The following is a 72,089-nucleotide window of genomic DNA, read 5'->3' on the forward strand; positions in this document are numbered from 1 at the left end:
GCCACGCCATTTCCTGGAAAAGGAATTTCAAGACCTGGTCATAAAGAATGATTATGACCCAGAAACACCTCATGACTGTTTTGAACAGATGAAAATGGAAACAGTGCACTTACCAACTGTGCATGAGAACCCATTACCAGATCCGGATTTTACCCTGTTTGTGGACGGATCGAGATATGCCGATGAAGGAGGAACATATCACACAGGATATGCCGTAACCACAACAGATGAAGTCATTAAATCATCATCCTTACCGCCAGCAATGTCTGCGCAAGAAGCTGAATTACAGGCTCTGACTTCAGCATGCAAAATTTCCGAAGGAAAACGTGCCAACATCTATACAGATTCAAGATATGCTCTGGGTGTGGCACATGACTTCGGCCTTATTTGGAAGACTAGAGGATTTCTTACCACCGCCGGTACACCAGTCAAACACAGCACTGCAATCAAGGAGCTAATGGATGCCCTCCTACTCCCCAAAGAGGTGGCCGTTTTGAAAGTCAAGGCCCATGGGAAATTGGATACAGATGAAGCAAAGGGCAACCATTTGGCTGATCAAGCTGCTAAGTTAGCGGCCAGGGATTTGCAGGAAGTGGATGAAGAAGTGTCCGGACAAGAAGAAGAAGAAGAAGAAGAAGTCCCTATTTTTGCTTTGCAAACTCTTCCTACTGATTTGCGAATCTTACAAGAACAACAAGCTGCAGTCACTCCTGAGGAAATCCAGAAATGGAAAAAGAAAGGAGCTGTCCAAAAGGACGGAATATATTACAACAACTTCAAATTTTGTCTTCCCAGAAATTTATACCCAGCAGTGGTCCAATGGGCACATGGGCCTGCGCACCTGTCAAAAGAATTGATGGCCGCCCTCATACAGAAGTATTATGAAGCACCTGGAATCACAACATTGATCAATAGCTTTTGCAAGGCCTGTGTCATCTGTGCAAAATGCAATCCAGGAAGACCAATTAAGGTGCCTGCGAAACACCTGGCAAAGCCCATGTACCCCTTCCAGCGAATTCAAATTGACCACATCCAAATGCCCAAGAGTGGGCCCCATGAATATGCACTAGTAATAGTGGACATGTTCTCAGGCTGGCCAGAAGCCTACCCAGTGGCCAATATCACTGCAAAGACAACCGCAAAGCGCCTAATTACAGATATTGTATGCAGATTCGGACTCCCAGAAGTCATTGAGAGTGATCAAGGCCCAGCCTTTACAGCAACTGTGACTAAAGAAATTTGGACTGCTCTAGGGGTGACTCTGGCCTTCCATACCCCTTACCACCCACAAAGTAGTGGTAAAGTGGAGCGCATGAATGGCACCCTAAAAACCAGAATGTTAAAAATGTCACAAGAAACAAAGATGCCCTGGCCAGAAAGCCTGCCAATAGCTTTATTTAGTGTTAGGCACACACCTAGAGGGAAGCATTCACTGTCCCCATATGAAGTTCTATTTGGGACAGCACCCAGGTTAGGTTGTTATTATCCACAGCAGTTACAGCTCCAATCAGATGTTTTAGTAGATTATGTAACTGAACTTGCAAGTGTTTTAAACAAAATACATGCCCAAGTTTTCTCTTCAATTCCAGATCCTGAATTGGATACAGGTTCCCATAACCTGCTTCCCGGAGATTGGGTCCTGATCAAGAAGTTTGTGCGGAAAAATACCCTAGAACCAAGATTTGACGGTCCATTCCAAGTTCTCCTGATTACCGCAACCTCCGTCAAATTGGCCGGTAGGCCAAATTGGGTCCACGCTTCCCACTGCAAGAAATCTCCTGCCCCAGAGGAAGCGAATATCGCACAAACATGTATCTCTGGTACATCTTCTCCTTAATTAGCCTTATGAAGGCCCAGCAAGTAGCCATTACCAAAGACATTAGTGGGTACACCTTCTGGTATAATTCATCATGCACCCAGGTGGCTACTTATACCTTTGACTATTGTGATATTGTAGAATGCCCATTTCCCACACCACAAATCCAGAGCATCTATAGAGATATCCCTCATTCGAAAGACCCATATGTTTGTGTAGTTGACAAACAATGGGGGCACAATTGTGACCATTGGGGGGCGGCGGGATGGAATGCCGGGCCTGCCTGGGGTTACAAACCAAAAAGTGCCGTATCTAAAGTAGATGATCATGGTAGATCCCTCCTCCAGAGAATGACTTTGAGAAAGCCTGGGGGGAGTACACCAATGAAATTAATCCTTAACATTGAGCATCCAAGCCCAACAGATGCAGACCAGTATGTGATGGGAATGTATTGGAAAAAGGGTTCCTACCAAAAATTAGGGCATTTCTACCTTAAAGATATGTGCAACTCTTCTGAGTGGCAAGGGGCCACCCATATGGTCCCTAACCCATTAAAACCTCATATCCAGACCTTTCAAGACATGATGGCCATTGCTAACCCCACCTTTGAAGATACCATGGCCGCTGAAACAGGTTTTAATGATGTAAATTTATGGTTAGAATGGATGAAATATAATGCTAATAAGCATAATAGAACTGCATGTTACGTGTGTGGAGGTGCCCGGCCTCACCTGGGTACCGTACCTTTAATCCTACCTGTAGATATAGAAGAATGTATTTTAAGCCTTTTTGCCTATCACTATAATTTTAACAGGTCCATATGTATTGCATGGACAAAGGAGTATCCTCTCCTAGCCAACGATGTCAAACCCCCTGATGGTATTACCGTATATAAAGGTAATTACACTTGCTATGCCATGTACGATGGTATTGGTAAATTTGTGGGTAACTTTTCCAAAGGCTATTGTGCTACATACAGAACTGTCCCTGTACGTTTGCTGCAACATCACACTAGGTCACTAGGGGACATTTATTGGTTGTGTGGGGATTTACAGCTAAGATCCAGAATGGACACAGAATGGTGGGGAGAGTGTACTTTGACTAAGGCCATTATGCCTATACATATTATTTCTGACACACACCTCAACACCCATGAGTTCAGCCACACTAAGGTTAAACGTGACGCCCCAGTGAAAGGAAGTTTTGATCCTCATGTATATATTGATGCCATTGGAGTGCCCAGGGGGGTGCCCAACGAGTTTAAAGCTAGGGATGAAGTTGCTGCAGGATTTGAATCAATTTTTACCATAGTTACCGCAAACAAGAATCTAAATTGGATAAATTACATTTATTATAATCAACAGCGTTTTGTCAATTACACCAGAGACGCCCTCCAGGGGTTGGCCGAACAGTTACAGGCCACATCCCAAATGACTTTTCAGAATAGAATGGCCCTAGATATGATCTTAGCCGAAAAAGGAGGGGTTTGTAAGATTTTGCCCGACACTATGACATGTTGTACCTACATCCCAGAAAACACAGGCCCTAATGGTAAAGTCACACTAGCTATAGAAAAATTAAATGACTTGTCTGAAGAGTTAAAAAGGAATTCTGGGATAAAAGATCCCTGGGAAAGATGGTTTGGTTGGATGACAGGATGGCAAAAGGCTTTAATGCAGATTGGTATGGCTATACTAATTTTTCTTTTTATTTTTGCTCTTCTCTTTTGTTGTGTCCTCCCATGTCTGAGAAAATCCCTCATGAAGACTGTTGACCAAGCAGCACCCACTTTGACCCATCTCGAAGTTGATGACCAAGAATTCCAAGACATCAACTCACCCTGTCTGCCGCTGCAAATTATCCCCTTTGTTGATAAAGTGCAGGAATTCTAGGAAGGGACTAGATTAGGGACAGCATCTGTCAGTGAATGGTAAAGGCCCCATGTGGAGAAGTGGTGGGTTAGCTGCCATGGGATACCCTTGGGTGTGAAGCGTTCGAGAGCCATACTGACGGATGGTTAGCCTATTAGGGTCAGATCTAGGGACAGCCTTGCACTTTGCATTAACATCTAGCTAGCAGCCACGGGGTTTCTGTGCCTTTGGGTTAACACGTCTTCTGATACTAACATAATAAAGTTTTATCTCTTAGAATCTAACATTTCATAGGGGGGACTGATGTGGAATTATTAAAAATCTTTATTGTACTTGTATTGAATTATTGTACTAACTCCATTTTAACTTTATACTGTGACTTCGTCCTCCATTTTGTCCTCCTAACCTGACTTCTTCAATCCTCCATTTTGTCCTCATGACTTAACTTGTTCATTTTAAAACTACATTACGTGACTGAACTTCTCAACCCAATTAATACAGTAGACAAAGACCGTGTTTCCTTCAAGGACAAGTACCAGGAGGTGCTGGCTACTCCTTAAGACTTGCTGGCTACTCCTTAAGAGCTTGTAAGATAGTACAGTTTGAAGGCCACAGAACACAGTAGTAATGAAATGTTCTATTCATAAGAGACCTTGCACCTGGACATAAAGCCTGATATCACTGACCGTGTAAAATGACGCTTAGGACCCCCTTGTCCCCCACCCGTGTCCAGAATAATCCCACCTCTGATGGGTGGGCACGGGACTAACCTCTTAATTTTACTAACCAATAGGTAAGACACTAACTCCGTCACTTAACAATTAATCCAATTGATGATGTTTATTTGCTGATATTCTAATAATCAATGATGACGCAAAATGCCTCTTAAAAGGGCCTGCGCGCCCGCTTTTACTTCACTTGCCAATAAACTTTCTCGAAGTTATTTTAACCTGAACCTCGTGTGTCAGACTTAATTACTTCAGCGTATATACGCAATTTAATTTTATTGATTTGGACAGGAACAGATAGACTTTGAACATTTTGGTTTACTTTCAAAAAGTACCATAACATCATCTGTGGTATAGCTCCAGGGTGTACCAGGATTAGCCAGTATATATTTTTAGGGAAGCACTGGTGTGTTGCAGGCAAATAACAGTGTGGGCAATGGCCATAAGATTTCAATAAGAACATTATGACAGATCCTGCACCAGGACTGTGCATTAACTGGTGCAGGACTCCTAAACAAATAATCCTGCAAAAGAGCTAATTACCCCTGGTCCCCTCCTACCCTTCTCTAACCCAATTCACGCTAAATGGGAAAGGGTTCCGAGTGAAAGCTTGAGTTTAAGGCTCGGGCAGAGGGTAAACTATAAAGATAGAAATGACTGCAATGGACAATTGTTTGCCAAGGTGGAGAAAATCTAGGACCAAAACAGCCACATTCTCTGCAGAGGAGGACTATTTTGGCATTTGACCACATCAATGAGATCCATACTCCATGTGTGCTGTCTGACACCTGTCTGTGTAGGTCAAAGCTGGCTTTTTCTGGGGAGGTAATGAAGGAAAGGAGCTGGTTAAGGCCAGTGGCTAGAATTTTTACATAGATCTTTTAAGTCAACCTTAAAAAAAAAAAAAAAAAGTTACAGGGAACTTTGCACCCACGTGGAGATTTTCCTGGTTTTGGCAAGGTAACTATCGTGGCTGTGAGCTTTTCTTCAAGTATACTATTAAAGGTTTGGGAATGTATTCCTGCAACCTCACTTGTTTAATGACGTGATTCCTCCTACGAAGTGTTCTCCACCTGACAATGTGCTCTCACCGCCGGGCCCACCACTGTTTTATTCGTTCTTACTATACTATACCCCCTTTATAAGCGTTTCAATGTCTTACTCTCAATCTAGCCCTGCAGACCTGCAAGGAAGTGGTTAATGTAGTGCAACTCTTTAATGGAGTTGCAGTGATATCCTTCCCAACACTTGCTTCCATTTATAATCTACAACCCAGAGCTCTATTTACCCACCTATGACAAAGACATCATACAAGCCCATCAACTCTGACCAGCAGACAAAACACCCTTACGTACTCTAAGGAATTTGCCTAGGTCTTATACTGGCTGCTCTCCCTTTGCTACTTGTCAATTACTATTGTATAAAATTCCCACCAAGCTACATAGTGAAATAGGGAGAATGACCCCCAAAGATTCAAGATTGGTTGATTGGTTGATGGCAGCCACAAACACGCAGTAATGGAAAACCATTACTGTGCCACTGTCTCCAATGCTACTTACGCTAAACATTGAGGAATGGCACAGAAACAGCAAAGCACAAGCTCCCAATTTCAACAAGTCTGAGATGATTACACCCCCACTGTCAACCACACTCTCCGTGGGACTCAACACCACCCTCAAACCTCGGTGACTCTTCCTCTCCTACCTTTCATAGTTTGTTTTGTCATATAAGATGTATACAATGTTTCGAATGGTATGTGCACTTTAAACTTTTGCGATGACAATACAATATTTTGCCATTTACACTGTTAAACTTCTTGCTAAATTGTTATGTACTATTTTTGTATTCACTCAATAAAAAATATACATCAGGAAAAAAAAAAACAATGATTCTCTGCACAGCGTTTGATAAAACTCTGCCATAGAGCTTGTGTTACTAAATACAGACATAAATTTTAATCTGGCTTATTTGCTTGGCCAGTTGAAATCTGGGTTACATAAGCATGCACTCTAGTTGTGCTCTGGAGCGTAGCCCTTCAGTCAAGAGTCAGAATAAAATCAGCTGCTCATGTTCTTGGTTCTAAAGTAGAAGTCCACAGGCGTTACAATGTAGGATAAAGGAGAATACATTTTATTGAAGATTAAAAAGGACAAAGGATTTTCAATAAAATATTTCTCCTTCACCCTACATTGTGACACCTGTGGACTTCTACTTTTGTGTCATACCTGGTGGATGGTTGGACCACCTTCCACAGAGCTCCAAAGTACATTTCACTTGTGTGCAGTACTCCTTGGACATTATGTATGTTCTTGGTTCTGTTAAGTTTAAAAGTTCAGGAGTTGACCTCAATTGAAAGTGTGAATAAATGTGCCCAGTTCCACTGAGAACATACGTTCTCTGCAATTTTGTAGTATCAGATTCCACTTACTAGATCCAATATGACATTATGCAACAACTCAATTAACACGCTGACATGGTACAAGCTTTCTTCTAGTTTTATCAACATGCAAGAACCTCCCTCAACTTGCCCCAGGGCAAATATCGCTCATTTCCTGCTTCCAAATGCCATGAGGACTGATGCTTCGCCTGCTCTACTACACTCTTGTGTAAGTTTCTCCCTCGTTAGCAGACTCTAAAAGGTGTCAATATCAATGTGTACATTGTAAGGCAGAAGCTAATACACAGACTGGAGAATGAAATAGTTAATACTAGAGATGTTTATTGGAAATTAAAAAAAATAAATTAAAAAAAAGCAGTTAGAATTTGGTTTGCCTTGCTAGGTTGGATGAGTGAATACCAATCCATATCTATTTTACAAGGTTAGCTAGTTGCTGGGAGACTTTCCTGCACCACATTTACATTTGTACCTGCCCCCTTTAGAATCACATCAATAAATGGAGTAGAGGGGTCAGTAGGGGTGTGTCGAATGTTTATATGGGCTATTCTGCAATATACACTAAAGAATCAAGGTTGTTTTTTTTACATTCTGTTTGGACTATAAAGAGCACAAAATACAAAACAGACGATAATGAAATTGGCAAAAAAAATGAAACGAAAATCAATTTAGGAATGCAATAAATTACATGACAAATGTAGGATGCGATAATCGGGCCTATTTTTAAAAAGTTTAGTTTCTCTCTCTTTTTTTTTTTTATAAAATACTGTTATTTATTGTAGTACCAAATTTTTTTTTAAAAAAAGTGTTACACACACAGAAGGATGTAATTAACAGAACACTTTATATATATATATATAAAAAAAAAAGAAAAAATAATTCACATCTCAACCTAATAAAAACACAGATTCACTTCTCGCCCATATTTATTCTGTGGTTCCACTTATATACATTATTTTTAATCATTTACACACTCCCTGTTTCCTGTTGAACAATTCAGCTATATAATTTAGGACTGCAATATCCTGACTTCTAATCTGTTAATATGTAGTAAAGGAAAGAAAGAAGGAAGGGGCGGTGGGAATAAAGAAAAAAAAAAAAAAAAAAAACTCCACCATGAACATGCATGTTATAATAAAGGGGTAACTGCATACTATTCACTATATATTCATATAAGGATGGGTAAGATTCACAGCACGTGCAGATGACAAACAGCGATGATATTTTATTAGCAGCCCCATATATGGTTTAGTACTTACCTTTGCTTTGACTAACTGTTTAGTTTACTCTCCCCATTTCCCCTGAATTTATATTTATATTCCTATGGCTTAGATAACTTTCCCTCTTGGCCAATTTATACTGACACGTACCCTGGCACAGACGTGTGCATGGGTATATCTTTATTAGACTAGGTGTCATTACATATCATGATCCCTCAACAGGTTTTTTTTCCAACATTATTATTTTTCATTTTACTATATTTAGTAAGTTAGCATCCACCAGCATTTAGGGTTATTAAACTTTAGCTATTTACTTACCTATCATACACATGTTGGTTTATACCCTTTTGCACACGAGCACCATTGTATATAAGTTTGTTTCAGACTATTTCAATAACATTTATTTATTTTCATTATTTGATTGTTCCTAGTCTGGAAGGCAGCTGGCACTCTATTCAGATCATATTATATCCCAGTTCCCCTTCTTGGTACACTATTCTCCGCTCTCTCCTACAAGTTTCTATCCGGGGGTTACCCCCTATTAGTAGTGTACCAGTCGGACCACAGGCTCGATTTCATTTATTTTCTTGCAGTTTATTAGCAGCCCATTCTCTTAAACATATCAGAAGAATTGAGTCCCCATCAGATATTCTTACGATGCTGTGTGTAGGGGAAGGCACCACAATTAAAACTTTAAATTGCGACCTTTCTCAACAGTCAGATTACATTTAAATAGTGGTTGCTTTGAGGGGATTCTACCAAATCAAACACCATCGCTGGTTGTCTTGCGCATAAATCCAACATGGGGGGAAAAGGGGGAGGGGTAAAAAAAAAGGGGGGGGGGGGCCTGCCCACAACTCTGAAAATATGCAACTATTGAGTACAATTTACAATTCAGTTTGCAATGTGAAATTAGATTCATAATTTGTTGTATGAGGTTGGAAAAGTAACAGTGGGGTTCCATACTAAAACAATGATATTTATTTTTGGACACTTTGTCAGGAGCTACAGTAAATGGAAAAGCAAGATGTGCAAAGGGCCGTATCATCTCAAGGGGAGGGAGAAGAAAACAAAAATACAAATATATTCAGGAGAAGAACAAAAAAAAAAAAAAAAAAAACTAATGCTATTAATCAGTCAAAAAATCCTAAACCCTGATGTTACGTGGAATGCTTTAGCCCAACATCAAACTAATTTGGGAGGAGGATAGGTAAATATTTACATGGGTTCTAGTTCAGTTTCCTCAAAACCATAGAAAGACTCAGTATCACTCTCTCCCTCAAATAGCTGTTGGAGAACATCTGGGTCAGCGCATTCCTCAGGTTGGCTGTCATTGCATTGGTCAGTATCATCATCTTGTTCACCACTGTTGAGTTTCAACTGTTCCTCTAGCAGGTTAATCAGCTCCTCCTGCATCTCCGCGTTTCGCTTGTCAGAGTTCGCCGTTCCGTCAGGCCCAGGAAGAACACTGGCAACAAGGAATGACTGCTGTACCAGTTCTGGATGTTCGGAAATTACTTCCAATATTTCAGCCAGCCAACACAGCACAAGCTGCAGCAGGGTTTCTGAATCGCAGCTGGTCTCAGCCATCTCCAGAGCTTGCTCTCTCCATTTCTTGTGTAAGAAATTCTTCACTGCCCTCTTTATGCAGACATCCAAAGGATGTATTTTGGAGCTGCAGCCTGCGGGGACAATAGCAGGCAAGGTGCAAGTGGTGCTTAGGACAGACAGAACTTCTTCTGAAAGATGAGATCGATGGCAATCTAATACAGCCATGCCTTTATTATTCTGACACTCTGTGTGTTTCTGCCACACCCGAGAAGACCAAAGCTCCATGATTTCGTCATCTGTATAACCGTCATCTCTGGTTTCCAATAAAATTGCGTCTGGAACTCCCCTTAATGCAGTGTTACGGCTGCGAGAGAATACAAGCGTGGGCAGTAGGCTGCCATCAGCTAAGACTGTAAGCACCACATCCACCCAAGCCTCCCCTGTTCCCACTGTCTGTAATGCATTTTCCTTCCTCTCATCGCTACACAGCAATTCCATGTCAAGAAACAGGGAGATTTCATCTACAGCAGCAATCATGGACAGTGGGAGGTCTTGATTGTGTATTTGCCGCTGCACAAACTCTAAGAAAGTCTGAGCATTGGCTTCCATTTCCTTAGGCAAAGGATTAGCAACAGTGACTTTGGAGTGTGTGCTCAAGTTGTGTCGAAGCATGAACCTCACTGCCCACTCATAGGAGATCTTAAATCCTCCTTCTAAAGAACGTCCAATCTTGGTGGCTTTTTGGAAGAGTGTTTCTTCGTTTACAGGCTGTTGTTGCTCTCTCTGAGTCAACACCCACTCTGCCAACTTCTCCTCTGCCTCTGCGCCTAGGTACTTGCCCTCGGACAGGCCTTCCTGGTTCTCCTCTTGGAAAGTCAGGAACCGTTGCAGCCAGCGTCTGATGCGGCGTGGTGAGTTGTGGAAATGCTCAGAAGCCTGTTCTATGTTACAGCAAAGTGCAAATAACACAACACGAAGCTTTTTGACGCTCAGCTGCTCCTGCTTGTTCTGTGATTCAGTTTGTTTCAGCTGTTGTTCATCTTCAATGTCCTCAAGATCATCCACATTAATTGGCTTATCCTTCGCCTTGCTACGAGTCTCTGAAAAAGGTGACACATCTTCCAGCTTAGGCTCAAATGCCTTATCACTTTTATCATCGCTTAGTTTGTTAGAGCTCTTCAGGCTTTTGTCCCGGGATTCAGTTATCCTGTGGTTCAAAACGAAACAGATTTGGAATAGAAGAAAAATAAATAAATATATATAAACAAAAAATGTATTTACGTTTATTGAGAATATCAACAGCAAATAAATTTTTGGAACTTATTTTAATGAAATGTACTATAAGACATCAATAAAGTGTCAAAATCCCCCCTCAGATTTCTAATACATCTACATTGTTAAACAAAAGATTGACAATTAACTATAACTTCTGTTAATCCCCCTCATGCGATGCAGTTTTCTTTCATAGTTGAACTTGAACAATTTTCCATCTAAGCTATAGTCACAGTCTGGCTATTACTGGCTAAGTTTTGACAAAGATTTAACATGTGAAATGTGTTTAGTGACTAACATAGTAAGTCTTGGATTTTTGTGTATAGTGAATCCGGGGTATAAAGTACTAAGAGGAAATCTATAGATAAAAATTTACAAACAGAAGGCTGCGTTTACGTCTTTGAAATTGGTGCCCACATGATACTAAAAGCAGTATCTTGGCGGTGGTGGACTCGCGCACACGATGAACAGCCATATTTGTAGATTCTAATTCTATGTACACTTAAAGGAAATATTCTCTAAGAATTTGCTAGCAATTTGGCACTAGTTCCTGATTAGTTTTTACTTTCCATTGCACTTTACTTGAGTGCACACTTTTGCACTTTGTTTTTATTTATTCACAAACTTTATAAAAACTGTAAAATCTTTTAAAACTGAAAACAACTTGTTACACTGAGAAACGAGAAAATATCAGAAATAAAGTTAAATACAATTACCTTAAGAAGCACGAAGAGGATGAATCTGAGAAATAAAAATAAGATAAAATGTGAAATGTATACACTGCATATATTGCTAATGTGAGAAGATATGAAATATGCTTTACAACATTTATACAACACAACATAACTTTTCAAACCAGCAGATATATTAACATGTGCTAGGGGCAGGAACAGTATACCAATGAATATTTTGGATTTTATTAAGATAATAAAATGAGTAAATGGCCTGTTCCTACTTGTACAACCTGGTTCTACCTATGGAAGAATATGTTGCAACAAATGACTCTTACTTGGGTATAGAACTGAGCTTGAGGTATGAGTTGGGTTAAAGACCAAATGCTTAGCCATAGCATCTCCTATCCGAGTCACAAAAAGGCACGATGAGCACGCCAGAGCCATCACTTCACTAGGGAAAGCAGAGAAGGATTTTAGGACTTGCATGTCACAACCATAAAGTCAAAAGAAACAAACTAATCTAGAACTTACCTTGGGTAACAGCCTCGAAACAACGACAAATACTTAGGGCTCTTCCTCGGAACGTGATTACTGGAAGAGATCAATCCTGGTTTCAGTAGAGTATATCAACGAGATTGTTTACATTGTTTCTGATGCTGTAACACATTTATACTTACTTGATCATGTGGTTAGCATAGGCCCGAGAGCAGCACGTGCGATATCTGCATAGAGAGCAGTGCACGTAGGTTGGGAAGTGGTTCTTGAAATCTGGAACATTGAAGCTGCACTCTAGACAAGATGGCTTCCCAATAGGGGTTCTGAAAATTAAACACAAACCATCAGGAACTCCAAAAGGCATGAAAACACTACTCTCAATATTCAGTTATCGGGATTTCAGTGACCGCCCCCTGATTTAGCATGGGAATAATGGCTGAAAACTATTTTGATGTAACAAACCAGCTAAGAGTTATTTCACAATCATTATACGAGTACAAAATATGAGTGAAAATGGTCACAATAGTTCTGCTTTACTGTCAATCTAGGCATAGATGCTAAGCATCTGAATTATATCAAACCATAATATTCAACATTTTTATATCTGTGTTGCACATGCGATTAATTAGCAGTCAGTAAAAGACAGTACATTTGAATGACTGGATTAAATTAAGCTTTAGTTGTGGTGGTACAAGGTTGAAACACTTACAGAGTCAACATAAAATTCCTTTGGTGCCGTAGGAGTGGGGTACACAATGCACGTTCAACACAAACCAGTGGGACAGACAAAATAGGGGTGTCTATATGGTTGCGTTCACTGTATATACCAGGCAAGCCAGACATTATTCTCAACACTGAGAAAGAGTGACATCACTATGTGAGTTTTCAACCTGAAGGCCTAACACACTGACCGTAACTGAATGTTTCCCTGCTGTGAAGAGTTAACACTCTGCGAGTCTGTAGAGGGAGCAATCGACTCTGTATCCATGTCTGGCAAGGGTAAAGATGGGGTGTCCGAAGGAGAATGAGGAAGGGGTCGAGGAGCAGCTCGTGATGCCCGGATAGTAACCTGTAGGAGGAAATTAAAGAGCTGTGTACAGAGCAACTATAAATTGATAGAGCAAGTGGACTCCACCCAAACATAGCATGTAAATGGTGTGGAATGTGTGAATAGGTCTCACCTTGGTACCAGGTTTCAGCCCCTCCAGTTGTCTGGGTTTGCGGAAAGTCTTGTGATGTTGCAGTTTGTGTTCTATCTTATCCTTCGCAAAGAGGAACTGAAGGCGGCATTTGTTGCAGTGATATACACTCTTCTTCTAGTCGAATGGGTGATGTGGACAGATAAAAGGAGAAAGCCACGCAGAGAAATGCACATTATGATATGCAGGCTAAAAGTTTCCATACGTATCACTCCCATGTTGATCTAACTCAATCACACATAAAATTTGACATAATACAAACTCCAACTGTCCAAAGGAGCCCGTCCAATCTCACTACAAAAGTCCAGAATACATTCTTCATCAAAAAGGGGGTCATGTCTCAAATCTCTAGTTTTCTTAAACTTTATTGCTGGAACTGGCATCTACTACCCTTTGCAGGAAGACTATTACTAGCAATACATATTTTTAGGATAAGAATAAAGTAATAATTAAAGTATAACCCTTAACGTAGATTTTCCTCTAGCAGCCTTCTTTTCCACGAACTTTGGCACGTTTTCATTTTTTTCTATGCTGTTGCTTTGAAATAATTATACATTTCCAAAGAAACAACAGAGTAGTCCATTGCAATTTGTGTTATCCAATTACATAAGATCAAATGTGCCTAATATATTGTGTGTGCAACTAAAAAGGTAACAAAGTGCAATGTGAGCACAGTAAGGTATGAAACCACATATTTTAAAATTACAGAAACACATTGGGGAGCGGCGGGGGGGGGAACAACACAAATTTTCCACAATATATTTTGGCCTACATATAGATTATACTATTTGAAGTACCCATTCAGGAATGGCAATATGTCATGATTATTTTTAGCTTCTAATGAATTACTATACAATAAATTCCCTCGATTTATTCTTTTGTTTTCTTTATAATGATTCTGTTTTGTTTTACCACATTTTGTACATAAAGGGAAAGTATGGGCACCATAACTTCAACAATCAGAAGTAGGTTGTTACAGTGTGAGGAAGTCCTACGCACCTTCTTACCTGTAGGGGTTAACCTTTAAATAGTTTAACCCCAAAGTCTGAACATCTGGCGCCCAATGATGCGTATCTTTTTCACTCAGTTTTGTGAATAGGTAACTACTGATCAGCCTATCAGCGGTAGCCAGGCTGGGGCTTCCTAACCGAAGCCTCTTACTGGAATGGAAGTAAAGGGGAAGAGTAATTGGGCACCAGATTGAAGACTACATAACGTAGTAAAGTAGGATGGTGCCTGAGTCTTTCTTGCACCATAACTCCATTGTGATAAAATGGTGATGGTGCCCAGAGCGATCCTTGAAAAATGTTCAATAAAAACCATACAGAAAGCTTCTCCCTCAACGTGCAATTGTGTGAATTTTGATTTAAGTGTAAAAAGAAGAACATCTCACCTGGTGTCGCATGAAATGCTGCTGAAAGGCATTTCCATTCTTAAACACCTTTAAGCAGTAGACGCAGAGCAGGTGCCGTGTGTCTTCATGGTTTAATCGGAAATGGGTATCGACCTCGGCGTAAATTGATGAACGGTAGTAGCATACCTGTAAAGAAGCAAACATAACATGGGTAGGGGGAAGGATAAGCTTTGTCTTTAGCATTGTGGGGACAACAGATAACACAGGGACCAAAGGGATAAAGTACATATTTTATTTCTAACATTTTCTTCTGTTCCAGAAATTACATCTGGGGTCAAGAATAAACTGGCACAAATTACTATCCAATCCCATCCACACAGCTGGAGAAGTCACTTCTTTTAATACAGTGAAATAATTTGAATTGAGGGGCGGGGCCTGACCGTAGAGCCGAAAGGACGCAGGCAGCAACAGCTCCAGTGCCAACTGACAAATCAAGTGGCTACAGCCAACACAGACTCCCAAATCGGGCACCTGGACGCTGATATCGGGCAGAGGAACCCGAGACCTACACGAGGATACCTCACATACCGGTACAATGCTCAGCACAAATATGCGGCATACATACACGGGTGGCGCAGGAGGGACGACCGCTCTCCTGCTGCCTTTCTGCCCGGCTAACACACCGCAGGGCCCACGTTCCCCACCCATGGACCGGCGGGGGTCATCCCGGTCCACATAATGCAAGGCCACAGGCTCACACCAACGCCCACAACAATCTGCAACTAGCGGTCAAGATGACGGCCGCCGACCATGCTCCTAGGCCTACAACCACCCAACCTACACAAGTGAGGCAAGCAAGCGAATATCCCCATGAGAACCGCATAGCAGCAGCCTTTAATCTCTTTTGGGCACGACTATGGGCCAAATTGGCACAAACTCCAACAGCCAAAACAGCCCCAACGCTGCACTGCAATGCAGAGCCCCTAACCGGGATGAAGCAGGAGAAGGGAGCAAAGGCTAAGCCCCAACCCACAAGCCATGGACCACGCATCGGACACCGCTAACCGGGGGTCCTACACAAGCGGAGGACCTACATACACGGCACAGGGCCACTTAAGCTACAGAAACACACCCGGAGGGTCCGTGCCCGGCCTATGGCCGGCAAAATCAAGTTGGACATTCAGAGTACTAACCGGCCAAAATCTGCAACGCCGCTACAAGTGCACAGAAGGGCTTCAACTCTCTAACAGGAGGTACAGCTCTGCCATTAACCCACAGAGATACAAGGAGGGTGGAGAGGCTGGCATACCACCGAGAACATGCGCCCGCCACACGAGACAACCACGGAAGACCAGGAAGAAGCAGCGGAGCCCCTTCGGCTCTCTCACTCAGCAGCGGTGCCGGAGTATTGCTGAGCCGGGACTGTGGCATCGGCTAACGCCCTGGCCATAGACTTACTTCAGGCTCACTTGCAATCTGAGGTTATACTACACTGTATTAGGTTCTCGCGGGCACTACTGATTTTGAGTATGATTTAGATTTATAGTGTTTTAGTATTCTTATCCTGCTGTTATGGTATTGAGTTCCCGTACCCTCAGTTGTTACTTTTAATGCAAAAACCAGGCAGACACCTCAGACTACCAACCTACCTAAGAGCTATACTTCCTGCTGCGGCAGATATATTTTGGCTATAAATTGGCATGATAGGCCACCCAGAGTCCTAAAACCTGTTTTTAATACTTGTCAGCTCCCTAGTCCTGACCCACTACTACCGTAATGGAAGCCAGTGTCCCGTTGGCATAACTCACTAATCTGCACCTACTAACGAAACTTGCCCCGCACGTACATGCCAGAATGCAGTTTTTACACTGTCACACTGTTGGATTAAATATGCCTAGATTCTAGCTTGTTTTACTTAACTAAGCCTATCTAATGAAAATCCAGCTTGACGCATTACGACTTTCAGATGCAACCAATCACTAACCTAAGCTATTAATATGTAGAATCATTTTAGCCTGTTCAATGTTTAACACTACATACTCGAATTATCAAAAAATGTGCAATGTTTTTTCAACGCCTTACCAATGTTATAATATTATGTCTTCATACCCGCTTGCACCTGCTGTCGGGGCAGTGCAAACATACATGTTCAAACTATGCACGAATAAAATAAAGAATTGGAAAAAAATAATAATTTGAATTGATACAATCAGCACATATATTCAATAGTTCCTCTCAAATACCTGGCATACATAGGGCATCTCTCCTGGCTTGTGTGTATCCTTCATGTGCTGCAGGAAGAGTGGTTCACTATCAAATGCCCACTCACAGATCTTGCACTTTGCTGGAAAGAAGCAGAAGAACATGACAAGATATTAAAAAAGAGCGAGTCACTCATCTACAGATAAGACAGAGGCTTTTCTAAAGCCACCCAAGGCCTATCCTCTCCTTATTGGTGCTCTAACCTTTCTTACATTGCTTTACATTGGCTTTTCCAGTCTGATGAATGTTTCAGACAGAGCAGCTACAAACTATACTACATAATCAAATGGAATCACTCCCTTTCCCTCTGTATGTTACTTACTGGTTGATTCGTAGGAGCTGTGGACATTTTCTAAATGACACTGGAGCTGGAAAGGAGTAGAGAATTGGCGGTAGCAGTGTTGACATGTTGTGTGCCCGTCAACCTCACCATTCTGCTGATCCAACTCGATGTGGTGCTTCATGTGGTTCATAAACCTAAGGAGAGGTAAGATCAAAGACGTGTCAGAACTGGGCATAGAATTAAACAGACTGCAAAGAACACAATGTGGTAAAATGAGATCACAATTGAAGCAGTAGTGACATTTAGAGAAAGTAAAAACACCTGAGTCAGGATGCTGTTCAATGAAGCTAATATACAGTATTTATTAAACTATCACCAAATCCTACCTGATGTTATTCTTCAACCGCTTTGCACAGTGTGGGCAACGGAAAGTGGTGGCCACCTTGAGGAACCCTTGCATCTGGTAGGTGCGACCCACGTCTCGTCCATAGTAAAAATCATCGACTAGCATAATAAGCTTTCCTTGGGATACCTCCTCGCTGCCAGCTTCCTGGCCTTTGCTATTTGACTGCAAATTAGTGTCTGGTGTGGCAGAAGGAGCAATGGACGCGGGTTTATCTGGGGATGATGTCTGTGTATCCTGCAGCGTCAGTTCAGTATCTTGGGCTTTGTTTTTCTTTGTGAAATCAACAAGATCAGGGCAACAATACTGTGGATTAAGAGGGAAAATTGATTTGTGGCTATTTGTGAGCAGCAACCCAGAGAGCTAGATAGTTACAAACAGATCGCCCTCCTGTACATTCATTGGTATTATCGGTAGACTGAACTTCTTTAAGATTAAAAAAAAAATAAAACTAAAATAAATAAAAATTATACAACAGTTTAATAACCAGTTTATACACAAAAAAACACACACATGTGCATTCAAAGTTGAACGGTCACCATTTTTCTGGTGAGAAACACAAAAAGGTGAGATAGGCACTATTTGCATGTATAAAATAAATAAATAAGGCAAAATAGCAAAGTTTGCAACCTGTATGTCAAGGGGCTTTAACATTACCGTATGAACGCGAAACAGAAAAAAAATAATGCTAAAGGCTAGTAGAAGAGTGAAACGTACAGTGAAGGGATGCAGAAACAAATTACGTCAGCAGCACTTACAAGTGATTGAAGATGCCATCATTTTTCAAAGACTTGCTGTACACACATTCTTGAGCAATGCACAGTGAATAACAGGGTAGTTTGAATATGTATTAGACGCAATGTAACGGATGTAAATACAGATTAACTGTCAACTTTAAGATAAATATTGAATTTGACAGTTTCACCGGAGATGTCAGTTCCTCTACTGGTGTACATGTTTAAATGGGCAGACAAAAGCTGTATGTTTAGATCCATCCTATGAAGCAGTCCCCAAATAGAGGAGAGAATCTAGGGGGAAATGCAGTATTGTAAAGATCATGGTAACTTACACACATGTGACCCCGCAGGGCTTCTGTAACCCGAAACAGTGTGTGGCATCTGGGGCAGTTCTTCCTCCCCGTGTCAGAGGCATCAAATGTTGTGGTTGTTGAAAAGGGTGAATTGCTGGGAGTGGGGGCTGTCAGAGAGAGTAAAATAAAAATAGGATTTAGCTCAAAAATTTCTGCGGACGAGCACAAACACACAGGTCAGGTGAAAACTGTTCTTGCTTCCTACCTTTCACGGCAAGGGGCTCGTTTGGTAGGACACGTTGTAGACTGCCGTTGTTTGGATTGTTGATAGTACCACTGTTGGCAAGAACCATGGTACTGGTGGTTTGAACAGTGGTTTGGCTGCCAGTCACTGCATTCACAAACTTCACCATGTCATTTGTATCCCCAGGCCTCTTCACTGCCACAAAACTGGCAATACTCACTGTGGAACACAAGGGGAAAAAACAAAACAAAAAACATAAGGCCAGGAGACAGCTAATGCATTGTCAAACAGATCAAAGATATTCACAGCAATGCTAATTTTACACTCTGTATAACCACAACAAGAGGACATAGTCTTAAATTAAAGGGGCAAAGGTTTAAAAACAATTTCAGCTGAAGTGGTAGAGGTTAACACAGTGAGGGAGTTTAAGCATGCGTGGGATAGGCAAAAGGCTATCCTAACTATAAGATAAGGCCAGGCACTAATGAAAGTATTTAGAAAATTGAGCAGACTAGATGGGCCCAATGGTTCTTATCTGCCGTCACATTCTAGGTTTCTATGTAATATGTGCAATCTACAAATATTTAAAAAAAAAATCTTCAATGCCCTATGTCACGATTCTGTATTGTGCTTAAAAAGGACTCTAGGCAAATATATACACACACAACTTAAAGGGTTAATCCAGCCACCATGACCACTTCTTTCAGAAGTGGTCACGGTAGTAGGAATCTGTATCTGCATTGTTTCTGCTTACACTACACGCAAGATATTTGCACGGATGCCAGGTCTAGTTGCATTCCTGGAACTCAGGCCCGTAACTCTGAATGCACTCTGAGCTGGTGAGAACGGTCCAATCAAATGCTTTGAAGCATTTCATGACACCGAGTGAGGAAATATGTAATGTTGAATGGGGCATTAAAACCATCCTTTGAAATATTAAACAAACAATAAAAGGACAGTGACTGGCTGTGGGGGTGGAGTCAAGTCAGCAGCTCAGATTACACTGAACTCTGAGCTATATTTTTGTCTTCCAAACAGGAAAAGGGTTTTGTGCAAATATGAGGTGTAGCTAAGAGGTTGGAGATATTTTAGAAAAAGCAGCAAAACATTTTTTCTGTTAATTCCAACTAAAGAATTTTGAGCAAGGAGAAATACAGCATTAATGAGAGGTTCCCAGAGTGAGATATTATTAAAAATAACCTTTCAAAAAAGCCATGTAGCGTAAAGTGCAATGTCCACTGGTCTGACATGATTTCATGTCTAGTATAGCATAATGATACACATATTACACAATGCTCTTCTGTGCATGGCAGAATCACTATTAAAACAACACGGAGAGGTAAACACAATGGAACAAAACAATATAGAAATAAACACATAAGGCAATAATGACCCAAGTGCTTAAAGTCTAACCCTGATTCAGAGAAAACAGGAAATATAACAACATTAAATGGAATTATGTAGAAATACAAATAAAACATGAATTGAATAGGAACACTTCTATAGTGCTTTCCAATAGAAAATATCTTTTGTCTTGCTTTTGCTGTAGGCCCAGATCCAGCTGACAAGAACACAATGCATCCTGAGCAGGTATAGGACTGAACAAGCAATGAGTGTCTCACCTAGTTTGGTGTTTGCATTCTGTTGGTTGTTCTGGCTCACGGGTACCGTCTGTTGAGGCGGCTGCATAGCTATCTGTCGGAGAGCCACAGGTGGCTGACTGGGAGCAGAAGTGGTAGATGTGCTGGGAGTGGTCTTGTTGACTTGTGCCTGAGATTGAGGAACCGTGCTCCTGATGGTAAGGGTAGCAGGGATGACCGTAGTGAAAGTGTTGGTGGCTGGACGCACAGGTCCCGCAGGGGCAGGTCTCACCTGTGTCATTTGGGAAAACATTTGGGGAACTCCCATCGCTGGCTTCATGAACTGGGTGCCTGGTGCTGGGCAGAAAACAGAGTCAATATCTAAAATACATGTACAGCCAGGAACAATACACCACACAGGCTGTTAGGTCATTACTTTCACTGCAAAGCAGCAATTTATTTTGACGTAAGAATCAGTTTAAAAATTGTACAGAAATTAGAACTATATCAAAAGATAGTGTGATCAAATCTTATGGCCTTTATCTGCGAAGCAGCCACTTCCGCCAATGTTGGGTGGAATTCCCTTAAAATGGGAATCACAGGCACTCAAATACCTAAGAAATCAAAATTCCTTAAAACATCTCCCTCCTATACAAACTGAACATACCTCCCATCTTGGATAACATTTTCTCAGAGTTTGACCATTGGCATAACTTACCCTTATACAACATAGGAAGGGAAAATCAATACAAAATGAATTAGCTTTCCCAAACTACTTTATCCACTTCAAGTCTTCCCCTTGCTACTCTCGAAACAGGATGAAACTCTACTAAATAAGAAGATTCAATGATTTCTGTGGCAGGGACGCAAACCACACCTTAGCCTTACAAATCTATACCAATACACCGCTTAAAGGGGACTAAACTTGCCACATGCTAAAGAATATAGCCTAGCAGTACAAATTAGACATGCTCTGGATTGGATCCAATCCCATCATAGATTTTCAGAGTTGTCGTTGGAGTCCTTTCTGGCGGAGCCGGACTTACTACCGGTTCTCCTGCACAGGCCGCATCAACTCGTCTCAAATAAAATCCACATGAACCCGCTTATACACACCCCAATCAAGGCCCGGAAACAAGCTCTATTTAAGATGGATGTGTCACGGCTCTCCGTTCCTTAGTAGACCACGCAGGTCAAAGGATTTTAACGCAGAGATAAGGGAGCGATTCCCGCGCCTTCCAACCCCATGGTTCGCATATCTCCAGGTGCGGCACTACTACCACTCTGTTACTCACAGCAGTGGATTGGGAGAACCCATTAGACACCATGCTGCACTCCTCGACACGAGCCACTTATTCCACATCTAAACTCTACATGTTCATACGAAACACTCCGGACTGCACTGGTCTTCAAACAGGCATGGGAAACAGGAAAACCCACTTCCCTGACATAACTCCTACAGCCATCCTGAGGGCGCACCAAGCCCAATGCCAAATCCTTCCTATCGTCTCTTACGGAGATATGTTGCATATTATTCCCCACACAGACCACATCTAATGGCTAGGAAGGACTCGGCGACCTGTTTCAAATGCGCACACACAAGAGCCGACTTATATCACTGTCTGTGGGAGTGCACACAAATACAAACATTCTGGACTGAGGTGAAAACATATCTCACGACCGGAAACATGCCCACACTACCATTGATCCCAGAATTCTTGCTCTTGGGACCTATCCCGGGTCAACCCCTAACTAATAATAGGTTCCTCCTCATAATAGCAGCGATTGGACGCAAGGCCATTCTCCGGTCTGGGACCAGCCGAACACTCCCACGCTACAATTATTTTTATCTAAACTTTTCGAAATGGATTGGTTGGTGACACTAACCAACAAAGAAATCCTTGCCAGGAAATTTATCCTGATCTGGAGGTTGTACATCCTTACTTTGGATGACTCCTTTAAAGCCAAAGTGAGGAATGTCCTGGAGTACACAGAGTGGTTCTCGGCAGAAGTGGTGGCCGGTCAAGACCCTTTACAAATAACATCTTGTTAAACAATACAGGTAGCTAAAAACAGAAGCATACAAGGTTGAATTGGGAGGTTGGGGGACCAAACCGGCACACAGTTCAGTTATTTTGGTTCTTATTTTTGTTAAGATACATGTCCAATCCACCACATCCCAAAGTTGAAACAGCCAACACACAAAATAAATACTTTACCATATTGATGGCCACTCCATCTAACCAACGACCCCTAACCAGGCATAACTACTTATTATGCGATCTGATGTGACAAATAGTTGCAGACAGTGATGGGGAAACAGTGCCTACATCAACTGAACATTAACTAACAAAGGGAATTGGACGCAACTGTGGCATCCACTTCATTGTATTGTGTGTTTTTTTTTTTTGTTTGTTTCCTACGCAAACAGAAAAAGGGAAAGTTTGCTGAGGTACAGTTTAGCATGTAAGTTCACTGAAAGTCCTATTAACAACAACTTTTTTTGGTATTTAAGTGGTACAAGTACTAAGTCATGAATCTCATGCCTAGCTAATCATATGTAACCCGGTATTCCCACATACAATTCGCTTGCACTTCCACTCAACTGCTACCACCGAGTTAGTCAGGAATTCTTCACTTGCATCTTATTTTATTTTAACTAATTTTGTTACTAACACGCAAAAATGTGCTTATGTTCTAAATGCCATGTTGTACTACCTGTTTATACTATGCTTGATATTACGGATGTGGTGTACTTAGCATATCTGTAATTAATTTAAAAATAGTGCCGTTTCTCTAAATATGACCATATTTGATACAGTTTGTTATTGCTGTGCTAGTTACTGCTGTTGCGGCTACACAAGCACACAAGCTCTCTTTGCCATCATTTGCACAACCAAAATATAAAATTTCGAAGAAAAAAAAAAGAGAAAAAACAGAGAAAGAAAAGACAAGAGAAAGGCCTGTGCCACGCCTCTATAAAATGGTTTTTAATACGAAGTAATGCCCAGCAATATAGATCTTGTCTATACCAATAATTATGTGGGATAATGACCAGGTCACCAGACAACATAGAAAATTAATTAATCAAGCCATTAAAGTCTTGCTTTTTTTTTTTTTTCCAAGTTTCAGGTTAAACCGACATTGATGTTGTACCGTAGCTAAGCTGGGTCGGTCCACATTATATGGGCTGCACCTCAATACTAAGTACCCAACCCATTTCCCAACACAAGGAAATATAACTCACCCTTTGGACGGCACTGTACCTAGTCATGATATTTCTAATGTACTCCTTCTAAATACAATGTCTGGCACTTTAAATTATCTGTTCAAGTGAAATGGAGGTATCCATCTCCTTATAATTTTTTCCCTGGCCACCACTTACTCCTCTTCAAATGACCGAGGTTCGAGGCAGCTGTTGCCTACTTTTTGCCAATGATGGAACCATGTTTTTTGTTGAAATCCTACTAACCTTTGATACAACTCTCCCGTTTGGAAATTACCCATAGCCATGTTATACTTGACAAACATTTGTTTTGTTTTACTTATGTTGTATTGCAAAATGCAAAACATTTGTGTACACTCTTGACTCCATATCTGTTCTGAAACTATGCCTGACTTATGTGTTGTAATTAACATTCACAATAAAAAAAAGTGTTTTAAAAAAAAATAAAAAAAAATTATTTTTATATATATATATATATATATATATATATATAGATATATATATATATATATATATATATATAGAGAGAGAGAGAGAGAGAGAGAGAGAGAGAGAGAGAGTGATATTCGTTGTTTTATTGATATATTATTGAATACACTTCCAACTTCAAGAATTCCACTGTGTTTTTCTTTCCTTTAAACCTAAACTTTTTTTTCTCCTTTTCCTTCTGGTGGGCTCTATTCTGTGTTTGCTTTTGTTATGGAATTGTCTCTTCAGCTATCAACTATTTATATTCTTGTGATCTAGCCTAAGGACTGTCCCTTGTTAAAACTCTCCCTTAAAATGGTTAGTGATTATATTTTACTTCACTTTTTACCAGCCAAATATTGGAAAACAATGTTTTTTGTTTGTTAGTTTGTGTCTCATGACGAAGGGCAAAAAAAGTCCCTACAATTACAAACCTAGAAAATTCTAAATATTATACATAAAAGCCTAATGTATAATTTGGTCTAAACAGTAGAAGAAAATGTTACATTGCATTCCCCCCACCCCCCAGTGTTTTTGTCTTAAAGGTTGTGGAAAGATGTACAAGAGAAATATGCCTGCTGATTCCACTGGTTTTCAAAATGATTGGCTTACTTTTAGAACTCTGCATAATTACATGAAAATACATGGGCCCATCAAGTTCAGCCTTTCTCACATCTGTTTTTGATGTTGATCCAAAAGGTGGGAAAAAAAAACAGTATGAAACACTTTGCAATTTTGCAACAAATCAGGAAAAACGTTCTTATTGACCCCAGAATGGCAGTCAGATCTCTCCTTGGATCAAGAAGTTTACTCCACATATTAAAAATTGGAGGAGGAGGAGGAATACTGCCTATGACCCCAAGAACACCACCCCCCCTGTCAAACAGGTGGAAACATTATGCTTTTTTTTTTTTTTTTTTTTACTGCTAAGGGGACAGGACAACTGCACCGCATCATAAGGGATGATGGATGGGGCCATATACCGTCACATCTTGCGTAAGAACCTCCGTCCCTCAGCCAGGGCATTGAAAATGGGTCATGGATGGGTATTCCAGCATGACAATGATCCAAAACACACAGCCAAGGCAAAAAAGGAGTGGCTTAAGAAGAAGCACATGAAGGTACTGGAGTGGCCTAGCCAGTCTCTAGATCTTAATCGCATAGAAAATCTGTGGAGGGAGCTGAAGGTTCGAGTTGCCAAACAGCAGCCTCGAAACCTTAATGACTTAGAGAGGATCTGCAAAGAGGAGTGGGACAAAATCCCTCCTGAGATGTGTGCAAACCTGATGGCCAACTACAAGAAACGTTTGACCTATGTAATTGCCAACAAGGGTTTTGTCATCAAGAACTAAGTCGAAGGGGTCAAATACTTATTTCACTCATTGACATGCATGTTAATTCATAACTTTTTTTGACATGTGTTTTTCTGGATATTTTTTGTTGTTGTTGTTATTCTGTCTCTCAGTGTTAAAAGACACCTACCATTAAAATGATAGACTGATCATTTGTCAGTGGGCAACCGTTCAAAATCAGCAAGGGATCAAATACTTTTTTCCCCTCACTGTATTTAATAAACTGAATTCAGCAAGCTCAGTTTCACAACAAGAAATTAGAACATACTCCTTTTTTGTCGTCTGACTAGCGGCGAATAACCGCAAACCCACTGACATAATTACTCAGGGGCTTCAAAAGACTTACCTGGCACTATAGTGATAGGTCTGACAGTCTGTCCTTGCTGTACATTCAGCACAATTCCCACCTGGTTCATAGTGTTCATGGCATTCATACTATTCTGTACAGGTCTCACATTCCGTACTGGAAACCCCTTGGGGGAGAGAAATAAAAAGTAATCTACATATGCACTTGGCAGCATTCATGCATTACACAGCAGAAATGAAACTCAGAGGTGAGAGTAAGCTACTCAGAGAGGAGGAAACTGTTTTTTACAGAGAGAGGGTCTGATGTCCATAGCAGAATTAATAAAATGTCCACTTGTCTGTCCTCACCTGGGTAGTTATGAAAATGGGCTGCGTCGCCACTGATGAGCTGTTGGCATGATTGGCATTTTGCATGACTTGCATGGGTCTAAGCATAGGCTGAGTGACCATTGTGCCAAGGCCAGTTCCTGTATTCTGGGTCAGTATGAGAGGCTGGCCACCAGACTGCATAATGGGAGTTGTACCTAGCAAGGAAAATGAGCAAGAGGGATCCAGGTCAGTCAGTATTGTACAAATCAATAATAATTTTAAAAAAATACCACGGGAGGGCTAGTCAATTTAAACCTTATACACTGTACAGTACACCAATGCTGTACACCAATGCTGTACACCAATGCTTGCCAGTTTTCATTGGAGGTATATCTAATACATAGTGATTTTATGTGTGTTTCTTTAAGGTCTTGCAAGCTGCACAGATCTTGAAATTTTAGGACCTGCACTACACATTCTACCAACACAAATTATACACATAGTACGTCAACTCTCTTGATACCGTACATTGCAACTGGTTCACTGGGAAGGAAGCACACGTGTGCCTAGGGCATGGTGGCATGTATTTACAGAGCGATAAAGTATAAGGAAACACTAGGTGATCTTTGGTATACTGAGGAGAGGGAGGAAAACAGGAAAATGCACTTATCTTGCTTTTTGTGTTAAAATATAAAAATTACTATGAAATTACTTCCAAAATGCAAATTAAAGATTAATTTCTCAACTTTAAATTAAGGAATCATTGATTAGATTTTTTTTGTAGACGTTATAAGCTCATGCAGGACACTGGATACAATGAGATAAGCATCATCCAACTACCTACCACTGTTATTTGCAAAAAGAGTCACCACAGTCTTCTTGGTGTGGTCATTGTTCTGAGCTATGCTGTTTGTCAATGTGGTGGCTGTGGAGTAATGGGTGTTTAGAGACTGATGAGCAACCACTGGCAGAGGAGCAGAGACTGACTGGAAGTTCAGAACTGAAAGAATAAGAAAAATATAAATGTGAGATATTGAAACAAATCTTACACAGTCCTCACATGTAATTACAGTTAGTTACTTGACAGGAAAAATAGACATTTCAGAATGTACAGTATGCATACATAGCAAGAGCAAATATACATTATTTTATTTTATTTTCATAGCCTGCTGTATGTACAAGCTTGATAGACTAGAGGTGTATTTAAAGGAACACTATAGGGTCAAGAATACAAACATGTATTCCTGACCCTCTACTGTTAAAACCACCATCTAGCCCTTCTGGCCCCTACTAGTCCCTCTAAATATAACAAAATCTTACTTTTATTCCAATCTTCTGCTGCTGGCTCTTCCCCTGATCTGCCTACTTGACTGACAGCATCAGAAGTGAACATCTCAGCCAATCACCATGCTTTCACAGAGGAAAGCACTGGATTGGCTAAGACTGTCAAGGGAATTAACACTGCCCCAGGAAGCAGCTCTAGCAGCCATCTGAGGAGTGTCAAGTGGAGGTATCCCTAGGCTGTAATGTAAACACTGCCTTTTCTCTGAAAACACAGTATTTACAAGGAAAGGTCTGAAGGGAATGATTATACTCACCAGAATAAATACAATAAGCTGTAGTTGTCCCTTTCACCCTGTAATGTAAACATTGTAGTTTCTACTTAACTGCAATGTTTATATTGCAGGGTTAAAATCAGAGGACCAGGGGGCGTGGCCTGGACGCCGGACGAGATGGCGGCGTGAAACGAGGGCTCCCTTCAGGCTCACAGCTAAAACCCGCTAAACAAGCACTAATCAACGGAAAAATGGGGAAAAACACCAAGCAACAGCAGGCTGCCTCAACCACCGGCACACCGAGGAACTCTCAACCGGCAGGTATGCGCCAATACCTTACTGCCCCGACCGACCACACCGCACAGGCCTCCAGCGGCGCAGAAGCCTCGGGCCTACCACGCCCGTCCTCACCGCAGGGCGAACACTCACAACAGGTACAGCCCGGAATTAACCCACCCCAGGCCCAGTTCCAGCCAGACTGGGTAGCACTAATTAGCAGCTTACCCACTAAAGCCGACTTAAAAGAGGCCAACACGGCACTACATAACTCCTTAAAGGGTGAACTTCAAGCCCTAAGAGAGGACATACAGGGAATCCATCACAAGCTAAACAAACTGGAGGCAGAGTGTGACCAAGTAGTGGCGGCGCAAAACACAGCCGCAGACATCATACAGAAGCAAGCAGCCCAAATCCGCCAAATGGCCCTCCACGTTGAAGACCTGGATAACAGAGGGAGGCGGCAAAACATAAGAATTAGGGGCCTACCAGAAGATCTAGACCAAACTGCCCCAATACGCGACACCCTAACTGAAATATTTAACTCCCTCCTGCAGAGGCCAACCGAGACGCCCATCTTCTTTGTCAGGGCCCACAGAGCCCTCCGACCTAGGGGACCTCCAGATTCCCCCCCTAGGGATGTTATCTGCTGCCTACAACACTTTCAAGAAAAGGAAGACATCCTGAGAAGCGCTAGGGACAAGAAACAAGTCTCACATAATGGCCACGACATACAGCTATACCCTGATTTATCGCCGGCAACATTGGCGTACAGGCGGGCCATGCGCCCACTCACACACGTGCTACAGGCCAACCGGATCAGATACCGCTGGAACTTCCCAACAGGACTTCAAATCGCCACACCGACTGGCCCTCTCACGGCGAGGAAAGAAGAAGATCTAGGGGACCTCATGAAGGAACTACAACTACCCCCACTACACATGACTTGGCCGGACCCACTGGCCTTCTATAACTTTGCTCCTGAGACACACCGCCAGGCACAGCAACCTCCCAGAACCCGGAGGACGAGGCAACAGGCTACTCGTCCCTCGGGAGCCAACGCATAAGAAGACAACCGCAACCCTCCACCTCCGGAACCCACGGGAGACCGACCGCAACCAAGCTCACAGTCGCCCACCCCCACTTCGAGAGACTAAAGATACACCGCACGTCTGAAACGCAAGTATACAGCCCAATGGGCGATAGACACTCAGAACTTACAGGGCCACAGGGAACTAGAGACACAGGCGGACATGTTCTGCCCGCAGAGTATAAAGGACAATGCGATACCAGGACATTGCTCCGGACTCCAGATTCCACCACTTAGCTGAATAGTCAGGGACAACAGGGTCCAACTGGAGAGGGCCACTATTGGGAAGAGAACAAGCTCGCAAACTTATCCAACCTTAGATGGCATAACACAGGGCAGCCCCGTATCCCGGCTGGGCCCCACCGCCGGAGCCCGCCCGACCTGTGACGAACCTCGGGGAGCAGGCGGGGGGCTCCGCTGGTGGGACACACCTGGGAGGGGAGGAACAAACGACCAAACTCTGTAGAGCAGACGATGAGTAGACGGGTGATACGGAAGACCCAGAAGGGGGGATTGCAAGAATATCTGCTTTATGAATGTGGGAAGGGGACGGGGCCAACAAAGGGCATGCACCCTGGTGATTATCCTCTTAGCATAGCCAAACCACCCGTACTGCTTCCCTACTAAAACCGCCCTGGGTCTCAGACACCCATAATTCGGTCCCAACCTTCCACACGCATAGACCCAGTCGGGGGTGCCACTCACGACACGGGATAGAGAGGCCCAGAACCTCGAGCACTACCTGACCCAGACGTCCTTGTTATGTTCAATCACCGGGTGGGGGAATTGTGTGGGTTTTGGGGGAGGGGGGGGGGGGGGGCGAAATGTACACGATCTAGTGAAGTTTACAAACTGTTTAGAACTGTTTAGACCTGTTTTCACCTGTTGTGATATGTAACCTGTTATACCACTGCTATATTAATGCGACCTTATTACAAATGACAGACCAGCCACACGCTGACTTAAGGCACTCAACGACACGCACCCAAACAGGCCTTAAGGCCACTACACCCCGAGGCGGGGACAACAGAAACGCACATATCAAACGAACAAAGACGAGCCACATAGGGAAGCCACGTGACCCGACACGCCACAGGGACACCGACTCGACACACCGGACGCCCAACCGACGCCCTACAGGGAGGCGCCAACCAGGTAACGAACCGCCCACTGACACCTCTGGAGGTGCGGTGGAGTGAGGCTCACCGACGCCTATACCTCATCGTCATTAGGTAGTGACGAGAATCCCGGAGGCACTTCCACACCTCCACCACTCACCCTTCCACCCGGACCCCCATACCACCTCCATCCCCACCCTAACGCCCACTCCTCTGACCGTACCCTCCCCGACACACCCGAGACTCGACGTGCCTACCCGACAGACAGAGACCTCGGACGGAGACACCCCCCTTAAACCCGTCCGGACACGAACCGACCACACGACATGACGCTGACTCCCGACCAACTACGTGTCCTCACAATAAATGCTAAAGGACTGAACAAACCGGAAAAGAGGACGGGGGCCCTACGAGACTTCCACAGACACAGGGCCTCAATAGTCATGATTCAGGAAACCCACTTCAAAAAAGGGGCAAGACCCAAACTAACAAACCATCACTATAGCCAAGGGTATTACAGCGACTACCATGGTGGTAAGGCCAGGGGGACAGCGATACTCCTTCACAAGAGGCTGCCGTTCCAGGAGGGGGGATGCATGACCGACGACGAAGGTCGATACCTATTCCTCAAAGGGACAATTGCGGGACACCAATACACGTTCGCAAGCATCTATGCACCAAACAAACAACAAGCGCGCTTTCTCAAACAGACACTACGCAAGCTCCAACACTTCACGGCAGGGACTCTCATTCTAGGGGGGGACTTTAATATTGCGCTAGACCCGGCATGGGACACTTCATCGGGCGTCTCCCATGTCCCCACACAACACCTACAACACATCAAATCCCTTCTCCGTAGCCAGCGCCTAGTTGACTGTTGGAGAGCCCACCACCCAGATGAAAGGAACTTCACTTTCTACTCCCAACCACATAACTCCTACTCTCGGATAGACCATGTCTACACCACGCACCACGACCTTCCCCTGGTGACTACAGTCACAATCGGTGGGGCCACCTGGTCGGACCACGCCCCAGTATTACTGACCCTGACATCACCACTTTACCGTCCCACAAACCCGAAATGGAGACTCAATGAGTACCTCCTAGCTAACCAGGAGATCTCTGGCTTCATAGGCGAGAAAATAAAAGAATACCTCACACTCAACACGGCCGAACAGACCTCCCCGACAATCCGTTGGGAAGCGCACAAAAGCGTGATAAGGGGACACTACATACAACAGGGGGCACTACTGAAGAAACGGACCGAGGCACGGTTAAACGACCTACTGTCCAACATCCACAAGGTTGACGAACAAAACAAACTAACACCTGACAACACACACCAATCACGACTTCTTCAACTAAGGAGAGAGCTCGCCACCCTACTACACACCAAACACCACAGAGAAGCAATAAGACATAAGGCCCTCTTTGCACAACAGGGAAACAAAAGCGGCAAGCTCCTAGCTGCGATGCTAAAAAAACAGAGACAACACACTTACATTGACAAGATTCGAGACAAACAAGGGAAATTACACCATCTCCCGAAAGACATACAAAACACCATCCGCACATATTACTCGGACCTGTACACGCTGCCACAACCACATACTCAAAAGGCGAAAGCCCGCCTGCACGAAGCGATCAGGAAATACCTAGCTGAACACCCACTGCCGACCTTGGACCCAGACATAGCAGACATGATAGACGTGCCTATCACGATAGAGGAATTAGCGATGGCAATTAAGCAAACTAAGACAGGTAAAAGCCCAGGGCCGGATGGCCTACCGACCAAATACTACAAGACCTACGCTGAAGACTTATACCAACCAATGGTAGAAGCCTTTAATGCAGTCAGGGAGGGACACAATATCCCTAAACAAGCCCTAGCGGCGCATATCTCCATAATCCCCAAAGACGGTAAAGACAGGGAACAATGTAGTAACTATAGGCCCATATCGCTCATCAATTGCGACATCAAGCTACTGGCCAAGATCCTGGCCACACGGCTCACAAAACATGTCCCATCGCTGGTCCACCCGGACCAGGTGGGGTTTGTGGCGGGACGTGAGGCCCGCGACAATACCATCAGAGCGCTTACCCTCATGCACGGTAGTACAGGTAAGAGGGAAGGCCTTCTTCTCCTGTCAACTGACGCAGAGAAGGCCTTCGATAGGGTCTGTTGGGTGTACCTCTTCGAAGTGCTGGCCCAAGCAGGACTAGGACCCCACCTGAGAAGGTGGATAGAGGAACTTTACCGGGAACCGACAGCCCAGGTAATAGTTAATGGAGCACCCACGGAGACCTTCACCATACACAACGGCACGAGACAGGGTTGCCCCCTCTCCCCACTCTTATTTGTTCTAGCACTAGAACCGTTCCTCTCACACATTAGACACAACACAGACATCACCGGAGTGGAAACAGGGCAAGTGCACCACAAGGTCGCCGCGTACGCGGACGACATGCTCTTTGTGGTGACCAAACCCGAGATCTCCCTTCCAAACCTGCAGAAAGAACTAAGGGAATTCGGGAACATATCAAATCTAAAAATCAACCACGGGAAATCATTCATTCTCAACGTCAGTTTAAATGCTACACAAACAGAGCCCCTACGAAACAGCTTCCCATACCAATGGGCCGAACACAAAATTAGGTACTTAGGGATATGGCTGACAAGACATAGTGAGGACTTGTACAAAGAAAATTTCACGACCACACTACAATCATTCCAAAGAGACATGCGAGAATGGTCCTTCCCACACATCTCCTGGCTGGGAAGAGTCCAGGTCCTGAAAATGAACTTCCTCCCACGTCTCCTCTACCTCCTCCAGGCCATCCCCATAGCGATCCAAAAGACATTCTTCGGGTCCCTTAGATCGGAGATGACCAAATACGTATGGAACGGAGGTAGACCTAGATTGAAATTCACCACACTAACTCGCCCCAAAAACAGGGGGGAATAGCCCTCCCAGACTTCTACCAATACTACGTCGCGGCGCACCTACTGCGGATCGTGGAGTGGTCAAAGGATACCATCGGGAAGCTCTGGAAAACAGTAGAGGAGGCAGAAGTGGGCAGACCGCTCTCCGGACTACCCTGGGGCCGGGAGGCAGCGGATGGGAAAGACATGTCCATATACACATGGCACACTTTGAAAGTATGGAGGAGAGCCTCCAAGACCGGCAACATGTCGCCATTCCCCTCCCCCCTTCTGCCCCTTACATATAATCCCGACTTCCCCCCGGGACTAGACCCGAAAGCACTTCGCAACATTCTTCCGGACGAGACCCCTCGCCTACGCCACATCCTCCAAGCAGGTGAATGTAAACCACTGACAGCCCTACTAGGGGAGACACCTATGACATTCATGCACAGGTTCAGACACACCCAGCTGACTAACTTTATCCGAACGCTACCGCAAGGCCCGGCGCTTACTAGGGGCCTGACCACAATAGAAGCGGTCAGCGCAAGCCCAGATCCACTCCCGCATGGAATATCCTATCTATACTCCATGCTACAACTAGAAACCCCATCCGACACACCACTTTACATGGGTAAATGGGAGACGGCCCTACGCACCACACTCACGGATAAGGAATGGGAGTCCATCTGTTACCTAACACACCACTGCTCAACACACAGTAAAACTCAAGAGACAGCATACAAATTATTAACACAATGGTACAAAACACCACACCTCCTACACCAAATTGACCCAACACACTCTGACCAATGCTGGAGATGCGAAAAAGAGGTGGGAACCATTAAACACATATGGTGGGACTGTGAGAAAATCAAAACATACTGGGAGGGAATACACAAGGTCCTGGAGAAGTTCTCGGATGCGCCCCCCCCCCCCCTGGAACCGGCTGCGATGCTCCTACACCATACAACTGTCCCACACTCCAAATACAAAAAATCTATAACCGTTAGAATACTCAACACAGCCAAACAGGTGCTCCCCCAATTCTGGAAGCAAACTACAACACCCCCGCTACTGACATGGTTTAGCCAAATGGAAGACCTTAGGAAAATTGAGGAACTGACGATGACGGCCAACCAGACCCATAAGACCTACCTAGACATTTGGACACACTGGATCCTTGAGACAGCAAAAGAAGGATTCCAACAGACCATCAGAACTAACGCCAACTGAGACACAGCCAGACTAGACCAACCCACAACAAACACGACTGAGGACGACGGACGAAGGACGCACCCGACCCCCCTCTTCTACCCGACATACCTTCAACCCACCCCCCTCCCACCTCCCCCCCCCCTGTTGACCTAGCTACACTCCTGCCTCAGCCCCCAGGAACGCACCAACACAAGGGAAAACGACAGACCCTAAACAAGAGCTTACCCAGCCACCGTAGACCCCCCGCCAACACTACATACAACCCTGAAATCTAAGGAACCAAACAAGTTTCGGACTTACCAACTCACTCAACCCCTCGGGGGGACAGACATAGCATAGGAGGGTCCAACCACAGTAAGGGAATAAGGAAAACAAGGAGGGGAAGGAGCTAACTCACACACCTACTGAAGAAAGTTACCCACAAACTACGCTCCAACAGCTATGGTGGCGCTCACTCTACCTGACTCCCAAACACAACCAAACCACACAGACACTGGGGGAGACACCAGCTAACACACACTTGACTACTTATCCAACCAGAAACGTGACTGAATTGACATTAGTGATTTGCGAAACCTACAACAATGCGGGCCTGCGTGCCCAAACTGTTAAAGTTGATTTAAATTGTATATAACTCATTATGGAGACCTGCGAGTCTCACAGCTCCAAACGTCTTGATTGAAAAAACAAAAAACAAAAAGAAAAGAAATAATGAACATAAAATCTACAAAAACGAGGCTAACACCGTACAGAGATGATATGTATTGCATGGTATTACCCCCGTATTGTTTGAAAACCTTATTGTCTCCCTTTCTACATTCTGTACCCACATGACTTTATGCCTCAATAAAAAAGAGATTTACAAAAAAAAAAATCAGAGGACCACTCCACACAGGTCATTTCACTAAGATGTGGTCTGGGTGACTATAGTGTTCCTTTAGTGATGTAAAAGTAGTTTGGTGGGTACCTGTTGGCGTTTTGTCTAAGTAGCTGTAATCCTCTACAACAGAGTCTTCAATGATGTCACTCATTTTCTGCCATGGCTCCAGCTCCTCCTCCTCACACTCCATAAACAGGTCGGTGTCCATGTTTCTGAAATAGAGAACACACTATAATACAAAGAGAAGGGTTCCCATAAAGAAACACTTCAATTAATTTTATCCCCACACCCCCCATATATTTTTACCACTTTTTACCAGCCTGACAACATTGGAAAGCTATGGTTTTTGTTTGTAAGTTTGTGTCTCACGATGGATAAAAGTCCCTACAATTACAAACCTAAAGAATTCAAAATATTATACATAAAAGCCTGATGTATAATTTGGTCAAAACAGTAGTGTAAAATATTGCAATCTTTGGGGAAATTTATTTCAGTGTTCTGGTGTTAAAAGTGGTGCAAAGGTGTATAAGAGAAATGTGCTTGCTCATTCCATTGGTTTACAGAATTATTTCATTACTTTTAGAACTCTGCATAGTTATATAGCTGAAAAAAAATAAAAACATGTATATATGTTTCCTATATTTTGTTATATTTGGGGTATATGAAAAAAATACATTTGAAAGCTGCAGGCTTGTTGTCTGCAGCCTTTGCAAGCTCTCACTCCCCCCAGCAGCTTCTCTGCTGGAACAACAAGCCCAGCTGATTGACAGCCAGGGAGATGTTCCTTCCCAGAAAATAAAAGTGAAGATTTCTATTGAAATTGGCACTTTTAGAAGCAATCATAAAAAATGATAGACTTGAAACAAATGTTACTGGAATGCTCCTTTTAAATCCTGTATGGGTACCTATTAACAGTGTAGTAAAGGGAAAGGAAATGAAACTACACAACAACAATTCTCCAGGAAGCTGTTACCGTATATACTCGAGTATAAGCCGACCCGAATATAAGCTGAGGACCCTAATTTTACCCCAAAAAACTGGGAAAACTTATTGACTCGAGTATAAGACGAGGGTGGGAAATGCAGCAGCTACTGGTAAATTTCTAAATAAAATTAGATCCTAAAAAAATTATATTAATTGAATATTTATTTACAGTGTGTATATAATGAATGCAGTGTGTGTGTATGAATGCAGCGTGTGTGTATGAATGCAGCGTGTGTGTATGAGTGTAGTGTAAGTGTGTATGAGTGCAGTGTAAGTGTGTATGAGTGCAGTGTAAGTGTGTGTGATGCAGTGTGTGTTTGTGTATGTGTTGCAGAACCTTGGTGGGGGGTGGGCAAAAAAAATTGTTATACTATTTATTTTTATTATTATTATTATTAATATTTTTATTATTTTTTTTGTCCCCCCTCCCTGCTTAATGCATGGCAGGGAGGGAGGCTCTCACTCCCTGGTGGTCCAGTGGCATTGGCAGTTCAGTGGAGGGGGCTGGCAGAGAGCGCTTACCTCTCCTGCAGCTCCCTTCTCCTCCGGTCCGGTCCGGTCAGCACCTCTGTCAGCTCACACTGTAAGTCTTGCGAGAGCCGCACTATGACCCCGCGGCTCTTGCGAGACTTACACTGGGAGCTGACAGAGGTGCTGACCAGACCGGCGCGGAGGAGGAGGGAGCGGACAGGAGCTGCAGGAGAGGTAAGAGCTTCCTGCCAGCCCCCACAGCCCCATTGTCTGTATTATGGCAATGTAAATTGCCATAATACAGACATTGACTCGAGTATAAGTCGAGTTGGGGTTTTTCAGCACAAAAAATGTGCCGAAAAACTCGACTTATACTCGAGTATATACGGTACTTTTAATACGCAGTTTGGACGAATAACAAATACTTTTCAAGTCACAGGGTATTTGACTGGCTAAAATAAAAGTAAAAGCTGCGCCAGACAAATCAATAAAAATAGAGATAATAAAATAAAATAACATTTAATTGTACATTTTATAAAGATTTTTTTGGTCACTATTTTGCTTGTGCCAAGAATCTTTATATACACTTCATCACCTGGCATTTTTTTACTTCTGGACTCCAAGTAATCCTTGGTGGGGATTTTTCCACCTACGTCATCAAGGAGCAGTCAGCCTGCTCCACCTTTGTGAGTACCATTTCATGTATTTATTTTATTTTCCTACTGCTTTTATACAGAGAACACTATTGGTTTTTATTTTCTCTTTGAGTGGCACTTACCCCTGAAGAAAAGGAAATCGCATTGTATCCCATAAGCGGGGATTTATACCGCTGTACGCTTTCTACACTAGAGCTGGTTATAGCTCTATCAAATACTACGAGGATACCACCATTGTAGAACTTATCTTATTTAAAGAAGATTCATCCAGCTAAGACTGACCTTTACTTTATTTTATTTGGACTTCTCTTATTTCGACTATTTTATTTATTTTATTATCTCTATTTTTATTGATTTGTCTGGCGCAGCTTTTACTTTTATTTTACCTATTGTGCTTTAAGGGTTTTGAGGGATTCCCTTTTTAAAGTTGCTGCCTTGTTCTGTTCTGTTTTAAAGCGCTAAACTCTCTTCTTTCCTTTTATTTGACTGGCTAACCAGCAGAGGCAGATTACAAACGTGGGCAGAGAATAAATCCAGTCAGAATCTCCTAAAGTGATCTGGACAAAGAACATGATAATGTCTCTGATAGAAACGGAAAAATGTCCCCCTCCCCTTGAAATTTCATTTCCCTAAATTGTTCTTAATCAACATTTTTTTCAGAGGCGTATTTGGTCTTTTTGCCCCAGCTCTTCTGCATTGAGTGCATGCACTGCTGAACTGTAAAAAGTTACGTATATATAAGAAATGCAGAGTCCCTACAAATGGTGATGCTAATTTAAAGGGACACTATAGTCACCAGAACAAAACACTGCCTTTTCAGAGAAAATGCAGCGCTTACATTGCCCCTAGGGACAGCTCCAAGTGGCCACTCCTCAGATGGCCACTGGAGGTGCTTTATGGCTCAGTGCTGCACCGCCGTTCAGTGGGACACTGAATTATCTTCATAGAGGTGCATTGATTCAATGCATCTCTATGAGGAGGTGCTGATTGGCCAAAGAGGCATTTGGCCATGCCTCCTTGTTGATTTTATCTAATCCAATGCTTTCCCCAATTCTGATGTCACCTACGGGGCAGAGCCAGCGCCGGCAAACCCGTGCGGCACTGGAAATAAGGGGGGCAAGCCACCTAAATGGTGGGTTTAGCACTATAGGGTCATGAATACATGGTTGTGTTCCTGAACCTATAGTGTTCCTTTAAGAAGTGTTTCCCAATTAGCATTCTGGACAAACTTTCATAAAGGGCAATAAGTTAAAGCAGTCTTAACATATCACTAACCTGAAACCAGACACATTATAAAGAAAAAAATATATAATTTTAATAAGAAAGAACTAGACAGGTCCCCTTTAGGACTTGACACCAGGAGACACATCAACACATGCATATTAGTCCTTCAAAAAGACCTCTAATTAGGACAACAAGCTTTCCTTTTAGAACGTCAAACTTTCCTTCAACAAGACACCTTCCCCTCAATAACAACTGCTTCTTCAACAGGTACCTCTAATGGTAACCTTTAAAAATACCACTCCACGGACTCCAGGTTCTGGCACGAGTTAAGGGATAAAATCTCAGCATTGCCACGAGGCATGGTCATCATGCTGCCCCGTGCCCGGCGGTGGACAGGAGTACAAAGGATGGAGTCCCAAGGTCGAGGTAGACAGGACCAGTTATTCAAAGACTTTATTTCAGAAACCGGGATGGTAGATGTGTGGAGGGTCCACCATCTGGGAACCAAGGACTACACTTTTTATTCAGTCCCCCATGGCACATACTCACGGATTGACCTCTTTTTGGTGAATGCTGCGGGTTTCTCCTGCACGGTGGGGTCACAAGTAGGTAGCATATCATGGTCAGACGTCTCCATCACTCAACGCCATGGACTTGGAAACTGAATTCATCCTTGCTACGTGATCCCGAAGCGGTGGAACAGATCAGGAAAGAGATGACGGAATACTTTGAGGTGAATGACACCCCGGAGGTGTCGGCTAGTACGGTGTGGGCGGCACATAAGGCTGTGGTGCGAGGAATAATGATCAAATTAGCTACCAGGAAGAAAAAGCTGAAACATCAAAAGCTGGAGGTCCTGTTGGGGCAACTAAGAACCCTCGAACAGAAACATCAAACAACCCCGAATGGTGAGCTCTACAGACAATTAGAAGAAGTGAGACGGAAAATTTGCACGCTGTTACTGGACGACACGGCGATGTCCACGATGTGGTCAAAACGCGCCTTTTTTGAAAAGGCAAATAAGATGGACACTCTCCTGTCCAGGACGCTTCGCCCTAGACAGGAACGGTCCCATATCACGGCCATACGACACTCGGACGGCACGATCAAATCGAAGCCGACGGACATAGCGGAGGTTTTTGAGGAATACTACAAACAGTTATACAACCACACTCCGACGGGAGATGTTCACGCCGAACAAGAAGAAGAACATATACTACGATACCTGGATGCTTTGGGAATGACGAAATTAAATAGAGACGTGGTGGCTGGTCTGGCTGCAGAGATCACAGAGGAGGAAGTGGACAGAGCCATCTCTGGCCTGAAAGATAAAGCACCGGGACCAGACGGTTTCGATTGGTACGTACTATAAGGTCTATAGGGAGGAGCTTACGCCTCGCCTGGTGAAGCTTTATGAAAATTTGCGGCAAGGCGGGATATTACACCCAGAGATGTCCATAGCCACGATTGTGCTCCTGCCTAAACCCAAAAAAGATCCACTCCAACCCGCGAACCATAGGCCTATTTCGTTAATCAATCACGACATGAAGATCCTAGCGAGGGTACAAGCGGATAGATTGAACCCGTTACTGACCTCACTTATACACGCTGATCAGGTGGGCTTTATCCAGGGATGTCAGTTGTTTGAAAATACCAGGAGAACCGCAGATTTTATTTGGAAGCAAAAGACCACTGGAACGCCCACCCTGGTTGTATCTATCGACGCTGAAAAGGCCTTCGATAGGGTTCGATGGCAATTTCTGTTTTCTGTACTAAAGCACCTAGGATTCCCGGTGGAATTCATAACTGTCATCAGGGCAATGTACCATAAGGTTAGGGCCCAGGTTATGATTACGGGGGCCCCAATGAAGCCATTTAGGCTATACAACAGGACCAGACAGGGGTGTCCACTCTCCCCTCTTCTCTTCGTATTGGCACTGGAACCCTTGTTACAAGCGACATCCGAATATCAGGGGAGTCAAAGTGGGGGACCAAGAATTTACCGTATCGGCATATGCGGATGACGTCCTCCTGACCTTAACGGAACCTGCCGCTTCCATGTCGGCGTTACAAGAGGTAATGACAGAATATGGAGAATTATCCGGCTATAAAGCGAATATCCATAAGTCCAGCGCTATGTCGATAGGCCTTTCGGAACTAGAAATGAGGGACGTACAGGCGACCTACAATATACGGATGGAGATGGGCTTGTTGAAGTATTTAGGGATTCACCTAACGGCGGAACCAAACGGTTTATATTCTGCGAATTATACTCCCATACTCCGGGCTTTGATACGGGATCTAGAAAAATGGACAGACAAGCCCATCTCTTGGATAGGGCGGATTAACTCCGTTAAGATGAACATCCTCCCACGCCTTCTATTCCTATTCCAAGCACTACCGGTCCGTGTGGCTAAATCTCAACTGGCACCATTACAAAAATCGATAGGGGACTTCAGCTGGCAAAACAAAAGACACAGGATGTCCAGAAAAATCCTATATAGGTGCAAAAACAGAGGGGGGCTAGGCCTACCTAACCTGTATATTTACTATCTTGCGGCTCAACTGACGCAGATAGCCATGTGGCATTCCCCACCGGAGGAAAGACGGTGGGTGGAGATTGAATCTATGCTGGTGGGCTCGGATATACCCCAATTCACAATGTGGGTTCCTAAGGAATATAGAACTATAATAAGAGTGATTTGTCCAACCATACTCAACTCACTACGTATTTGGGATACGACCAATACCAAATACAGGCTGATGTCGACCCCCTCCCCTCTCACCCCTATACTTAGAAACTGAGAATTTCAACCAGGCATGGCTCCAAGGAACTTTCGAAGTCTTGAAAGAACCGGACTCCAGCGTGTCCATCACTTATATCGAAATGCAGAGCTTGTACAGTTTGGGGACTTACAACAAGGCAACCATTTAACTCCGTCGGATTTTTTTCGATATATCCAGCTCAGGGATTTTGCTAGAAAACCACATATTAGAGCCGCAGCCCTGAGCAAGCCGACGTTTTTCGAGAAAATGTGTTCCGACGAAATGGTACCTAAGGGTATGATCTCACTTTTGTATGCCCATCTCAGTACAGTTCCTCTTTTTCTCTCTCTTTCCTGATTACTAGTCTTTTCTCACCTTATTTCATTCTTTTCTTATTTTTCCTCGTCTATTTTCATGCTATTTTTTTTTTTTCTTGTCCCTTGCATTTCAAGGGACGGGTATGTTTCTTTGCCAGACATAATCAAGCTGATAGAGGAACCGGGAATCCCCACGAGTAGGTTTGGATGTAAGAAATAGGGTTCGCACCGCCCTCATGCCTGAATTGGAATTAAAATATCTCGATGGGGTAACGGTTGTGCGGGGATGCTAGAAGTGCTCGCATGGCCTGCTTAATTTGCATTGTTTTACTGTATACATTTTTACTGTAGGCTTTAGCTGAGGATACTGTGAGCAACATTTTCAATTTGCGCAAAAATCCATTCGGTACTTTTTGTGTCACATCGTGTGGAAGTTTGACCAGCTCGCCATGCGGTTGTATCCGATACAGAGTTCCACGGAATTGGTCGTAAGAGCCGGTCTCCGTTCGGATAAAATTACACGAAAACCACTATAGTTAGAATGCAGATGGTTTGTGGAGAATGCTCCCTTCGTTCGGTTGTTTGAAACTCCCGAACACCGTTCGAATACTGTAAATGGAAATAGGTCAGACGGGACTTCCATGGGGACCGATGTTCGTGTGAGTGCAATGCCGAAAACAGTTCCAGGCACTCAACGACCAACGTTTGGGAGTTTAAGAATCCTTTGTTCTCACCACGTGCGTTCGTATGCTAGAAACGGCAGCCACCTATGAGCATTCAATTACTTTGCGGTTTCGTGTGGTTACATAGTGTTCCATGTTCTAATTGCTACCCAAGGTGGTCTCTGTTCGCTAAAACAAATGATTTACCGAATGAACAAATAAAACAAATGCTTTCAAGCCACTTAAAAAGCAGGGAGGGAAAAAAGCCGAATGAATATAGGAGAATCCTCCACAATATCGATATAAATGTTGCTATTTAGCGGTCTGTAAACTGTGTTAAGCCATTGCCATTTCGTTTAATTATTTTATACTTAATAATTCACTGATTGTTATCACACATGTTACATATTATTATTAGTCACAATAAATTATATTTTTATAATTAGTTTGTGATTAATGTGTGAAATATAAATCCTCTAATAAACATACTCCAGGATCTATGAGAATTAAAATAGTGGGTAATTTTCAGCCTTAAAAATCAATAATCAAGGGGAACAGTGCCAATATATAAATTTTTGATATAATACAAATAAAAATTATTGATCTTTTTTTTATATTTATCACCCCATAAATATCCTCACATTACTTTCTCGTGGCATTAGCACTCACCACCGGTGGACCCCTTTAGTTCTACGATTCACCACACCTGGGACCAAACTAGGCTAGTTCATTTTGTTCCTCGAGGATGAGCTATGTTTTGTTGTATTTTTTTCTTCTCTCTTTCTTTTTGTATTATTCTACCAACATGTCTGCTCATATGGTACACAATTTGATACAGCTCACCTTATAGCCCGGTGGCTTTACAACACGTTCTGACTGCCACAATTAGCATTAATCTCTAACCCCCTCACCCCATGCTCTTAGGGGTACTCATTCACTTTGAGCAAAAAGTTCCATTCAGTCTTCAAATAGAGCTCCATACAGTCAGCAGAGCTCCATTCAGTCTTCGAATAGAGCTCCATTCTGCCAGCAAAAACTTTAGTCAGTCAGGGTTCCATTCAGTCCTCAAATGGGGTTCCATTCAGTCCTCAAATGGGGTTCCATTCAGTCCTCAAATGGGGTTCCATTCAGTCCTCAAATGGGGTTCCATTCAGTCCTCAAATGGGGTTCCATTCAGTCCTCAAATGGGGTTCCATTCAGTCCTCAAATGGGGTTCCATTCAGTCCTCAAATGGGGTTCCATTCAGTCCTCAAATGGGGTTCCATTCAGTCCTCAAATGGAGTTCCATTCAGTCCTCAAATAGAGTTCCATTCAGTCCTCAAATAGAGTTCCATTCAGTCCTCAAATAGAGTTCCATTCAGTCCTCAAATAGAGTTCCATTCAGTCCTCAAATAGAGTTCCATTCAGTCCTCAAATAGAGTTCCATTCAGTCCTCAAATAGAGTTCCATTCAGTCCTCAAATAGAGTTCCATTCAGTCCTCAAATAGAGTTCCATTCAGTCCTCAAATAGAGTTCCATTCAGTCCTCAAATAGAGTTCCATTCAGTCCTCAAATAGAGTTCCATTCAGTCCTCAAATAGAGTTCCATTCAGTCCTCAAATAGAGTTCCATTCAGTCCTCAAATAGAGTTCCATTCAGTCCTCAAATAGAGTTCAATTCAGTCCTCAAATAGAGTTCAATTCAGTCCTCAAATAGAGTTCAATTCAGTCCTCAAATAGAGTTCAATTCAGTCCTCAAATAGAGTTCAATTCAGTCCTCAAATAGAATTCAATTCAGTCTTCAAATAGAATTCAATTCAGTCTTCAAATAGAGCTCCACTAACTCTTAAATAAATGTCATTGAGTCTTCACATAGAGCTCCATTCAGTCTGCAAAAACTCACCATGGGTCCCAAGGATATTAGCCAACCCAAGAGAAAAATTGTGAGAACAACAATAGAGTTGAAGAAAGAGATCATTTTAAAACATGAAAGTGGTGTCTGTGTCTGTGATCTAGCAACACAGTTTGGTATGGCCAAATCTACAATTTGTACCATATTAAAAACCAAAGAGGTCATCAAAGGAGCCAATGTTGCTAGAGGAGGGAAAGCAATTACAAAACAAAGAAGCCAGACACTAGAAAAAGTAAAACAATTGTTATTGATATGGATAAATGAAAAAAACCATTTTGCCGGTGATAGCATATCAGAAGCAATAATTTGTGAAAAAGCAAGACATGATCCTGTGAAAAACACACCCGAAACGAGTGCGGATAGTGAGGTTTTCAAGGCAAGTAGAGGGTGGTTTGAAAAGTTTAAAAAGAGAAGTGGCATACACAGTGTGGTGAGACGTAGTGAAGCTTCCAGTGCTAACAAAGACGGGGCTGAGACATATGTTGTGGAATTTAAAGACTATGTGTTAAACAAGTGTTTAACTGTGATGAGACAGGCCTGTTTTGGAAGAAAATGCCAAAGACAACCTACATAACAAAGGAGGAGAAATCATTGCCAGGACACAAGCCAATGAAGGACAGGCTAAACCTGTTGTTCTGTGGGAATGCAAGTGGGGATTTTAAATTGAAGCCTTTGCTAGTCTACCACTCGGAGAACCTGAGGGTATTTAAGAAAAACTATGTCCTGAAAAGCAAATTGCAGGTGATGTGGAGGGCTAACAGCAAAGCTTGGGTAACCAGGCAATTTTTTATTGAGTGGGTTCATGAGGTATTTTGGGCCAAGTGTTTAACTATACCTACAAGTAAAAAAACACTTACCTGTCAAGACCTGTCAAGGCTCTGCTTCTTATGTATAATGCTCCTGCTCAAACTCCTGGACTAGAGGAAGAATTGATGGAGTTCAGTTTTAGTCCCCCAATACTACTCCTCTAATCCAGCCCAGCAAGTCATTTCAAACTTCAAGAAGCTTTACACCAAAGCACTGTTCCAGAGGTGCTTTGAAGTAACCTCAGACACAGAGCTAACCTTTAGAGAGTTCTCAAAAAATGTTTTAATGTCCTACATAGATTACATGGGGGGGGGGGGAGTCTTATGGGACCATGAACTCAGCCTGGAGGAAATTGTGGCCAGAGGAAATCAATGGGCTTGGAGGTGAATGATGAAGATGTGGAGGATCACCAAAACAAACTCACCACAGAAGAACTCCAAAACCTTCAGAGGGAGCAGCAAAAGAGGGCATCTGAGGAACTGTCTTCAGAGGAGGAGGGGAGGGAAAATCTTCCAAGTGCATTGATCAAAGAAATGTGTGTGAAGTCGGCTGAAGTGCAAAATTGTGTTGAAAAAAAATGATCCTGATAAAGCTTCTGTAAGTCATGCCACGAACATGTTCAATGATAATGATATGTCTCACTTTAGACACATTTTAAAACATAGGCAACAGCAAGTCTCAATAGACAAGTTTTTGTGAAGAAAAGGTCCAGTGAGCCTCAACCAGGTGTCAGTGGTGTGAAACGAGCAAGGGAAAGAACGCCAGAACAGTTAGTACCTATTGTAATTACGAAAGGCTCCCCAATGATAGCTCTTCTCCTTTCCACTTATGCCATCAACTCTCATCATAACAGGTAAAGTGGAGTGACATTTTCATTTACTGTACATTGTGTTATTTCTATATGATTTAACGCATGTAAGGCATTATGAAACAGTCAAATTTGTGTTTAAATGCTGTAATTTTGGGGGTCTGGAACGGATTAATCAAATTTACATGCATTCTTATCGGAAATGTTGATTCGGTTCTCAAACTAATCGGAACTCGAACAGCCTTCTGGAACGGATTAGGTTCGAGTTCCGAAATTCCACTGTATTATATTGTAAAAATGGGGTATAAACTGTGGCATGCGTAAATGTTCCTAACAACTACATACATACACACACACACACTTATCAGTTAAATCAATTTAAGTTATTTTCCCAAGGCCCATAAAACACTACTACTTCTGCAAGTTTTACACCTGACTGTTTTTCAAGGCAGATTTACCCCAAGCTGCAGAAGCCAATCCTGCCACTCATTGGTTGGCTAAGAGCATCAGCTGACTGCCCTCAACCAATGAAAGACTCTCTGTACATTGAAATATGCACATAATTGTCATTGGGCTGCCATGAACGCGTGTTCCGTATTTGGCTAATGGAGCCCCAATGACATTGCTGGAGGTGGAGTTACATGTCCGGCAGCAGAGGGGTTAATCTCCGTATTTTCAGAAACTCAAAGAAACATGCTGACTGCAAACACCATGACTGCTTCAAATCACTAAGATGGTCATGGTGCCTGGAGTGACCATTTGAATCATGAATTACTCTGAATATGTGCTGAATTAGGCAGGTGACTCCGATTACAGTAATATCAACGGCCGTATTTTATTTTTATTTTTCCTGTAATGTGGAAAATCTGCCTTTTTACCACAAAAATTACCCTCCAAATTATACAGGGGCTTTTGAAATGTGCAATAGCAAAAGTGGAGAACTTCACCATGGTAATGTTCTTGCTGAACACTCCACTTTTAGCCCTGTGCCCCAGAAACACCCAGCAACATGTTAATACAGCTCCCTTGCTATGAAAGTGAACTAATGCACCTGCCTTGCAGAAAATGACCAGAGATGCAAAGAGGTTTGTGAAATTACCAATACATATGTTATTACTGCTTTCAACCATTCTACTCTCTTCCCAGACTTTTTTTTTTTATTGGCTTTTCATGACATGAAGCTTTCAGGATATCCTGTGGGCCTTGTGGCTAGCAGTTTCACGACAAAGACAATTTTCTATGTCAGTGAATTTCTGTCTCAGACTTATTATCCGCCCCAAATAATCTATATTGTAGGTGCAGCACTCTCCTAGTCTAAATTTCACAGTAAAGACTATTTTTAATTCTCTATATTTTTACGTCTCCTATGTCTCCATATTAATTCCCATTGCAAGTCATCCTTTTCTGCTCAGCCACATACTCCACCTCGGTAACTTTACTGACCCACATTTATTTCAAAATATAAAGTCACATAAAAAGGTCAATCCATGCACACTCTGGGAACCAACATAGCTTTGACTCATATTTAAATCGTATTTTTCGCCAATATGAATTTTTTTTGTTTTGCTAAAAAGGGAGAGAAAAAAAAAATTGCTGCTTTCTGCCCTTTAGCCACGCCCCTCTTAACAAACCAACTTTTACTCTATTAGTTCCTAGTTTGATACAGGTTCCCGTAACTGTGCAATAAATTCCTTTCCATCGTTGAGACTCCCTCAGCTTTGCTCACCTCTCCGTCCCCCGCAACCTTATCAAGGAGGTATGACCTCCTCTGGAGATGGTCCAATCCAATACTCCTCAGAGGTGCATTGGGGACTTGATGCACACAGTGTTCTGTGCGCACATCCAAGCTTCCACATAGTAAACTATCATATTCAAAGCTTTTCCATTAGCTTCCGCAACACAAGAGTTTTTACTCCTTTATCAAGAAGATTTGATACAGGTTCAGAGAGGAGCCGAAACTTTGTCTCCACTTCCTTGTTTAAAATAAAAAAAATAAAAACTGCCTTTTAGAACACACCTCAGGTGTGCCTGGATATTTATTTTCTTCCATTTGAGGTCTTCAGTGACTGGCCCTCCCTTTCAGGAGCTCCCTGCAGTACGTATTCCTCCTTTTTTACTGTGTGCATTATACTCGTGTTTATTCAGAGACACACACACACGCTGTCTCTTCTGCAGAGATATCATACTCCAATGCAGAACACATTTAACCCCTTAAGGACCAAACTTCTGGAATAAAAGGGAACCAGGACGTCACACATGTCATGTGTTCTTAAGGGGTTAAAGGACGTGTAGGCACTATAACCATTTAACCTCACTAAATTGGTTATAGTGCCTGGAGTCTCCTGGTGCGGTCACTCCATTTTGTGGTCAAACCATTTTCAAATGGTATAACACTGAGTGAAGGTCCCTGGCTCCCCATAGCTCCATCCCCACGGAGGTGTGTCTAAGGCAGAGATTACACACTTCCTTCTAGCGGTCAGCTGACACTCTCGTCCATTCATAGCCACCCATTGCTGCTCTGGCTGACAAATGGAAGCGTCTGATTGCTCCCTGCTCGCGCCAGCCTATTTCGTCATTTTGACTAAATAGGGGGCGCGGCTTCACGAGTGGAGTGTCCCTTTAAGCTGAATGAAAGGACAGCAGCAGAGAACTGCAGACACTAAAATCATTTAAATTACATGAAGCAGTTATGAGGCCCCTTTAGGATTTCAAGTTTGTATATTCAAAAACATTATTTTTTTTATTTTTTTTTAATTAAATAAATAAATGGATGGATAACAATAACTGTAGCAAATAAATTCTGTAATGGGGTCATCTGTATTTTGTTCAGTGGGGTATGTGCAAAACTTTGGAGAAGAACCTTATTTTATAATCAAACATGCTTAAAGGAAACAACCAAGCGTGTGATGATAATTTGGCAATATATTCATACAAACATTTAAAGTGAGCCTGTCATGGCAGATATAGGTTTGCAGTTTTCTAACAATCTGGTTTGACACGTTATAAAATGAAGTGTTTCTCCTCATAATACTATTAAAAGCTCATATTTTATTTGATTTTAATTACATCTGCCATGTACTGACAGCAAAAAACAGATTTTCAGTGGGTGTTGCTGGAAAACATACCTCTACCTTAAAAGTATATAACACTTTATGTTGGCTTTGTATACAGTTGTAATCAAAATTATTCAACCGTGCATGTTAGAAATATGATTGTCAGGGGGCGGGGCCTGATGGCCAGACGCGCCTGCTCTTAGCTCAGGTGATGGCGGGCATATTATGCGACCCTAATAAAACAGTTATGCATCTGCCTTTCCTTTACTTTATACACATAAAACGAGGCTGACAACTCTTGGAGACAAGATGTATTGCAATGTGACACACCCACCGTGTATGTAAATATAATATGGACTGACAGTGAGAAATAAATATACCCAATGGGATGAAATAACAGTAGGGCTGCGTCACATACAAGGGAGCGACTTATTAAATGAAACCGAAAAGATATAACTGGTATGTGAGCGCTCCAATTAATTATGCAGATCTACATAAAAATCAAGATGAAAATATCAATAAACTTAAAAATGACCAATCTCGCCGAGATCACCACAATGACCACCATAAACCACAATTGAATGTACTGGGTGAGTCTTATCTGAATCAGAATACTCTACACATATATATAAGAGTATAACAAAATATCATTTATTGTATAGTAAACCAATCATAAAAAATGAAACAACATCTCAAAACGTCCAGTATCAGATGTAAACGTGATGAATAGTAAGGGGCCCCTTATTCATATTCTTGTCGACAAAGGACTGATGTAAAAAATCAGAGATGTGCACATTAGCATAAAAACTATATGTAAACTCAAAAAAGTTCAAGCAGTAGGCTCCAGTCCAGTCCGTGAAAAAATATATAAGTGGATAAACGGATAATGCCCAGACGACCAAGCCGTCTTACGGAGAGGGAGCTCAAACACCAGCCAAACACCCTGGTCAAGACTAAGAGGGAAGCGATAGGGATGGCCCCAAAGGTGAAAAAAATCACATCCAGATATGGAAAACTATGGGGATATCACTTCAGCAACTTACCCTATCCGTCCGACCATCGGGTGAGAAACTGGGAGCACATAAACTCCAAACCGTGAGGGCTGTGTATAACTCATTATTGTCTTCCCCTCTTTATTCTGTACCCATATACTAATGCCTCAATAAAAGAAAGATTGACAAAAGAGTAGACCACAAAGTTAAGAGAAGAGATCATCCCCCTTCACAAACAAGGAACAGGATGCAAAAAGATAGCGAAGGCACTGAATGTACCTAGAGACACCGTTGGAAGCAGAGTTCACAAGTTCAAAGTTGAAGGAACAGTGGTTGCACAACCTGGACAGGGCCTAAGACGGAAGCAATCAATGGCTGCCACCAGATTTGGGAAGTCAGGTTGTGAAAAATAAGTGACTGCAAAGACCTGCAGAACGACTTGGTTGCAACATGCAATGAGGTTTCAGTGAGCACAGAAGCATACCAGAACTCAAAGATGTACACCACTATTGATCCAAAAGCACAAGAAAACTGAACTCCAATTTACTCAAAATTATATAAATAAAGCCACAGAAGTTTTGGGATTCTGTTCTGTGGAGCGATGAAACAAAAGTAGAACATTTCAGATCAGCGCTATGTCTGGAGGAAGAAACATACACTCTGCCTACTGTTAAGCATGTTTGGTGATGCTCCGGGTGGGTGAAATTATTTTGAGACTGGAGAAGTCATTACAAGTTGCTTTTTCAGTTGAATTTGGAAACCACTTGAAGCATTTGTTGTGTTGAGCGTTTTTCTTTGATTTGATTTGAAAGTCTGTAGATTTTGACATTAAACCTGATTTTTAATGGGGGGGTTAAATAATTTTGATTACGACTGTAAATAAAATGTATCTATTCTCTTTCTCAGATTGCCTTCCAAAGCTGCTGCAATATATATATATATATATATATAAAATTGTGGCTATTTCTCACCTCTATCTCTGCTGCTGTCACAAAGAGCCTGCCCCTCCTCAATACTTCCTCTTACAAGCATTGCTTTCGCTTAAGCTGAATTCAATCAGGAGACACGCACAAAGGAGGGCTTGCAGAGACAGACATGCAGAGCACAGCCTTCTTGTTTCTGTGCCGATTGGCACAGACTGAACTGACTGACAGGAAGAGGAAAGGACTTTTTTTAAAACCTAATTTTAGAGAAATGTAGACATTTGTTCGCAATTCTGCTAACACAATGTATAGCATTGCATCTCTATGAGGAGGTGCTGATTGGTCAAAACACTGTTCCCTATGGGAAAGCATTGGATTGGCTAAAAATTTTCAATTTTGATTATGTCACTAAGGGGGCGGTGCCAGTGCCGGTGGACCCGCACGGCACTGGAAATAAGGTGAGTTTTTCATGCTTTTAAGGGGGCTATGGGGGGGACAAGCCACCTTAATGGTGGGTTTTGCACTATATGGTCAGGAATACAGGTTTGTGTTCCTGACCCAATAGTGTTCCTTTAACCAACAGAACAGAGTGAAATGTGTGGTGAGAAGCAGAAACCACAACACAAAGTCTTAAGGAGCTATTAGCTCATATTTCTAATTTTTGGCACACTAAATATTTAGATGTGATGTAAGAACTTCACTAGATATCCCTTTTCTTCAAGGTAGGATTTGTTAGGTATGGTTCAATAGTTGAAGAAGCTTTATTCGTCTCTTAATGCATTTTCTAAATTTAATTTGACCACGTTTTGAAAAGAAAGCTTGTTCAATGCGGTCAACCTTCACCAAGAAGCACTGCCATGCAGATGTATAAGATACTTTGATATTTGCAGCAACAACTCCTGTGTTAATGTGTGCTTACTGCTTTGCATTCTTGTGTCTTCAGTCCCTGAAATGTAAAGGGACACTCTAACTTCTTAATGAAGCAGTTTTAGTGTATAGATCGGGCCCCTGCAGTCTCACTGCTTCATTCTTTGTCATTTAGAAGTTAAATCACTTTGTTTATGCAGCCCTAGTCACACCTCCCAGCATGTGACCTCCACAGCTTTCCTAAACACTTCCTGTCAAGTGTCATCTAATGTTTACACTTCCTGCTCTGTTAATAGCTTGTTAGATCCTACAGGAGCCTCCTGTAGGTAATTAAAGTTCAATTTCCAGAGCAGGAGATAAAAACTTTTAAAGTAAGTTACATCTGATTGAAAGTGAAACCATTTTATTTAATGCAGGCTGTGTCAGTCACAGCCAGACAAGGCTTGGCTGCGACTGCATAAACAGAAACAAAAGTGATTTAACTCCCAAATGGCAGATTTAGACATTTCTCTCAGATGTGGCCTAGCTGTGGCACTACCTGACTGCTCGACACAAGCTACTTAAGTCTAAATTATTATACAACAAGCCTCTGGAAACCATGTGATCACGTTTGAGCTCGCCATACACAATGCAAAGTATATGTTGAAGTGGTGTAAACCTTGCTGCAACTACATTCTGGATCAGTTAAAATAATATCTCTGGAGTAATCAATTAGTCTGGTGGATAACTATGAAGAATAATATATGCAGAAGAAAATAATAAAAATGTGTGAAAGGTCCACTTTAAAGCGAACCTGCCAATTATATTGTATTGTGTTATTAATTTCTGGCCCATTGCTGCTATGACCACCGCTATAAGGGTGTTTTTGCTATGACCACAGCTATGAGGGTGCTGCTTACTCTAACACCTATATCCGGCCACACTTTTATCCCGCCCACACTCGGATTTTATTAGCCTTGCTTGGGGTCACTTTCACAAGCAGCACAAGTCTTCTCCAAATGCGGATGAGCTGGCTTCATTGTCAACGCATTCGTGTCTGAACAGAGTGACATTATTTACTCTGTTCCTATACTCTTCTATCTAGCATTTGAAGTGTTGTCTATGGAGTAACATTAGCAACCTCAGCACAAGTGCCAGGTGGCAGGAGGACCGCGTGTAAGGGGTCTCTTCTACTCTTCTTGTCAGTCAATTCTCTATGTCTATGGCAACTGTCGGACAAGTGGAGTAAGGACCTATTCTGAAATAGGTTTGACTAACAATCTATACATCTGGTAGCAATTTTCCCAGCACAATACCTAGATTAAAAGCTTTGAATGAGTTGTCTCACTATGCTGGCTGAAAAAAGGCAGATAAATGCTTCTTATGCTTTCCACACCCACAAAGAGGAAATTTAACTCCCATCGCAATCTGATATTTTGTTACATTTCCCCCCCCCCCCCTTTTTATTGAAGGTTTCCTTGTTTATTTTGGCTTGCATATATGTGTCTAAAATTGGTTGCTAGCTTGTTTAAAAATAAATAAATACAAATTGTCAAGTGATGCATATCCCTTTAAATGATATGATTTGTGACAGGTACACTTTATAGGGAAAATATCAGTTTAACATTTACAGCACTGTTTAAATCATTGAAAATCAACTATAACATGTGTTAATCTTAATTTCATGTGATTTATTTTAAAGGGAACCTGTCATGAATCACCATAAAGTAGTTTTAGGTACTAGTGTCTGGGAACACCTGTTTTTTTAAAGCGGCAGTCAGATTTAACAAAGGCACAAATAGGTGCCGATCTGTGTTCTGTACTCCTGAATAAACTACTTTTTGTTTGTTTTTTTCCTTTTCTAAAAGAGGCAGATGTGCCCAGACATTTGTACCTAAAACTACTGGATGTATTTGGGAATTGGCCGTCCCTGTTTGAAACATTCCTCAGATAATGGTGTGTGCATTTCCTCTTCATTTGAAAAGTATACGACTCACCATACAGTCCACTACCACGCCGCCATGTCCTCACAGACATAGATGTGCCCGCATATGAACAGTGGTGTCAGATACTCCAGTCCCATACTCTCTAGCCCAGTGGTTTCCAAACCAGTCCAGGATTTAGGGATTACAAGTTGGGTCATGGTGTTTGGTTTTTCTTTTTCTATCTAAAAACACCTTAGACGCGTGCCTTGAGGACGGTTTTGGAAATCACTACCCTGACCAGTGCTAGCAAGGTCGACTAGCAAGTTATTGTAGCCAAAGTGCTTGCTATGCATGGCGAGAACGACCGCCTGTGTGAGGTCTCTTTTGCTCTCTTGTTAGACAACAGACACTATGCTGAAGAATTGATTGAAAGGTGAGAGAAAGACATATTTAAACAGTTTTATTCTCACAACCTACACATTTGCTAAATAGAATTTAAATGCCCTTTAAGTTTGTAGTAAAGAATTAGCACTTGCCATCACAATATAGGTCAAGCATAGTCAATGAACACATTGCACTGTTTGTTCACTTTTCCAAAGAGCAGCACGGTCACCCCCCCAAATGAGTATTTCATAAAGAAAAAATCTTTATGAAATATTCATTATGACTGTTGGAATTTCACTGACATTCCAACCAGTAAAGTGATATACAGAGACAAATTAGGGACTACTTTGTCTCTGTATATCTCCTTTGCCTGACTTTCTTAGACTCAAGGCGAAGTCTAAGAGTTAATCACGACAGCTGTCACCAATGACGGCTGCATGGAAATAGTTGCGTCTACGGAGGATCCCCCGTGATCAAGATGACCGCGCCCGTGAGAGACAGGTTCAGTTAAGTAGCGCCCCCAGTCACTGAAACACTAGCGTCAATGTCACGGTCGGGGGACGTTGCAAATTAGCAAAGTCCCCAAACAGTGACGTGCCGCTTTAATATGCTCCTGGCCATTGATTGTCTCCACCTCCAGGGAGAGATGCAAGTTATGGAGATGTCACTATGCAAACTGATAGGTGCGATGGCTGTGAATTTTATAATGCTAAACAGCATCATAGCTAGATGAAAAACTCTTGCAGAGTGAGTTACTTAAAATTAAGCCAAAAGATATTAAAATAAAAACAAAATACATAAGGAATTGGTAGTCTCATGCATTTTTCCATTTTTTTTTTTTTTAATAACAATATATTGAAATGTGAGAAATCATGCCTTTTCGGAAGTCATTTTTATGCACCTTCAATCATATTGTCAGTTTCCTCAGCCAAATGCTCAATATTTTGCAACTGTACATTGCTCATTTTGCCTGCAGCATTTTCAGAAAGGGGATTTTAAAAAGTACTGTATGATTGCAAAGTAGTGAGTATTGGGGAAAATAACCAACAATATGATCAAATGTGCATATATGGCTGTTAGAAAGGGGGAGAGGGAAAGGGTATGCAAGTGATTTCTTCAAAACTTTCAACACATAAAACACCATATTGGCTGAATTGCTGACAAATTTACTAAACAATAAATTGTCGGTAATTTACCAGTGAATTGCAAATTTTAAACCAAAAGAGCTGAAATCCAATATTTCTCCAGATTTGCTATATTGACCTAAAATTTTCAATTTCCGTGTGAGTTTCCAATAAACCTTGGAGAATGAAATCCATTAAAGATCTAACTTCTGACATATATACAACAAACTACATTTTAATGTATACATCAGCGGGAAATGTGGCTACCTTTGTAAAGCAGATAAACATGCACTAGAACACACCCAGAATCAGCGGACGACTGCCCCGTCTTGTATGCCAATATCTTAATATTAAAATACCTTTTTTAATTGATAATCCTAAAGAAGATATTCAAACTGTTGACAGTCCTCCTTTCCTGGAAATCTGTGGAAACAAGTGTACAACATTATATAGTATGTGTAAATAAAATAATACATTTCAATATTTAATACATTAATAGACTCGACTGTTTCAAGTTCTTCAAAAAATTAAATAACCAGATTATTTCCTGAATAAAACTGGGAAATAAGAATCAAAACATGTTTCTGCTGCCAATATCCACTAATAGGACATTGGAAGCCATTTGCTATATTATCCTGAAATATCACAAATAAACATCCAAAATCTGACAACACAGAGGATTGATTTTTGGCAAGAACATGGCCTCCAAAACTTTCCCAGGCCAACTTGGCACATGGGTTTAGGATGCAATTCACCAGAAACATACAGAAATCAAGGGCTAAATAAATAAGAGATGCTGCTTTACGTAGCGTGACCCAAAGACGATCCTAAACATTCTAGAATGAAAATGTACATATTGATGTACCATGTCTAAAAAATTATAAGATATCCAAATGCAACCAATTATTCTGCGATGAAACTGTATTGATCTATACAGAAATGACTTAACTCTTTGCTATTACTTAATAAAATACACCATGTTATATGTACATTATTTACTTTAGTAATAATGTATACAGTATCATTAACATGTATGTATGTATCTTCTGCAAACCCTTGTTTACAGTGATAGTTTTGAAGATATTTATAGGGAAGAGTTACCAAGAGTTTCCAGCAATATATTGATCATTAGAGCCAATTATTTAGGTATTGGTATGTACAAAGATGAATATTGACAGAGATATGGCCATGTATTGTATCTATGAATATATGTATGTTGGGGGCAGGTATATGTGTGTGTGTTTGGGATGTGAATGGGGTGTATTACTGCCCCTGTCAGGGAGGGTCTCCTGCTGCCCATTAATGATCTGTACGGGTCTCTGGTGGCTATTGTTGCCCATGGGAGGGTATTGTTGCATCTGGGGGCACCAACCATTGTTCTAGCTGTCCCCCTCCCACCCCCCAGCAGGAAGATGCTGTTCCCTCCCCAGGTGCTGATATTCCCATGGAGCATCACACCCACACCCAGGGTACCCTCACCTTCCTCTGGGTGCCCCTAAACCATGCTCCTCCTCATAAAATAGTCCGTCAGATCAACATGGCCGCGGCGGCGGAGGGTTACATCCCGGCCTGGCAATCACCTCCTTGCTCTCAAGAGCTCCCCGGAACCCCAAGCTCCCTCCTCCGCCGTATCCCGGGTGCTCACCTCCTCCTACGGGATCCCCCTCCTCGGTCACAGTGCCAGTCCCTCCCCGGGGATCCCTCCGCCCGATTACACCCGCTGCCAAGCGCGCTGCGTACAAAGAGGGGCGAGCGGCGCGGAGGAACACGGGGCACACGGCGCGGATGGATACCGTGATCTCATTTCCTCCCCGCGATCTGATTGGACGGCCGCCTGAGGAGGTCCGTGACGTGGGCAGGGCTTGTCCCTCCTAGTGTTTTTCTGGGGACTTGGCTGGCAGTCAGTGTGTCCCTCCCCATGAGGGAGGTTCATGGGAAAAGAATCCCCCTCCTCTCCCAGAATGCCTTGCAGGGGAGGAGGAGTGTGCAGACAGAGCCAATGGGCTGGGTGGGAGTGCAGGCAGAAGGTCCCTCCCAGCAATGAGCAGCCCTGCTCTCCACAAACAGGACTCAATCACCAGTCATACCTCAGCCAATATCCCCCTAATAAAGAAATAACTAATACATAGTGCAAATATTAAATCATTAACGCACGCTGTATGAGGCGAGGCGGGCACAATACCAAATTCATGGGGGGGAATAAATAAATTAGTGTCCCGTGTCCTTTGTCACATCCCAGGCGTTACTTACAGGGTAAGAGATACTATTTATAATGTACTAGTTATTATTATTATTGACATTTATAGAGCGCCAACAGATTCCGTAGCACTTTATGCACTCACCAGCGAATTGCTATGAAAAGGCACTTGGTTGCAAAATTTACACCAATCGGAGCAAGAGCCGCTTAGTTGCTTTTTATAATTATGGAATTTTGGCATAAAATGCTCGGTTTTGGTTTCAGTTTGTCACGGCTCATTGTTTTGTTTTATAATGAAGGCCGTTGTGTATATTGTAAAAAAAAAAAAAAACGGGTAGCGTTAAAATAAGCCTCTTACTCTAGAGGCGGGTGATAACTGGAGATTTATCAGACATGATTGCTTGCTCACTGCAGCATTATAGATAAGGGAAATCACTGTATACTATCTCATCTATTCCACAATTTGTTTAATTCATCTTTCTTTCACTCCTAACACATTCACTCTAATTTTGTGTATACTCCTTCCTGGTTCAAACCTTTCTATGACTAAGGACTAAAATTGTGAAATCTGATGTACATTTTATATCTTTATTTGTTGGCTCATATTATCTTTCAAGGAAAAAATGCATAGGGTGAAATAAGTCAGTAAATCTGTACTGGATAAATATATAGGGTATTCTGAAATGTCATTTTATTGGGAAGCACCCCACCTAACTATTCGGAATAGCTAGCTATGCAGTATGGAGTCTTCAAATAACTATGATTCAATAGCAATGGTCTCTCTAACATAGCATTAAGTTACATCTGCGTTGGTTAGTAATCCATTGGAATATAATCGAATGGGCGCATGCCCCATAGCATTCATACCATCCCACTATAAGAAGACAAGAAGTCAATCTTACATGCAGCTGTGGTTTAAAGCAGTGTTCCCAAACCCAGTCCTCATGGTCCATCAACAGTCCAGGTTTTGTCAGTATCTTCATTGGAATAAAACAGGGAAATACATAAATACTGGATTGTTGGTGGGCCATGAGGATTGGGTTGGGGAACACTGATTTAAAGCCTACAGGTAATGGATCTGGAGTTGGATCATGAGGGCATGATGGATCGATGGTGATCCCTGATCATGAAGGGCCTAGTTACAGTTGATGTGATGATAATTCTGAGGCCCTTAGCAGAGGGCCCAACCTTATAGGCATAGGAGAGATATATGGAATATGAAGCAAGGGATCCAAAATTATATATAAAGGGTGTACATCTGCTGAGATGCACCCGAGAATAAATAAAACACTGGGTGATTAGTTCCACCCTATTGATTTGCAGCTTATTTTCTGCTCTTGAAAACAACAAAAGTGAGTGAAATCAATGGGAGCACAAGTATTGGGCAAGAGGTCTCATTTAATGCTTTCTGCAAACACCATTGTATTTGCAGCAGAAAATAATATGAATACACATTTATGAATAACTATTTATTATCTCAATGGCATTAAAAAAACAGTCAGGTCTTGGATTGCCCCTTAAAAATGTATCTGTTAGAAATAGTCTATGCACAATCATAAACCATCTTTACTATAAAATAACGTGTTAAAAACAATCTGTAAATTTTATCATTTTTTAAATGTGTTCAATGGCTTTATTACACTTTTCAAACAAGTGATTCCCAAAAACTCTTGGGCACAGAAATTACAGAGCACCAAAAGAGCATGTAAAGACCATTTTCCTGATTCCTGTAAAGTGCAATGCTGAGAACTTCCCTGCAGGTGCATAATTGGCTGATTACATCATGTGTTCTCCACTGCCTTGCTCTTTAAAAAATCTTTATTTAAAGGGACACTGTAGTCACCAAAACAACTTTGGCTTAATGAAGCAGTTTTGGTGTATAGATCATGCCCCTGCAGTCTCACTGTTCAATTCTCTGTCATTTAGGAGTTCAATCACTTTGTTTATACAGCCTTAGCCACACCTCCCTGCATGTGACTTACACAGCCTTCCGAAATACTTCCTGTAAAGACGCATCTAATTCCTAAATTTACTTACTTGTTTAATTTAGAATTTCTTATCGCCTGCTCTGTTAATACCTTGCTAGGCCCTGTAGAAGCCTCCTGTGTGTATTTAAACTTTTAACGTATGTAACATCTGTTTAAAACTGAAACCATTTTTCATGTCTGCTGTGTCAGCCACTGCTAAGGGAGGTGTGGCTAGGGCTGAAACAAAAGTGATTTAACTCTTAAATGGCAGATAATTGAGCAGTGAAACTTCAGAGGCATGATCTATACACTAAAATGGCTTCATTAACCCCTTAAGGACCAAACTTCTGGAAAAAGGGAATCGTGACATGTCACACATGCCATGTGTCCTTAAGGGATTAAGCTAAAGTTGTTTTGGAGACTATAATGTTCCGTTAAGTGATAGGAAGTAATATACACTTCCTATCAATACAATGTCATTGGTAAACGTTCCATATAGTTCTATCTAAATTTAACAAATAGAATGTCAGAATAATGCACACAACTCTGGGGGAGAAAAAATAATAATATGGAAAGGTGGGAAATAACCAGAGAAAGAGTATAAATAAATAACTAAATACAAAAAGACAAAGCAATCACCCCCAGGTCTCCATGCTGGATGAGGTATATTAGCCGTCCACACTTTGTCATAGGATGGAATTCCAAACCACGGCAGTGAGTTTATTCGTGCAACAAGCATCCTCTCGTTTGTGTTTCATATCTTTCAATTGAGAGCAATCAATTTTAGCCATTGAGTTGCCAGCGTTCGTCTGGCTGCAAGAGTAATTTTATTATAGAGTTTCTGGGAGTGGCTGGGGAAGCCATCCAGGGACCTAGACTGCAAAAAAAAAGACCATGGAACTAAATCAAATTGTCTCTGAAATACCTTTTCCAACTGGTGTTTAATATGAAACCAATAGAGCTGCAATTTAAGTCCACCACCTGTGGATATATGTACATCTGTATCCATAACCCCTCCAGCACAAGTCATCTAAGAGTTTATCCATGTGGGACATCTTGACTGGAGTATGTTACCACAGAAACAAGAGCTTAAACATCTGCTCTTGGAGGGTCATGGACACAGCGACGCTGGTAATCTCCCTCCTGAACCTCATTCAGGTCCATCTCACATTGCTAAGTGTATGTCAGAGCACCCCAAGAAATAGAATTAGAACAAATAAAAGTGTAAATTATGCTGATCAGACCATTTGTCTGGTCTCCATTTTGCAGAGTGACTCTAAAAAGGTATGTTTTTTGCGTGCGACCCATTCCAGATTATCCTTCTCGAGAAGTCAGTTGTCCTGCCTGGTGAAGGTCGTCAAAACTAATAATGTTATAAACATTCACAATTGCTTGTAACATTGAATCCCAGCTTCCTACAAGTTACCAAAATACATGCCAGGCATTCCATGGGGATGCCATTGGAGAACAAAACTGCACACAAGGAGAGTTTACCACGCGTACGGTATTAAATTGTCAATGAGTTAGCAGGACAATCAATAATCAACAATGCACTTTGATTTTTGTCAAGCCAAATGAAGAATTGGGGTAGATCTGAGAACAATAGGGACAATTGTAGATCAACACACCTTACTCCTGGAGGGATGTACCAGGTTACAATCTACGCCAATTGCGGTAAATAATTATACATTAATATATTAGGAAGTCCAAATCCTCTCACCTATCTGGGCAGCTAAAGTCGTTTTCTAGCAATTCTATGTCTTCTAGTGTTCCATATAAATTTGGAGCAGGATTGCAGTCCATCCAAATTCTGTTTCTTGACCACCACATGCAATGCCGAGAACAGAATTAAGAACTGTGGAAGATGATTCATTTTAACAAAATGTATCCTTCCAAGCCATGATATCAGTTTGGTGTCCCAGGATGCAAGGTTAGAGCGCAGTGTTCTAAAAAAGGGAGTGTAGTCAAAATTGAATAGTGCTTTTGGGAATCCCAGAATAGTGGAGTGCAGTGGATTTGATTTACAGTCCATACATTTTACATATGGCAACTGGGTCAGCAGCTTACAAATTGAGGGGCACTGCACTTGATTTTTGATGATCTTGTACGCCGCAAATCCCCAAATGCAAAAAAGAGGTAAAACAAAGGGGGCAGCGAACTTAGGGAAACTGTAGTCACCAAAACAATATTTAGGAAAAAAAAATAGTTTTGTTCACAAACATAAAAGGCAGCATTGGTATGCTTTAGGCATGTGCATGGGGACATTTTTCGGTTCGGTTCGGCATTCCGAAATTCGGAATTTTCGCAATTCAGGACTTCCGCAAATCGGCAGTTCGGCAACTTCGGAACTTCGGCACTTCAGCACTTCGGAACTTCGGCAGTTCGACACTACGGAAATTCAGCAACTTCGGAACTTCGGCACTTCAGCACTTCGGCACTTCGACACTTCGGAACTTCGGAATTTCGGAACTTCGGAATTTCGGGACTTCAGCACTTCTATTGCAGCCGCTTAGTAGATAACTCCCTAATTCCCACGGTATTAGGGAGTTATCTACCAAAAGGCTGAAAGACCTAAATTGGTTTTTCAGACAAATTTACTAATACTAAGTAAAAATGACTTAGTATTAGTAAATTTTGCCCCTACTCGCTATACCGCGAGTGGGGGCATGTCTAGTAAACAGTGAGCAGCCTCTGGCTGCTCACTGTTTAAAAAAAATAAAAAATAGGCCCACCCCGCGGGTGGGGGCCTAAAGTAAAACGATGGGGGGGGAACTATTGTCCTCCCCCCCGGCCCCCACCCTGAGCGGTGGGTGGGGGCCCTAAATACTAATAAGGGGGGACCTAATGTCCTCCCCCCTGACCCCCACCCCTGAGCGGTGGGTGACAGCCCTAAATTGGTATAAGGGGGGGACCTAATGTCCTCCCCCCTGGCCTCCACCCCTTAGCCGTGGGTGAGGGCCCTAAATACTAATAAGGGGGGGGGACCTAATGTCCTCCCCACTGGCCCCCACCCCTGAGCGGTTAGTGGGGGCCCTAAATACTAATAAAGGGGGGGACCTAAGGTCCTCCCCCCTGGCCCTACCCCTGAGCAGCGGGTGGGGGCCCTAAATACTAATAAAGGGGGGGGACCTAATGTCCTCCCCCCGGCCTCCACCCCTGAGCGGCGGGTGGGGGCCCTAAAAAAAATGTTCCCCACAGGTGACTAGGGGTCACCAAACCCCTAGTCACCCCCTCCCCCCCCCAAAAAAATATCCCCCTACCTACCCCCCTCACCCTAAAAATAATGAGGGGGGGCATTTAACTAAGAACCTGTAAAAAAAATAATAACTTACCATTCAATGTTTTCTTTCTTCTAAAATCTTCTTTTTTCAGCCCCAAAAAAGGGCAAAGAAAAAACCATAATAACCGAAGCAATAAAAAAAATAAAAATAAATGAGCGCCCCAAAAAATAATCCTTCTTGACCCATGGAGGGCTCCGCGCAGACTGAGCTCTGCAGGGCGGGGGAAGGCTTATAAAGCCTTGCCCCACCCTGCAATTAGGCTCAGAGCACTCTGATTGGTGGGTTTAAGCCATCCAATCAGAGTGCTCTGACAGGTAAATGAAGAGACTGACAGGTAAGTCTCTACATTTACCTCTCACAGCCCTCTGATTGGTTGGTTTGAAATCCACCAATCAGAGTGCTCTGTGTCATTTTACACAGCGTGGGAAAGTTCTTTGGAATTTTCCCACGCTGTGTAATTTGACTCCTAACTTGGTGGATTAAGTAACAGAAGATTTTAGAAGAAAGAAAACATTGAATGGTAAGTTATTAAAAATGTTTTACAGGTTCTAAGTTAAAGGTCCCCCCCTCATTATTTTTAGGGTGAGGGGGGTAGGTAGGGGGATAATTTTTTTTTTTGGGGGGGGGGGGTTACTAGGGGTTTAGGGACTTATTCATTCCTGTCATTACATTGACTGGCCAAGTAACTTACATTTTATATGAATGTATGTTACTTGATTGTTGTAAGTGTTGCAAATGATTACAGGTGAATCCTGGCTATGTTTATATACTTTTTATTTAAAATTGTATACAATGTAACATTTTTATTCTTTCACTGGGTAAGTATATTAGTACTTAGGCAATACTGTGCTTCGGATCTTCGGCACTTTGACACTTCGGAACTTCGGCAACTTCAGCACTTCAGCACTTCAGCACTTCGGAACTTCGGCACTTCAGCACTTCGGAAATTCGGTAACTTCGGAACCTCAGGACCTCGGCAATTCGGCACTTCGGCACGAAATTCGTCCGAATTCATATTCGGACCGAAACGAATTGCACGTCTAGTATGCTTATATATATCTCTTGAATACACACAGCATCATAGTCAATACATGTTGAGATGAGAAAAAAAGCTGCAGCCGCCATCTTGGGGGGCAATGTAGAAGGTACTCCTGGGACCTTGGGCCCAAGCCTGACTCCAAACTTCCACAATCTCAGTCCTGAGCACTCCAGGTCCAGAAATATTGGCAGGATCAGATCCCACTTGCATCCACCAATAAAGGAGAGATTCCAACTGACTGTTATGTCTAACCACAGGCCCCATAGTAGTAGTCCTCAAAAAACATATATGTAGGTTTCTTCTCCACCATGTGGTGACTCGGTATAAGGAGGCTGTATTCTCTGTTAATTTGCTGCTATACTTAATTTGCAAAGATGGGGTCCAGCCTAGACAGTAAAACTGTAATAAATGTCGTGCTTGAGTCTGGCTTCGACCACCGCCATATTGGGAGCAATGTTGGACAATCTGAACTGTATGTTTCTTGTAGCATAGGATGGGCTCCTGGGACCCGGATAGCCCCCACCAGTCCAAGGGTCAGAGGGGGGGCAGATAAGCTAGATCCGACAAGCCAGAGTAAGCATCAGGAGAGCGTACACCTCTCCCACGCCGAGCCCCGCTTGAAGACTGCAATGATCTCAATCTGAGAAAACCGGGTGAGGAAGGCATTAAATATGGTATCTTCCAATTCACTAAGGTGCCCCCTTGAAGGTAAAAGTGGTTTTGTGGCAAGATCTGTAGACTGAAGGGACTTATTCCTTCAAAAGCTCAGGAACTCGCTAAGCATATGTCTTTTTTTTAACCGTAATCTTCATTAAGGATATGAAAAATTGTGATCCAATTGCAAGATAGCCAACTGTACAAAAAACACTGACATCACTGTAAGCATACATGCCAGTGGACCTCTTTTTAATCTTTCAAGGTTCTTTACATTCAGAAATTGTACCAGACGATTTGAGTATGCTGTGCAATTTTGGGCAATAAAAAAATATTATGGCACTAGAAAAAGTGCAGAGACGTGCTACAAAATTAATAAAAGGAATTGAACATTTTGATTATGAAGAAAGGTTAATAAATTTCAAACTTTTTAGTTTAGTAAAATGGCTCCTCAGAGGGGATATGATAACATTATACAAATATAATATAAAATATATTTGGGGCCAATACAAACCATTGTCTGAAAATCTATTCATAAACAAGACTAAACATAGGACACAAGGTCGTACATTTAGACTGGAAGAAATTAGGTTTAGTCTAAGGCAAAGGAAAGGATTTTCTTTTTACAGTAAGAAGAATGAGGATGTGGAATTCCCTGCCTGACAAAGTGGTTTTGTCAGAGTCTGTACAGATGTTTAAACAGCAACTGGATGGATACTTGCAAAGCATAATATTCAGGGATATATTTTTTTAATTATAGGGTAATAGCTTCTTGATCCAAGGAGAGATTGACTTAAATTCTGGGGTCAAGAAGGATTTTTTCCCCTAGATTGTTGCAAAATTGGAAGCGCTTCAAACTGTTGTTGTTTTTTTGTCTTCTTCTGGATCAACAGCAAAAACAGATGTGAGAAAGGCTGAACTTGATGGACACATGTGTCTTATGTAACTTATGAGAAAATAGCTGTGGCGAAAACCACCTCGCCACTGGGCCCTGGAGAAGCCTGTTTGCTAGCCTCCTACCTGCTGACTATGGCCCCTGGGTTATTTGGGGCATATTGTACTTTATATTGCTGCAACTGGCACTTTTAAAATCATCGATGGACATATTGGGACTTTTTGGGATTGTGGCGAAACCGACCTCGCCACGTGTCCTTGGAGGGGGCCGATTGCCCGCCTCTTGCCTTTAGACTATGGACCAGACTTTATGGGAATGTGATACCCCAGATAGCTATACCATGGAGCCTATTCATAATGAAAGACTATGGGAAAGACTTTAGCTCCATGGCAATTGTACTGTGTGAGTAGGATCTGCGCGCTATTCGGTAGTTTTGTGCGCGCAGATCCCAGCTATCTGGGGATAGGTGAAATGTCTGTGTGTTATGTGTAAAAGGTGAATTTATGTATTTTAAAGTGTTTTACTGTCTTTGTGTCCCCATGTGCTTAATGGAGTCTGTCTCTGTGCTGGGAGATAATTGGATTACTTTTAGTAACTTTTGAAGGAGGAGCCGACTGAGGAGCCGACTGAGGAAGAGGAGCCGACTGAGGAAGCCGTGTAACGGTGAAACGCGTTTTGGCAATAACTTATATTTATATTTGTATTATCCATATGGTATTTTTATTTTCTAGTATACTGTACACAAATTTTAGAAATTCTCTTTTATAATAAATATACATTTTATATTCAAACCAACTTTGCTGCATCCTGTTGAAGTGATTTCAGAAAGGGGTAGTGTCACCCCACAAATTGACACTAGGCCAATATACTTAGAGCCGGTTATCAAAGGCTCTAAAGAAGGTGAGCAATACTATATTTTATTCACATTGACATTTATAGTATCTGAAATACTACGCTCAGATTGGATTACCTGTGTCCTTTTTTTCTACTCAACACGGAGGAAAATACACATACGTATATCGGGAGAGAAGGGTCGTGTGGTCTACCCAAAAAGACACAGACACTAGGAAGTTTAGAGCCTTATATCTGCAAAAGGCTCTAAAAAGTGTGAGTGGATTCGATTTCATATCCGGCAAATTCACTATTTAATTTAACCCACTTTAATATACTGCACAATTATTTGTATATTTTCTCTCTTTTTTCTTTTCATATATACAAGTGTGAAAAAGAGGGTAAGTGCAATTAAAGCACTTTTCACTTTTATATTTCTAACTATACCTAGCGCTACACTCATAGAATACAACACTCACGACCTCTTCAGATACATACAACTGAGGAGCTTCCTGGAACTCCCAGAAAACAGCAGCCACCACCAGACTTACAACTTTCGAAAGAACATGCATACACAACCCAACCCACAAAGGACAGATCACTAAAACTTACACACTATTAATCACTAACCAACCACCAGGAGCAAAGGCATATGTGGCGGCTTGAGAGAGGGACCTGGGACCACCAGATGACCAACAGACTGGCAGGAGATATGGGAGGCCACGGCATCCATATCCATACGTGTAAATCATAAAGAACAGGCCTACGAAACTATGCTGAGATGGTACCTGACACCTACACGGCTATACCACATGGGAAAGATAGACACGGACCTGTGCTGGAAGCAGTGCGGACACAGGGTCACATATATACACCTTTGGTGGCAATGCCCCAAGCTGACACCGCTATGGACAGAAGTAGCACATCTGATCTCCGACCGCCTCCACACCGACATACCACTAGACCCCTGGATATGGCTCCTTTCCAAGCCATGGGAACCCCTAACTAGAGCACAAAACAAACTCATGAACAGACTGGCCTTAGCAACTAGACGAGCAATAGCAGAACTCTGGGGCACCCCGAATATACCCACACTAGCTGTAGTCATACGCAAAACCAGGGAGGCCATGGAAATGGACAGGCTCTCAACCAAGATCCACGAAACATCACATCACATCTATAAAATTTGGGACCCATGGCTGAACGAGCCCTCCCTAACATGAGACCCCACAGCACCAATATCCCCCAAACAGGGCCGGATTAACATAGGGGCTGTTGGAGCTGCAGCTCCAGGCCCAGGCCCATGGAATAGGCCCATTTAGGTTTGCCATCTGACTGGTATTTTACTGGCACAGCCGGTATTTGAGGCTGCCTGGCTGTGCCGGTATTGCAGTAATACCGGCAATACAAATGCAGGTATTTTTCTCAGAATAAATGGAGATTACTCTGCAATACCAGCACCGGCCAGTAGGGGTCACTGTGTGTGGAGAGAGGCAGGGATACAAAGTTACAGCATATCCCTGAGTCTCTCTACTACTCACTGATCTGTGGAGGAGCAGCTACAGAAAGTCCAGACAGCAGCTCTACAGCTCAGGTAAGTGAGGGATGGGGGAAAAGGCAGCAGGGACGCAAGGGGACACTGAGACACTAGGGGGCACATGTGGACACTGAGACACTAGGGAACACTGAGACACTAGGGGACATATGGGGACACAGACACTAGGTGACACAGACACTAGGGGACACATACACTAGGGGACACAGACACTATGGGACACAGACACTGGGAGACCTGGAAACACTGAGACACTTGGGGACACTGGAAAACATGAGGACACTGAGACACTTGTGGACACTGGAAAACATGAGGACACTGAGACACTAGGGGACACTGGGACACATGGGGATGCTGAGACACATGGGGATGCTGTGGGACATAGGGAGACACTGAGACATTGGGACACGGAGACACTATGTCCCCATTTCTCCCAGTGTCCCCATGTCCCCCATCCAGTGTTGCTAGTGTCTCAGTGTCCCCATGTCTCCCAGTGTCTGTGTCCCATGTCTCTCAGTGTGCCTAGTGTCCCCATGTGTCCTAGTGTCCCTAAATGTCCCAGTGTCCCCGTGTCTATGTCCACAACTGTCCCCATGTCTCCCAGTGTCCCCAAGTGTCTGTCACCCAGCCAGTGTCCCTTAGTCTCCCCAAGTCTCCCAGTGTCCCCTAGTCTCCCAGTGTCTGTGTTCCCATGTCTCTGTGTCCCTAGTGTCTTAGTGTCCCCAAATGTTTCAGTGTCCCCATGTCTCCCAGTGTCTGTGTCCCTATATGTCCCAGTGTCCCCATGTCTATGTCCACAACTGTCCCCATGTCTCCCAGTGTCCCCGGGTCTCTCAGTGTTCCCGGGTCTCTCAGTGTCCCCATGTCTCACTGTGTCCCCAGTATCTAGGTGACATGGGGACACACTGAGACATTGGGACACTGGGATAAATGGGGACACTGAGACACTGGGAGACTAGGGGACTGGGTGACATGGGGACACTGACACTGTGATACATAGGGACACTAAGAAATTGGGTGACTTGTGAGACTGAGACACTGGGAGCAATCCATCTGTACAGCAGAATCAAACTGTGAGTAGTTTGTTGGTGATTTTACAGAATTTTCTCTGATGTCACTCCTTGTGATTATACAAATGATTAAGGCTGGTATTTTTTTCCAAGAAAGGTGGCAACCCTAACTACTCTTCACATACTCTTGCTTAAAGGAGCACCAAAGGGTCAGGAACACAATCATGTATTTCTGACCCTATTATGTTAAAACCACCACCCTGGCCCCTTCTTGCTTCCCTAAGTATAGTAAAATATAACTTGTATTCAAGTCTGCAGCTGCTGGCTCTGCATCTGAACTGACTGTCTGCTGACATCATCAGAAGTGGTGGTCTGAGCAAATTACAATACTTCCCCAAAGGATTGGCTGAGACTGTCAACTAGGCAGATCAGGGGCAGAGCCAGCACAAGTCCAACATAGCCCTGGCCAATCAGCATCTCCTCATAAAGATAAAGTGAATCAATGCATCTCTATGAGGAAAGTTCAGTGTCTGCATGCAGGAAGCACCTCTAGCAGCCATCTAAGGAGTGGCCAGTGGAGTTATTTTCTCTGAAAAGACAGTGTTTACTGCAAACGACCTGAATGGAATGATTCTACTTACCAGAACAAATACAATAAGCTGTAGTTGTTCTGGTGACTATAGTGTCCCTTTAAGTTTGGAAGCTTAAGAGGGATGTATGGGAACAAAACTTGTGTGGACTGGCTGACAATAAAATTAGTTTAGGTAATGCAGACGTTGTGTCTCTCTAACACTGTAGCATCTTATCTAACAAATTGGACCGCTAAATAAAGCAAGCTATGAGATACCGGTAATTATCTGAACCTCCTGAGGCTTTTTGTTAACAACCCGTCAGGTTTTTATTATAATATATATATTTAAAATGAAGGAAAGAGTTTTGTTAATGTAGTCATATAAAGCTCCCCATACCACCTTTGATAGACTTAACATCAGTATTTGGATAAGCATTATTGGGCTAGATAAAGAGCCTAACTTTTAGGAGCAAGTAATTTAAAAAATAACAAAAAACTTTGCTTCTTATCCCTGTGGAGATATCTTAGCTAGAATGCGTCATAGGGGAGTCTGCAGAGGATAAGCAATTGTCACGGCTAGTAATGTGGTCCAGCACGCAGAAACTATGTAAACATATACATAAGTAAGAAAAGGAAAATAACAGGATAGAGCGTAAACCGGACCTTAGAATGGCCGGACTAATACGCTAGAGACAGAGAATGGTCAAAGGGAAAGCCGAGGTCAAGGAAGCCAGAAAATACTCAATACCGATAAAACAAGCCAAGTCAGGGAAACCAGAGATGAGAATAACCAGGGAAACGCCAAGGATCAGGATACCAGGAAATCAGAAACACGAAAATAGCACTCTCGGGAAACCAGGAAACTGAAACCACGACAGGGCAAAGTTCTGGGAAAAGCTAGGGGTTTAAATACCCCTCTCTAGGCTATGATTGGTCAGAGGGCGACCTCTGACCCCAAAACGTGCGTGTGCGTTGACGTCGTGACGTCACGCACACGTTGGTATAACTCTCGGGGGCGGGGCTATCCATAGACGCGACCACGTGGTCGGCGCCATATTGGATTCGGGCGTGATGCCCGGAAGAACTGAGTGCGCGGTTCCCGGCTCGCCGACGAGCAGGTAAGCTCATGTAGTCGGTACGGTCGTGCCGGTCGGGCACGGCCGTGAGGCTCGGCGGGCCGGTGACCGCAACAGCAATAAAAAGAACCAGGAGAAAGAAAGAGGAAAGAGGAGATGGAGAAGAAGAAAGAGAAGTCTTCTACCATGTTATAACCATTCAAAAGGGAAGGCAGGAGGGAGAGTGGGGGAGGCAGATGGAAGGGAGCTCCCGTATAACAGCTTGTTGAATCCTAAACAAGTAACATTTCAGTCAGTCAACATACTCACTTTCAGTTCAGGGTTCCCAGATCTTTTCAAACTTAGGTATAGAGTTCCTCACCTGTGCCGTCAATTTATCCATAAGGTAGTTGTCTTTTATTTTGTCCATTACTGTTGAGATAGAGGGGGTAGTGGGCTTGAGCCAGTCCTGGGCCATGGCACGTCTAGCTGCTAAGGTAATTTTTGTTCCATCCTAGTCCATCCATCTAGTGTACTGTTTACCAGACATTGAGATTGAGAAAGCCCTCAGGAAGGGTGAAACGCGTCTCGGAAAGGAGGAATCTTGTTGGACATTTTCTTCATTTATTTATTTGTATTTATTATTGTTCTCATTTTTAATTTATGGAATACATTTTTATTTTCACTCAAGCCTGTTCCTGATCCTCCTAAATCTGCTCCAAGAAGAGAGGTGTCCCCTCTATATACACCTAAGCTGTTTAAACCATAGCCACGTACTTGGGCTCTGGATAAGGTGAGCATCCTTTTAAAGTTACATATTACTCACCTCTATTCCAGATATACTACACTAGATTATTCTCTACTGTACCATTTTTTGTCTCCACATACTGAGAAAAGGTACCGAGATTCTTAAAGTGCCACCAGACAGCACTAAAGCGGAAGAGATTTGAGCCTATCCTATCCTAGGGTCTGTAACATGTGAGTTGACAATTGATATAATTACTTCACGGAAAAGGTCAACCACACGGATTTACACTATTTATTTTTGTGTTTTCTTCCTCTTTTATCTATATGTTGAGATCCACGTGATATAACTGTAACGATAGGACCAGACGACCCTTATATAGGGTAGGTGTCAAATTTATCACTATACACTCCACTCTTATAGGTGAAGTGCCTTGTGGCCTTTCTTCCCTTTTCTGTCTTTTACATTTAAGGTGGGTGAGAGGGATCCCCACAAGAGTGTTGCAGTGGTATTCTATTGATATATTTGAACGTTTAAGCACCTCGATCATACAGTTATTTTTGTGTGTATTTACCAGACATACCCACGGGTTCATGGTAGGTCTCCAGTGGAATATCTGTGCTAAAATATCTCCTACTTTGTTCCAGAAGGTTTGAATCTGAGGGCAGTCCCACCACATATGCAGATACGTGCCTTGGAGGCCACAGGCTCTCCAACACAAATCTGTTGGGGTTTGTTTCATACGATACAGATTCACCGGTATGGTATAACATAGTTTTAAAGCACTGCTCCTGTAATGTGACACATATGGAGGATGTGGCATTCACTTTCCAGATATCCTGCCATTAAACACCTTCTAATTCTTCCAATAGATCAGTTTCCCACTGTGAGATGTAAGACATGTGTCCCCACTCTGTTGTTTCTGAGCAGAGATGAGCGTATAGAAGAGTAATTGGGGGGGCGGAGCCTGACCGCGCAAGTGAATGGCAGCTTAAACCCTGAGCTCTGCCAAGGCCTAGCCCGAATCCAACGCAATCATTAGCACCTGAGCCCCTTAAACCCCCTAAAACCCCTCTCCCGTACACCCTCACCTACCCTCTCCATGGGCGGAGGGAAAAAAACCCGACAATCCGCTGTCGCTCCAATCTTCCGACGGACGAAAGAGAAGGCCCAGACGCCGGCATCGGAACAGTCGCAGTCGGAATCCGACTCAGAAATGAGCAGCCAAACCCCGTCAGAGAGAACGGAGGCCCCTCTCACCCGCAGAGACATGCAGGGATTCCTGGCGGACTTTCGTAAGTCAGTAGCGGAGGAACTAGACAAACGGCTAAACCCCATCCTGGAAAGCATGGCGGACCT

General features: G+C 42.7%; 1 protein-coding gene across 2 annotated transcripts; it reads right to left on the reverse strand.

Annotated features, from left to right (window-relative positions):
- Window positions 1–8,609: 8,609 nt before the first annotated feature.
- Window positions 8,610–56,786, reverse strand: POGZ (pogo transposable element derived with ZNF domain). Of its 2 annotated transcripts, none has more exons than XM_063440006.1 (20): window positions 56,576–56,786; window positions 55,290–55,353; window positions 35,187–35,311; window positions 26,883–27,038; window positions 26,078–26,253; window positions 25,770–25,896; window positions 20,420–20,734; window positions 18,819–19,016; window positions 18,593–18,720; window positions 17,507–17,829; window positions 17,160–17,314; window positions 16,819–16,919; window positions 14,615–14,761; window positions 13,204–13,335; window positions 12,934–13,091; window positions 12,205–12,345; window positions 12,059–12,118; window positions 11,863–11,978; window positions 11,570–11,594; window positions 8,610–10,788 (listed from the first exon to the last, which is right to left on the reverse strand). In XM_063440006.1, the coding sequence occupies exons 3-20, from the start codon at window positions 35,305–35,307 to the stop codon at window positions 9,249–9,251; spliced, it is 4,119 nt and encodes a 1,372-aa protein (XP_063296076.1). In that variant the 5' UTR covers window positions 35,308–35,311; window positions 55,290–55,353; window positions 56,576–56,786; the 3' UTR covers window positions 8,610–9,248. The 2 variants fall into 2 exon arrangements, with proteins under 2 accessions (XP_063296076.1, XP_063296075.1); XM_063440005.1 differs by having other exon boundaries at window positions 13,204–13,338.
- Window positions 56,787–72,089: the final 15,303 nt, after the last annotated feature.

This window comes from Pelobates fuscus, chromosome 13 (genome assembly GCF_036172605.1).
Source record: "Pelobates fuscus isolate aPelFus1 chromosome 13, aPelFus1.pri, whole genome shotgun sequence".
Lineage (NCBI taxonomy): Eukaryota > Metazoa > Chordata > Amphibia > Anura > Pelobatidae > Pelobates > Pelobates fuscus.

Coding starts and splice junctions, on each gene's coding strand:
- POGZ (XM_063440005.1), bottom strand. CDS start 35,307: ATGGACACCGACCTGTTTATGGAGTGTGAGGAGGAGGAGCTGGAGCCA. Junction 19,017..20,419: donor GAATGCAAACACCAAACTAG/GTGAGACACTCA, acceptor TGTGTTCCACAG/TGAGTATTGCCAGTTTTGTG. Junction 12,346..12,933: donor CAGGGAAACATTCAGTTACG/GTCAGTGTGTTA, acceptor TTTAATTTTCAG/AACCCCTATTGGGAAGCCAT.